Source organism: Marmota monax, unplaced genomic scaffold, assembly GCF_021218885.2.
Source record: "Marmota monax isolate L192 unplaced genomic scaffold, Marmota_monax_Labrador192_F-V1.1 WCK01_AAM20220418_F8-fsc00047, whole genome shotgun sequence".
In the NCBI taxonomy this organism is placed as follows: domain Eukaryota; kingdom Metazoa; phylum Chordata; class Mammalia; order Rodentia; family Sciuridae; genus Marmota; species Marmota monax.
In genome coordinates this window covers 10213039-10282215 of record NW_026692072.1, presented here as the reverse complement: position 1 = coordinate 10282215, position 69177 = coordinate 10213039, and the positions used below count along the sequence as shown (strand labels likewise).

Below are 69177 nucleotides of genomic sequence, written 5' to 3'. Positions count from 1 at the left end.
CTGACGCCCGTCTGCTGAGCCATGGCAGAGAGGCAGCGGCCAGGGTGGGGGGCAGCCATGGGGGAAGCCCTGGAGAGCCTCTTCCTGGCCCAGGAGTCCGGCAATTTTCTGCCCCTGGGATCTCCTTGCAAGTGAGGAAGAGGAGGGAGAGAGGCCGGCAGGAGTGAGGGGCGCCACCTTCCTTCCTCAGAGCTGCCCCCTGAGATCCAGGAAGGAGCAGGAGAGCAGAGTCAGCGGAATCCTCTCCCCGGCACCTGCTCCCCCAGGCCCTCCCGCCCGCCCTCGGAGCAGGAAAGTCCTGGAAAAACAGTGCCGGGGACTTCGTGCTGCTGGCACCTGCCCCGAGCCCCCAGGAGGGAGGGGAGGACAGAAGAGAACTTGCTGGCGCATCTTTGAAATTCCCGGGGGAGTCCCCATCTCATACCACCTGAGTGTTGTCACCGACAGTGACGCTGGTCACTGCGGGGTTCTCTCTGTTTGTGGTTTTGGTGGACGGCACTCTGGCCCAGAGAGAGAGGCAGGAGGCCCGTCCTCCACAGCCCTTGCCATGGGGGCAGAACTCAGGAGGCTGTGGGGACGCTGGGTCCCTCTTACAGCCCCTGTGACCGAGGAGCAGGAAGACCCCGGTTCTGGAGGGTGAAGGGACCAGATGCTAGATTCAGGGGCGCTGGCTTGTGCAAGGTGGCTTTCGCAGCCAGGAAAGGGAATGAGGCTGGGGATCTCACGCAGGCCTCCACCGTCTCCAGGCCCTCCCCATCCTCCAGGCCTGTCTCCACGAGGACCTGGGAGACGGGAGGCTCTGCTCTGGAACCCCCAGCCAATAGCTGCTGTCCCCTGCGCTGAGGAGGCACCTTTAGTAACTTCCAGTTTCTTCCCACTCCCCCACCCCCGTACTGGGAATGGCACCCAGAGGGGCTTCCCCACTGATCCACATCCCCAGCCCTACTTATTTATGTATTTATTCATTTGCTTATTTACTTATTTTGTGATACTGGGGATTGAGCCCAGGGGCACTCACCCACTGAGCCACATCCCCAGCCCTGTTTTGTATCTTATTTTTGAGATTGCGATCCTCCTGCCTCAGCCTCCCGAGCCGCTGGGATTTTTTGCGATAGAGTCTCGCTAAGCTGCCCAGGAAGGCCTTGAACTCCCAGTTCTCCAGCCCTGACTTCCCAGGTGGCTGGGATCGCAGGCGCGCACCTCCCTGCTGCTAGCCGTGACTCCTGGCAGATCCCGTGCTCTCTGGAACTTCACCCACCCGTGGCCTGGGACCTGGCTGCAGACCCCCCCCCCCCGCCGGGAGGAAGCACAGACGCTGTCCTCCCCCATCTGCCTGCAATGGTAGAGCTCCATCGTCAAACCTTTCAACAGCCAGAGCCCCAGGTAGGACCGGGCACCGGAGCCCGGAAGCAGGGGAGGGGAGCAGGGAATAGGGGTGGCTGCCCCTGATCCGCGCCAGCTGTTCAAACATCCAGGCGCCCTTCAGGCTTCCTTCCCAGGTTCCTAGTCAGCAGCAGGCCTGGCTGGCGGCCACCCCGCTCCCTGGGTCCCTACAGTAAACACCTTGCAGAGATTTCCTTCTGGGGCCAGGAGGCTTCTCTCCAGAGCTCCCAGACCAGGCCACCAGCCCGGGGAGCCCCAGGGCCAGGGGGAGCAGGGATGGACACGGCCCCTGCTGAGCTCCGAGGGAGGCACAGGAAGGAACATGGGAACAGGAGGGGGCGCAGAGGCCTGTGTCCCTTTGCCCATGTGGCTCACACGGGGGAGGCTCCACGGTTTTCCCCACTCAGTGCACACTACTCCTCTCTGTCCATGCCTAGTCATGGCCATTGCCCGTCTCTCCCTGCCCTGAACACTCCCCTACATTCCGTCTCCTCACTGTCCCCTGCATCAACAGTACCCTTCCATCCCCTCTGGGAGTATCACCCCCACTAAAGGGCTCCAGGAGGAAAGCGTCTCTCACCACCCTCTGGCCCACGTAGCTCGTCATTTTCCGCCCACTATGGTGGATGATTGGGGAGGGTCATGCCTGCCCTCCTGGAGCTCCTGAGGCTGAGGTGGGCTGAGTCCTGCCAGGTGGTCCCCAGGCTTGCCTAACCCCATGGTTGTGCTCAGAGGACCTGAGGTTAAGTAGTAGCTCTGCACTCTCTGGTTACTTCTATTTAATCTACCCATGAGCACCACGGTGCAGACAGGGTCATCCACGTGTCACAGACAGGCAACTGTTGCAAACACTGCCTGTTTTTATTATTTACATTTTCTAATTGTACTGGAATATAGAAATATGGATTTTTCTATGTTGATTTTACACCCAGCAATCCTACTAAATTCTCTTCTTAATCCTATGAATTCTTCTGGGTCTCTGTGTAAGCAATTGTACCATTTGCAAGTAGGTTTCCCCCCCTTTCTTTCCAATCTTTGTATCATTTAATTTTAAAAAATACATTATTTTATTCTGTCTTAAGGTGCTGGCTGGGACCTGTCGTCTCCACTGGAGTTAGTATTGGCAGGTATCTTTGCCTTCCACCTGATTTCAAGAGGAATGTCCTCAGCACTTCCTGCTTTACGACACTTGGTTTCTGTATATACCACTTACTAGGTCAACGAAAGAAATTTCTCTTCTCAGTTTCTAGAGGTTCTTGTTTTGTTTTTTGTCATAAATGAATGCTGAGACTTGTTGATTCTTTCTGTGCGTCTGGTGAGATTGTTACACAGCACCTGTCCTTTGACTTTTCTAACATGAATTACATTAGACTATTTCCCAACATCAAACCAACCTTGCATTCCTGGGATAAGTTGATCATGGCCAATGAGGTGTGACGGTTTTCATTCATTACAAGGTTCACTTTACTAACATCTTGGTCCATTGTTTCGGGGTTCCTTTCAAGAGGAGTTTTCTTTCCCCTTGTGTTGCATTTTGCTTGGGAGTCAAATCATACTAACCCTGCAATGTGCTACAGGGGTAGCCTCTTTTATTCTGACTTCTGGAATATGTTGGCTAAGACTGCAGCAATCTGAAACTTGAATGTTTGGTAGAACTTGCCTGTAAAGTTATCTTCACTGTGGAATATTTGAAACTTCCCGTTTAGTTCTGGGATTATTCAAATCAGGAGTCCCAGGTTGCCCATTGTAGTTTTTTGTTGTTGTTGTTTGTTTGTTTTTGCAATTTTATTCTATATTTTAAAGGGTTTTTTATTTGTTCCTTCAACTTGTACATGACAGTATATACATATATGTAGTATAACTTCCCATTCTTGTGGTTGTACATGATGTGGAGTTACACTGGTGGTGTATTCATATACAAACACAGGAAAATTACATTTACTAGATCACAGACACGCTCAGAAGTATGTTTTACCAATTTTCTAGGTGTCTGTCAATCTAGTCAAACTGACAACCAAAATGAACCATGGCAGTAAGATTGAGTTCACATGTTTATTTTCTATGTGTATCATATGTTCTCTGTTCTTTTTACTTCAAGTTTTTGGTGTTTTTTTTTTCTTTTGCATTGAGTATTTTATCTCATTTGTGGTCTTATTAGCTATAAACCTTTGTTGTATAGTTTTCCATAGGGTTTGTAGTTATGCATCTTTAACTTCATGGATCTGCCTGCAAGTGACGTGATGCTACCTCATGGACATAAAGTGCGTCCAACAGTTTACTTCCATGTCTCCACTTTCTGTCTTTGTGCCATTTTATAATCCATTTTACATTTATGTGTATTCTAAATACCATAATATGTTGCTTTTATTTTTGCCTCAAGCAGTGTATTACATTTTAAAGATACTTACATAGTAATTAAGTGACATTTTATATACTCCTATAAATAACATGTCTACATCTTTTATTCCTTTGTGTAGATCGAGAGTTTCCCCTGGTATTATTTTTCTTCTCTCAATGGACGTCATTTAACATGTCCTGTAGCGCAGGCTCACTAGTCATGACATGGGTTAGGGTTTGTGTGTCTGAAGAGACTTTATTTCAGCTCTATTTTTGAACGATGTTCTTGCTGGTTACAGGCTCCCAGGTTGGCAGACTTCAAAACTGAGGCTCCTCCACTTCTGGCTTGTATCATTTCCAGTGGGAAGTCTGCCGTCATCCTTATCTTGGTTCTTCTGTGTGTAACCTTTTTTTCTGTCTGGTGCTTTTAAGGTTTCGTCTTTATCCCGGGTTTTAGGCGACTTGATTATTATCGTGATGTGATGTCAGTTTCTGCACATTTCCTGTGCAAACTTGAGTTTTCATCAAATTTGCAGAAGCTTTGGCCACTATCTCTTCGACTATGTTTTCTCTTCCCTTCTCTGTCGCACATCCAGTGGGCTCCTTGAGCTCTCACGGGGCTTTCTGATGCCGAGTCATGGTTTGACTCGGTCTCTTTTCTATGCACATTTCTTTGGGATAATTTCTATCACAACGAGTTCAAGTTCACTCTCTTTTTGTCTGCAATGTTTAATCTGCCATTACTCCCAGCCTCTTTTTCATCTCAGATACTCTAGTTCTATCTACTTACCTGGTCATTTTTAATTGAATGCCAGGCATCATGAGTTCTACCTTGGTGGATGCTGGATATTTAGCTATTCCTATAGTTATTTGTGAACACTGCTTTGGATACTTGGAAGCAGATTGATTCTTTTAGGTCTAGTTTTAAGTTTTATTAGGAGGCACCAGAGCAGCATTTATTCAAGGCTAATTTTTGTCCAACACTGAGACAATACTTCTGGTATCCTACCCATGACTGGGAACTGCAGGACCATCTCTCCCAGCTAGTGCTGACAGGAACTCTTCCTGGCCCCCTGTGAGGTCGAATCTCGTTGGGTGGTTCTCTCCTCAGGCTTGGGAATGCTTCTTCTGTGCATGGGATAATCAGCACCCACTTGAATACCCAGGAGAATCTTCCAGCTCCAGATTTCTTTCCAGGATTCTTTTCTGTGAATTCCAGGCTTATGGGCCTCACACATCTCCTAGTTCCCTCACCTTAATTCCGGAATCTGTCAGGCTCCACCAGGACCTTCCTTCCCAGGGCCACGGTGGGGAAACCCTCCATAGAGTAAGCTAGTCTCAGGGCCCCCTCCTTTGTTTCCCGGATTTCAGGGTGACGGCCTCCCATCTCCTGATGTCCACTGTTTCATGTGTTTTGTTGGTTGAAGTGAGAAAGTCAAGCCAATGCCTGTGACTCCACCTTGACCAGGAGGGGACCTCTCCAATCAGCTTTCTAACCCCTCTTATGATGGTGGTTGTTTCCTGTTCATTCCTGGTACTGATATCTTATTCCTTGTCTTCTGTTGCTTCCTTGGCCAACTTTGCAAGAGTTTGTTGTTTGATTTTTCAAAAATCTAGTTGCATTACACTATGGGTTTGGATGCCATAATAGGCGCTATCAAAAATAGCAGTCACTGAAGCCAGATAAAAATCCATTTCTACGTCATGTGTAATCTGAAGTGGGCAGGCCAGGCCTAGAGAGGCCACTTCATGCTGATTAGGAACTCTGGTTCCCACTTTAGCGGATCTCCTGTCATTAATGCACATCTTCCACCTTGTACACTCGGGTAGCAGGAAACGAAAAGAAGAAAGAGAGAGCAGGTCCTTCCTTTTAAGGAAGGACAGGGAAGCTGGGTACCATATGCACTCTTCTCTTATTGGCTAAAGTTAGTCATATGACCACATGTCCACATCCAGCTTGCAGGGGGAGATGGGAGATGTAGTTTTTAACTGTGAAGCCACAAACGTAGCTAAATCCAGAAAGAGAACTGGAGGGTTTACCTAACATGTGCCACATTGTCTTTTGGTTTTGTTAATTTCTTTCTTTTTCTTTTTTTTTTTTTTTTTTTTGTGTGTGTGTGTTGCTGGGGATTGAACCCAGGGCCTGGTGCATGCAAGGCAGGCACTCTACCAACTGAGCTATTTCCCCAACCCTGTCTCTTGGTTTTTTAATTCCTTGACATGATATTAATTGTTTTCTCTTTCATTCATTTTAGTTCAGCTCTGTTTGGATTTGTCCTGAATGCATGTTTCTAGCTTCTTGCTTAGATATTCAGTTCATTTATTTTTCAGTTTTTTTCCTTTTTTAAAAATAATATTTATGACTACATTTCTTCTAAGCACAACTTCAGTTATAGCCCACAAATTTTAATGTGTAGTCTTTTAGTATTTTTTAATACTAAGGATTTTCTAATTTCTTGTGATTTCTAGTTTACTCATAAGTTGCTTAAACATGGGTTTTGAATTTCCATATCAATGGTGTTCCAGTTTTCGCCTTTGGTTTTTTGTTTGCTTGTTTTTATTACTGAGTATCGACCCCTGAGGCCCTTTACCCTGAGCTGCATCCTCAGCCCTTTTTATTTTTTGAGTCAAGATCTTACTAAGTTGCTTAGGGCCTCTCTAAGTTGCTGAGGCTGGCTTTGAACTTGTGATCCTCCTGCTCAGCCTCCTGAGGTGCTGCGATTACAGGCATGTACCACCGTTCCCAGCTCTCCTGGGTTTTGTGCTGTTGTTTTGGTTTTTGATTCTGTTTCTTGTGCTGAGGAGCAAATGCAAGGACTTACGCATACTAGGCAAGCACTCTACCACTGAGCTGCACCTCAATTCTAGGTTCCCTATCATTCATTTTTTATATAATTTCGGGTATCTGAAATTTGATGGTGTTTGTTTTATAGCAAGCATGAAGTAAATTTGTACAAATATTCCATGCGTGCTTGAGAATAAGGTTTATTTCATTTTCTTTGGGTACAAGTTTCTCTATCTGTCCATTAGATTAAATTCCATTACTTACTATAGTTTCAATCCTTAGCCCATTACTGAGAAAGATACTCAAATAATGGTGGTTTATTCATTTCTCCCTGAAGTGTTAAAATTTCTGCCTTATGTTTTTTTAGTTAGTGTTATTAGGTATATACACATTTAGAATTGTTAAATCTTACTTGTTCATTGAATCACTTATTATAGTTTCATGACCCTCTAGTAATGCTTTAGACATAAAAACTATTTTTTTCTGCTATAAATGTAAACTTTTGTTTGAACAGATTTTCCTGGTACATCTTTTCCATTCTTCTGTTTTCAACCTTTCCATATTTTCATGACTTTGTTTCTTTTTTTTAAGTATTTATTTAGTTGTAGATGAACACACAGTATCTTTATTTATTTTTATGTGGTGCTAAGGACTGAACCCAGTGCCTCACACATAGGAGGGAAGCACTTTACCACTGAGCTACAGCCTCAGACCCATGACTTTGTTTCTTAAAAAAGAAAAATATTCAGGTTTTCTCAATAATAAAAGACAAAGAATTTGGGCTAGGGTTGTAGCTCAGTGGTAGAGTGCTTGCCTTGCATGCATGGGACACTGGGTTTGATCCTCAGCACCACATAAATAAATAAAATAAAGGTATTAAAATGTTAAAAAATGAGAAAGAATTCAATCAAAAAGTAGGGAGAAGATCTGAATATGCATTTTTCACAAGAAATGTTTACAAATGACCAGTAAGTACATCAAAAGATGCTCGACATCATTAGAAATGAAGAAGTGCAAATAGAAACCACAAAAATAACTGTCAGTTCATACCCAATATGGTGGTTCTAACCAAAAAGTTGTATAATAACAAGTGGTAGCATATGAAGAAATTGGAACCTCATTATTGTGATGGGAACGTACAATGGTGTGACTCCTTTGGAAAAATTGATTAAGCTCCTATAAAGTGTTAAAATGTAGTCACCATATTACCCAGTCTTACATTTATACATAGCACACAGCTACACCATCATTCCTACACGAGCATCCCTAGTGGCATTATTCCTAGTAGCCCCAAGTAGAAACAGATGCATGTCTTTCTGCTGATGAGCTGATAAGTGAAATATATTCATACAATGGGATATTATATTTGGCAATAAAAAAGAGTGAAGAAGTGGGTGAGCACGTAGCTCAGTGGCTCGGGAGGCTGAGGCAGGAGGATGGAGAGTTCAAAGCCAGCCAGCAAGGCCAAAGTGCTAAGCAACTCAGTGAGATCCTGTCTCTAAATAAAATACAAAATCGGGCTGGAGATGTGGCTCAGTGGTTGAATGCCCCTGGATTTAATCCTTAGTACCCCTGCCTCCACAAAAAAAGAGAAGTGAGCCATGCTGCAATATGGATAAATGTTGGAAAAATTATCCGAAGAGAGAGAAGCCAGTTACAAAGTGATACACTGTATAATTCCATTTGTACGAACTGTCCTGAGTATCTGTAGACACAGAAAGAGACGAGCACTTACCCAGGGCTGGTGGCCCTTGAGGGAAATCAGAAGTGACTGCTAATGGGCATGAGGGACCTTTTTGGAGTGATGAAATTGTTCTAAAATAGATGGTTGCACCAACCTGAGATCATCCTAGAAACTTCTGAATTGTACATTTAAAATTGGTGAATGGTGTGGCCTGTGAATTTTCCATCAACAAATCTGCTCTTTAAAACAAGAAACAAATATGCAAGCATCTAAGCTCCAAGATAAAGATAAACAAATAGTCTAGAGCTGCAAGTTAAAATTTAACTCAGCCTGGAATGTTTGTCTGTTAACCAGAACGTTCAATCCACGCCCATCCTCGGGGACCCCGACAGATTCCAGTCTACTTCCAGCCTTGTCTTGTGCCGTTTGTACAACTTTCTCTGTTTGGAGAATCTTTCTTGCCTCACCTTAAGTTGAATGGATCTGCTCCTCAGCGAAAAGCATTTTAAAAGGAGAAAAGAAGCAGCGAGAACAAGAAGTAGTGCTGCCCACGAGGCTCAATCCCCAGCCCTGTAGTGCTGGTTGGAGGGTCCTCTTCTCTGTCTGCCCCAGTCCAGCTCCTCCGAGGTCTGCTGAGACGGCCAGGAATAACACAAGGTCCAGTTTGTGTCTGTATTGAATTTCATACAGAAAACTAGTTAAATAGTTTTATTTTTTTTTCTATATATCCTTTTAATTGTGATCCTTAATATTGTGACATTCTTCCTTACTGAAGTGGATACAAGTTCCCTCTCCTCCCTAATAACCCGAGGACCGTCACACCCTAATTCCATTCCCTCTCCTCCGGGTATTTTCTAGGATTTTCGGTCCTCCTTGTCATATCAGCCCCTCCCACTAGACAGCGTCACCACCGTTTCAACAGTCCCCGGGGCTTTAATCTAACCACACAGGTTGGATTTCTCTGCCCACCATCCTTTCTTGTATCTCAGGCCTTCTGAGATATTTTCCTTTCTGCCTAGAGTAAAAAAAAAAAAAAAAAAAAAAATTACAGAGGCAGCTTTAATGAGACACAATTTGCATACCATATGATTCATTCATGTCACTTGTGGAACTCAGTGGGTTTTAGTGTATGCACAGAGCTCGGCAGCTATTGCCTCCGTCAACGTTAGAAGCGCGCACGGGCCCAACAAGAGACAGCATCGCTCTTCTCCCTTTGTGTTGCCAAACGCTGTTCCTCCGATGAACAGACCACGAGCTGCCTTCCTCAGCAAAGATCATCGAGGTAGTTGCTATGGGCATCTGTGTGGGGATGGTTACGTGGATGAGTTTTGTTCCTCAGGGGATGTAGCTAGGAGGGGAATATCTGAGCACCCCCCATCCCCGTGGTAAGTCCATGTCCACATTTGAGAAACTGCCAAACTGTTTTCCAAAGTGGTTGCACCACTTCATGTTCCAGCAACAACTCGCCAGTACTTGGTGTTTCCCGCCCCCTCCCTCCCATCTTCCCTCCCGCTTCCCCTCCCTCCCATCCCCACTTCCATCCCCCTCCCTCCCCCTCCCCTCCCCTCTCCCCTCCCTTCCCTCCCCCTCCCCTCCCCTCCCCCCTCCCTTCCCCCCCCCTCCCCTCCCCTCTCCCCTCCCTTCCCTCCCCCTCCCCTCCCCTCTCCCCTCCCTCCCCCTCCCCTCCCCCTCCCTCCCCCTTCCCCTCCCTCCCACCCCCTCCCCCTTCCCTCCCATCCCCCCTCCCCCTTCCCCTCCCTCCCATCTTCCCTCCCCCTTCCCTTCCCTCCCCCTTCCCCTCCCTCCCCTCCCCCTCCCCCTCCCTTCCCTCCCCCCTCCCCCTCCCTTCCCTCCCCTCCCCCCTCCCCTTCCCCTCCCCCCACCCCCCCTCCTTCTTTTAGCAGTCCTCGTCCTGGTAGGTGTGAAGTAGTATCCCATAGTAGTTTTGATTTGCATTCCCCCATGCCTATTGATGTTGAGCATTTTTTTTTTGTAAGTAAAAAAACCCAAAAAAACTTTCAAATCCCTTGCCCATTTTCCGTTGCTGCCTTTTTAATATTGATTTGTGAGCGTCTTTATATATCCTGGGTACGAGTGCTCCCAGACGTATGATTTGCAAATATAATCTCCCCTTCCACACTTGTCTTTTCACTTCTCAGTTTTTATTTTCGGGCGGGGCTGGCTCACCCAGCCAGCGCTGCACCCTGCAGCGGCACCCCCACCCTCACTTTCCCACGGGTGTCCTTTGAAGCAGGAACAGTGTCACCTGTATTTTTTCTTTTGTTGCTTGTGCTCTGAGTATTTCACTGGGGACGTTTTGCCCGCCCAAGGTCCCTGAGGTCTAGCTCTGCTCCCGGGTCTTGTGGTCAGGGTGTTGTCTTTCTAGCTCTGTCCTCCAGGCCTCTGCTCCTCTGTAGGACAGGGTCAGCCCAGAGCCCGAGGAAGGAGTCCAGCTCCTTTCTTGTGCGCTGGTGTCACAGCTCGAGCCATTTGCGGAGGAGAATCTGCCTTTCCCACGGCCGGTCCTGGCACGTCTCCACAGGGTGCCGCTTTATTTCGGATTCCCAGCTCTGTTCCAGGCTGTGTCTCCGGTTCCTGCCAGGATCCCATGGTCCCAATTACTTCAGCTCTGGAGTAGGCTTGAAATCAGGAAGTGCGACTCCTCCAGCTTTGTCCTTTGTCAAGTTGGTTTCAGCCATTCTTATTGCCGTCAATTTCCATATGAATTTTAGGATCACTTGTCAGGATCTGTCCAACAGCCTGTTGGGATTTGGGCAGAAACTGCATTGAATTTGTAAATCACTTTGGAGCATTCTGTCATCTTCTCGATATGAAATCCTGCTCTCCGTGAACAGGAGAGATGTTTCATTTCTTTACATCTCCCTGAATTTATTGCAATAATACTTTATGGGTTTTAGAGTGCAGATTTTGCTCTTCTTTTGTTTAATGTATTCCTGTGCGTTTTATTCTTTTTGATGCTGTTATAAATGGAGTTATTTCTTTACATCATTTTTGGGAATTTTTCCTTACTACTGCATAGAAATAAAATTATTTTTGTACATTGATCTTGTAGCCTGCATCCTTCCTGAAACTATTACTATTAAACTATTATTAGTTCTAATAATGTATACGTTAGTATATATATTAGAATAACATATATGTTAGAACCAATTATATATATATATATATGTATTTGTTGATTCCTTTGTATCTTCTCTATATAAACATGTCATCTACAAATAAAGGCAGTTCTGCTTCTCTTTTCCAATCTGGATACCTTTAACGTCTTTTCCTTGTCTAATTGCTCTGGACAGAACCCCGGTACAATGTGAAAGACACTCTGTGGCTGCAGACATCCCAATCCTGTTCTTAGAGGAAATAAAATATATTCTCAAGAGTGTTATTCATTGAGGTCCATTGTGATAAACTCTCTCCGTTTTATTGTATCTGTGCTCTTGCCCTATGAATTCATTAGATGGAGAATTTTACATTAACAACTATTTTATTTCAGTAAAATAAATTTTGAATGTACTAAAACTACCCTTCCATTCTCTTCGGGATTGAATTGTTCTTATTGGGAATTTCCACCACCTGCTACAGGGGCTTCGTGTGACTTTCTTTTTCTTTCCCGGCTCTTTTTGAGCTCTCTGGCTACTTTCACAATCTCTTAATTCTGCTAATATGTTCTCGGCAAGGTTTTTCTTTTTACTTTTAGTTTTTAGGAAGTATTAAGTTGTCTGGGTCTCGGATGTGGTGCTTTTCACCAATTCTTAAAAATATGACAGCTCCTGCCTCCTTCCCATGACCTCCTGCTCTTCCTCCTCTTCTTAGCTCATATTAGATCCCACTCTACTCTCCATCTCTCTTACTTCTCTTTATATATTCAAACTCGTTTTCTCTTTCAACTGAAACCAGGATCATTTCTGCAGCTCTACTTTGTATTTTACCCAGTCTGTCTTTTTTTAGTTGTTGATAGATCTTTATTTTATTTATTTATTTTATGTGGTGCTGAGAATCGAACCCAGGGCCTCCCACTTACTAGGCGAGTGCTCTGCCGCTAAGCCACCACCCCAGCCCCCTGAGTTGGTCTTTAACTTTATATAATCTGTTATTTGACCCCTGCCTTGAATTCTGCAATTTCAGAGATGACATTCTTCACTCTAGAACTTTTATTTGATGGATTTCCAAATCTGTCTAGTTGGCATACAGTTTGTTACTTGCTCATATTTTCAAGTCTCTCTTATTTTTTTTTTTTTAGTAATTTCAGTATTACATGTCATTCCAAGTCTCATAGGGCTGTTCTTTCTTTCTTTTTTTAAATAAGTTTTTAGTTGTAGACGGTCACAGTACCTTTATTTTATTTGTTCATTTTTATGTGGTGCTCAGGAGCGAACCCAGGACCTCCCACATGCCAGGCGAGTGCTCTACCGCTGAGCCCCAGCCCCAGCCCTAGGGCTGTTATTTCTGCCGACTCTAATTCATGGTATTTTCTTTGTGTGTTTTATACTTTTTTATTGGGATCTAATATTTCTTGGAAAGTCCTCTGTTAGAGTCTTAAAAGTTGTATTCCTCCAGAGGGAGTCTGTATCTGACCCCCAAGCCACATGTGAACATCACCAACCTAGGACCATAATAAACTGGGATCTGCAGGAGTTCATGGACCCACGGAGGCGTATCTATAAAGATGCAAACCCATGGGCTGGGCTGGGGCTCATGGCAGAGCGCTTGCCTAGCATGTGTGAGGCCCTGGGTTTCATCCTCAGCACCATCTACAACTACAAAAAAAATAGTTAAAAAAAAAAAGATGCACCCTCACTTCTGGGCTGGCTTATATTAATCTGTATCATTATCTGCACTTTCCCTCTCCCACTGGGGTAAGATGGGCACGTTTCCTCCCGTCTCCTCAGTGCAATAGAATTGTCTATTATTCACCTTTACACGAAGGCCCTTTGAGAGGCCAGGTTCACTAAGACACTAAGGTGTCTCCAGCAGACCCTCCACCTCGGGCCAGTCATTAACCCTCTCTACTCCTATTCTATTTTTGGTGCTCGTGATGTGGGTAGATGTGTGAATTGTGGAACTCTTTGCAAGGCTAGCATCTTGGGGACACACCTGAGACCTGTTGGCTGCAGGGCATCTGCTGGGACAGCCCAGTGGTGTCCCACAGGGCATGTGGGTGGAGCCATGGAAGTAGGGTGCCGTGGGGTCCTGACTCCCTGTGGCCGGCCCCCCAGCCTTGTGCAGTCTGCATTCCGGGGGTCCAGACCCAGGCCCCCAGGTTGTGCTTCAGGGTTGATCGTGTGCCAAGCCTCCACCTGGAGAGGAAGGGAGAAGGGTGTGGCGGGAGCGGGGATGGTGGTCCTTGGCCACACAGAGGAGGGGAGTCCTGCCACCAGAGTGAGGGGGTTGCTGAGCTTTCTACTTGCTGCAGACCCGGGACCCCCTGGTCCCTGGAAGCAGGTGCCGACCGCATATCCTGAGAGCACTGGTGGAAAGTCCTGTTCCTCAGGTGACCACAACTAGCCATTCTCCCTTATCATGGACCTTAAGGAGCTAGGAGTGACCACCCTGAAATGACCTAGATGGCAGCAGGTCCCCTGGTCAGGGGCAGAGGCTGGACATACGTCATCTCACTCGAGCCTTGCATCCACCCCCGAGGCAGGGGAGTCACTGTCTAGGGCCCCCTGAGCTGGTGAGTGGAGGCCCCATGTGCCTGAGGCCCTGCTTGGCTCCGTCCGCAGGGTCCTGATGGCTGACGCTGAGCAGCCCCAGCTGTGGGGAGCGCCAGGCAGGAGGCAGGAGTCGGAGTGTGCCTGCTGAGCTGGGGGACCTTCTGCTAGAGTCCCCCCGGGACAGACAGCCCCTCCCCCACCCGGGATGTGTCATCTTCACAGGGGCAGCCAAGGGTGAAGGGCTGGTGGGCTGGGGGCGGGGTGGGCCCAGGGGTGACGTCACCGCTGCTCTTAGTAATGCTTTGGCAGAGCCTGAAGCTCCCACCTTGGGAGAGGGAGGGGGGAGGGAGGCTGGGCCAGAGCGAGGCTGCCAAGTCTGTGATCGGGCTGGGCACCCTGCCAGGCGCACCTCGGACAGGGCCTCCTGGGCGCAGGGACTCGGAGAGGAGACGCCTCTGGGGGCTCTGGAGAGTGGTGCCCACATCAGACCCTGCGCACAGGGATCCTCAGACCGGCTGTCTGTCTGTCTGCTTGACAAGGCGGATGGCCAGCCACCCCTGGTCGACATCCCACTGTCTGCCTGTCTGTCTGGCCTACAGGACTGACACTTGGAGGGGTGGGTTGGAGCCCTGCACACGCCCCTGAGGACACGGTGACCCCCTGAACCCCGCCTGCTGAGGCTGATACCTAGCCCTGCGCCAGGTGCCCGGGGGGACAGAGCCAGATCTGATGAGGACCTGCCTTAGGGAGCTCGTGTTCTGTAGGGAGACAGAGTCACAGCCATTGTGACCACGGCCTGCGTGCTGGAGGGGCTAGACCCTGTCCTCTTACAATTCACCCCCAGGGGACCTTCCCCCAGGTTCCTGGATAGGCGGCTGGGCAGTCCCTAGAGTTTTCTGACCCCTCTTAGGTGGTCAAAAGTCTCCTACTCACTCTACATTGCAAACACAACTGGACGGTGAAAAGTGTCTGGTGGCCCTAAAGGTCACAACCTTGACCCTGATTGGAAGCTCAGACCCGTTCTGCCCCTGCCGCCCGCTGTAGATAGCAGCTGGGGAAGGGCTGACCTCTTCCCTGCACGTCCAGGCTCCCTCCTCCTCGCCCTCCTCCCCCGCCTCCTAGGGCAGCTCTGGAGGCCACGGTCATGGTGGGGAGAGGTCCAGGGAGGAGAGATTTCCGTCATTGGCCCCCTGGGAGGTGGGCCTGCTCCTGGGTCCGGCAGGGCGGGCGCCTCAGGCTGCAGGACACCCCCACCCCACACCAGGACCATGCACAGCCCCCGGTGGTGACACCCCACCCCCTGGCTTTCCACAGCTCCCCCAAGCAGATCTGCTCCATGTGCTGACCCCATGACCCTGAGGAGGAGGAGGAGGGGCTTGGTGAAGGACCTTGGCAGGCCAGGCCCCTGTTTGCACCACAGAAGTCACAACTGTCACCGGTTCCGGGGATCCCAGCCCCCCACTTCAGACCTGTGTCCTGCCCTCCTCCCCAGCAGGGAGCAGCCCTTTCTGGCCCTCCCTGCTGAGAGGCAGCTGTGACCAGGCCACCAGATCCCCCACCCACTGGGGCTGGTGTGGCCATCTTCTCGTGGTCCCCTGGGAGGCCTTGGCCCAGCCCAGAGGAGGGACAGGGACTCCCAGGACTCCCCTTTGCAGCACCCCGGCTCTCCCTGCCTTAGGTGGACGCCCGCTCCTCCCCTCTGGCCGCCCTCACACCCTCACCCCAGGCAGGTCGTTAATCTGCTCCTGCTCTCTGATGACCCCGCCTCTGCCCTCAATGCCACCCTCCTCCAGGATCCCCAAGCCCCGCGAATGGGGCGTTGACAATCTTAGGTGCTCAAGCTGGGACTTGGGAACCTCCCTCCCCGGCCTCCCTTCTCAGATAAGACGCCCGCCACAGCCCTCTGGGAAGTTACTGGTGCTTCTGCTGCCCCTCGCCCAGCCTCGCCCGACGCCGGCGTCTCGCGGATGCCCGTGTCTCCAGGTCCGGGGGTGCTCGGTAAAAGCCCAGGTTCCCAGAGCCACTCACACCCCAGGAGTCAGGGTCCCCAGGGTGGGCTCAGGAATCTGGGTCTCTTAGGCCAGGCAAGTAGGTGGCCCTGCACCCAAGAACGCCTGCTGTCTGGGTTCTTTTCTGCCTTACTTCATCCTGGCACTGAGAATGGCGCTCACTCAGCCGCTCACTCACCAGACGTCCTGTGTGTCTGGCACGTGCTCCAGGCTGAGCCCAGGGCAAGGACAGCCAGAGGCCTCCCAGCCCCAGGGAAGCCAGAGGTCAGCAGAGGGGTTGCGACCTTTACCAGCTATTGCCACTGACCTCAGGGAGCTGCCGGGGCACACTGCCCAGAGGCAGGCATCCAGGGCTGGCTTGGCGCTAGCCCTAGTAACTCAAGGAGTCCTTGCAACTGCCCTGAGGGGCTGTGACCGTGACAACTGTTTTTAAAGGAGGAACTAAAGGAAGGGAAGGGCCTGGGTTTGAACCTGCGACCTGAGGGTTGGCAGGCGAGGGCGCCCCATGGAGAGGCCAGGGGTGCACAGAAGGCCACCTGTGTGCTGGGACATGGTCAGGAGCTTCCCAGAGGCGGATCCCCGGGAGCTGCGGGAGGAGAGCCCAGGGAGGGCCATCCCGCAGCGGGCAGGGCAGGGCTCCTCCGTGAGCTCCGTTTCAGCCAAGTTCAAGGAGCCAGTTCAAGTTCAGGGCAGGCAACTTTGTCCAGGCCACAGGGCAAGCAAGTGGCCCGGCCAGCAGCTCTGGAACCGGGCAGGGCGTCCACACATCGGTGAATGTTACTGCCCAAGAGGTAGGTGGCAGTCATGAGGCTGAGCCCTGTGGGGGGTCAGGGTGGCTTAGTCCCAAGCCCTGTGGCCACTCCTGGTCAGTTGTGAGATCCTGGGCAAGCCATGCCACCTCACTCAGCCGGCTCAGCGTCCTCGTCCAGGAAACGGGGTGACACTGGGTCCTGAGTCTGGGGCTTGCTGGGGGCACAGCTAAGGTCACTGCCGTGTGAGCCCTGCCCGGGGTCTCCGTCCTCCACAGACGAGGAGCTGGAGGTCCAGAGGGGCAGGGCGACGTGGCTAAGGCTTCTCAGCCACTAAGGGTCCCTGGCACAGGGTGCCCCTGGGAGGACAGCCATGTGTGTCCCCAATGCCTAGAGGAGCTCAGGCCCCAACCCTGTCCTTTTCTACTGTGCCCACCCACCTGCCTTGCAGGAGCCCCTGGGCCATGGGGAGGCTCCCTGCAGGCAGGTCTTGACTGGCTGGGCACCTGCGTGGGGACCTGCTCCCAGCCTGAAGGAGGACCTGCTGGTGGGGCTTGGCCTGGGGACCTTGGAGGCCCCAGGGATGTGACCACCCCATCAGGAGGAGCCTTTTCCCAAATTCCATTTGTAAACAGTTCCCCCGGGGAAGGAAAGACACAGTGCCCGGGGCAGGGGATGGCAGGGGTCCAGTGGCTGAGCGAGGAGGGGGTGGGGTGGGGAGGAAGGATGTCCACCGCCAGCCACGGCCAGGAGGGAGGCAGGACAGAGCTGGGGCTTCCCCTCCCCCTTCCAGCACACGTCACCTCCTCCTTGGCCGGCTGCCACTCACAGCATCACCCAGGACTGAGCAGTGCCACCAGGAGCCAGCCGGCTCTCGGGGTCAGGCGACGCCTTCCCCAGACCCCCACCTCTTTCCTTCTCCTCTCAGCCTCCCAGGCCCGGCCTGCTGCCCGCCAGCCTGGGGGACCTTCAAGATCCTTTTATAAACAGGCCCGTATGGAGCTGGAGTGGGAGACCCTGCCTGGTTCAGACACACCCGGAACCGGATCCTGGCCTGGCCACGTCCCGGCCAGGGGACCTGGGGGGCACTTCACCCCTCCAGAACCTGAGTTTTCTCACCTGTAAAGTGGGGATGGCCCTCGCTTCCCAGTGTTGCTGGAGGGACCCCCCAGGGCTGAGCCAGGGACCCAGAAAATGTGTCATGGAGGAAGAACACGGGGGATGAGCAGAGGTGGACCGCACACCGTCGGGGGTGGAGCCGTCTCCTCTGCCCTTGGGAAAGCAAGGGGAGCTGGAGGCTCTGGCTGGGGCCAGTGGAGGCCAGGGTGACAGGGGGTGGAGGGCTGAGAACATTCCGGATGACGTCAGCCCCCGTGTGCGGAATACATCACTTCTCCGAGCTGCCGGCCGCCCTGGCTGTCAGGCTCCCGGAGAAGGAGGCTCAGAAACTGGGTCCCGGCGCTGGGGTGTGGCCGAGTGGCCGAGCACTTGCCTAGTGTCCTAGGGGCATGGGCCCCGGGTTCCATCCCCAGACTGCAAAGGGGAGGGGGGAGAGACAGACGGACAGGCAGACATGAGGGGTGACCCGTGTGAGGGGGAAGGTGGGGGGTGACTGTTTTGCAGACCCCCGACCACACTCAGCCCACCCGGGACAGGAAGCTGGTGTGTGGCCACTTGCCCTCCCCGCTGCCCCCTCTGCCCCGGCCCCCCACCCCATGCTGCCCCCCGCCCCACAGAGCCAGGCTGCCACCTTCCCCTCCCCGTCCCCTCAGGAGCTGGAGCCAGACTTCACGCGGGGCCAGGCACAGCCACACACGGAGCTCGTGGGAACCCGATGGCCTGAGTGCCCCATGGGCCTGGCCTGGTGGAGTCCCTGCCCCTCAGCCTCAGGGGAAAGGAGTCCACGCAGGCCACCCGCCCGAGCCCTGGCCCAGCCGTCCACCAATAAAGCCACTAAACACCGCGATGGGTGCTCTAGGCCTCCACGCTGCTGCCGGTCCCCCAGCCTCCGGGAAGAGGCCTCCCCCCAGGTGCAGGGGGGACCCAGATCCGGCCCCAGGCGGGGGCCGGGGGCTGGTTCTCCTTGGTCCTCACACTCTGACTGGCTCCTGAGCATCTCCTTGACCTCTAAGCCACCAGCCCCTGGGACAGGGGCACATGCCCCCCACCGGGAGTAGGGAGGGGGTCCGCATTTCCAGCAGGGACAGGCTGCCCCTCCTCCCGACTCGGGTGCCCTTGCTGGTTTGGGTCTTGTTTGCGGCCTCTGCCCCACCCCCACTTGGCGACCTGCTGCACAGGGACCGTCCTTGACCCCATCCCTGCCTCCGTGCCCGGCGGTGAGTGGTGCCCGACAACCATAGCAAGGGTGGATGGGTGGAGAGCTGTGTCTGACCAAGTTCTGAACCAAGGTCTTCCTTCCCGGTGGCCTTTGAGGGCTAACGGAAAGGACACTGAGTCACATGCCCCAGACGCCACGCCCAGTTTCTCTCCTGGCAGCGTGACTGTGGGCACGTGCTGTTGTTCAGGTTGCCCACTGAGCACTCTGAGGGGCACCGTTGGCGGAGACCCTGAGGCCAGAGCCTTGCCGGGGGACGGGCCTGTGGCTTGGTCTCAGCTTCCGCAGTCAGAGGGTGGCAGGAGGAGCCGCAGTCCACCCTGCTGTCCTGTTGGGGCAAAGGTGAGCGCTAAGAGCTGGCGCCCATCGTGGTGACAACAACCACTGGAAAGAGACTGGGCACCAGGAAGATGCATTGTCCCTGCAGCTGGGACCACAGTGGCCTCCACAGCGGCCTCCTCCCCCTCCCCTCCTCTAGAGAATGGCCCCTCCCCTCCTGCCCCACCAAACCCACCTACGCGCAGAGGGACCCGTGTTCCCGTCCTCAGTGGTGCTGCCTGAGGCACCTGAGGTCACGTGGCAGGTGCGTGGGAGGGTTGGCTCTGGGCCCTGCAGTCCCCCAGCCCAGAGGGCAGGTGCTGGGGAAATGATGTGGGGACAGCTGGGGACGAGTGGTGATCGCAGCTCAGAGCCTCCACAGGTTCCTGCCTGGAGGTGCAAAGCCCCAAGACCCCTTGTGCCTCAGTCCTGTGCTGGGAGCATCCCGCGGGGGCTGGGGACCTGTCGTGGGGACCTGATTCCCACAGAGACTCTGGGAGTCACGGTCCCCATTTTCCAGAAGAGACGAGGAGAGACAAGCCCGGTCCCCGTCAGTCACCATCGGGGTCTGAGGGAAGGGGCCTCCTGGGAGTGGCTGGCTCTTGGGGGTCCCGGTGGGGGAGAGGCCATGGTTAGCGCCTCCGTCCCCTTCCTGTGTGGCCTGCTGGCCGTCCATCCTGTGGAAGGAAGGGGCTCTGGGCCAGGGTTCCCACGGCCACCCTGGTCAGCAGTCGGTCAGCAGTTGGCAGGTGCGGGCTGCAGTGGGCAGGCGTGCGAGGTCCCTCCCTGCAGTGGAATGCAGGCCCCCGGTGACAATGGGTGTGTCATCTGCTAAGAGCCTGGACTGCAACCTAGGAGGTGTCCCTTAAACATGCCCAGGACAGACGAGGCGGTGAACCTTAGTCCACAGGCTCAGAGGACCCTGCAGGACAGCCAGGCTCTGGTCTCTATCCCTCTACAGGGGAAGGACAGGGTGACAGCCCTAGGCTGGACGCCCTGGGGTGGTTAGTGTCCCCCACTCACCCTGCTGTCCTCAGTCCGGAGAGTGGCTCCTCTGGAAGACCCAGGGCTAGGAAATGGGCTGGGGTTGGGCAGCTGGGGTGTCCATCAGGCCAGCAGGCTTTGGCCTTCCTGCACACCACAGCTACCTGCAGCCATGTCTTAGGGCAGAGCGGTGGCTGTCCCCGGCTAGGAACAGACTCATCCCCAAGGCCTTGTGTATGTGCGAGTGCGCCTGCCCTTTCAACCACATCCCCATCTGTCCATGCTAGTTATGGGAATTGCCAGATGCTTCTGTGCCGCTTGACGAAGTTCCCCAGCCTGGCCCTCAAGCTTCCCTTCCCACGGGTCAGCATCCACATCGGCCAGTCCCCCCACAGCCTGGCTTCCTGGACACGGCAGCTCCTCTATGCAGGGCCCTGCTGAGTCAAGTTGCCCCAGTGGGACCACACTGGTGCCCATGTGCCTGTCCTCCACACAGCGTGCCCTTGACCTGGAGAGATGGCAGGTGACCCTGTGCCCCGCAGAAGGCCAAGCAGCCACTCAGAGGGCTGGGCACGCCGAGAGGGCGGCCTGAAGGAGGCAGAGGACTTCAGGGACCCCGCCCCTGCTCCCAGGCAGAATCCCACAGGCCTGGTCCTCCCCAGGGGGCTGGGATGAGGCCAGCAGGGCCGGTGCTCCCTGCGACCAGAATCCGGGACCGGGGGCAGGCGAGGAGGCGGGTGGTGCTTGAAGCCAGAGATGTGGAGTCGAAGTCTGGCTCTGCCTCCCGGAGGTCAGTCCCCCGCAGGGTGGACAGGCCAGGGGACAAGTGGGGGGCAGAGCCCAGGCCCCAAGGAGCTTTGCCGTCTCCCCTCCGGCTCTCAAGTGGTCAGCACACTGTCCCGAGCCCGGCCCCACGTCCTCTGTCCCAGGTCACACAGGGAATGTGGGTGGCACTCACAGCTCTCCGGCTCTCCCCGAGGGCACAGCCAAGGGGCCCAGGATGGGGGTCGCACGCCCACACGGGCAGCCAGCCCGAGGGTGGACAGTGGTCACCCGGCTCTCCCGCTGCCCAGCCTCAGCAGCTCCTGCCCCCGGGGTGCTCAGCCTCAGCGCCACCCGCAGACCCCTCCCCCACGGGGGCCACACGGGGTTGAGGGGGAGAGACGGGGGAGGGGCCTCACCTGGGCTGTCCCCAGCTTGTGGGGCTGGAGCGACCCTGAGGGACACGCAGGCAGAGGCCCCTGCGGCTTCTCCCCAGGTGGCCGGGCCATCCCCGGGCAGCGCTGGTGGGCAGCACACCCCACCGTCCAAGCCCAGGCCATCCCGTCACCCGCGGGACCCCGTGCTCCTGGGTCCCCACCCAGCACCACCCAGCGCTGCACCCAATACCAGGGTCTCATGCAGAGACCTGGCGGGTGTGTGCTCCGCTGAGAGCGCTGAGAGACAGCAGAGCCTGGGACACGTGTGACACTGGGACCGGGGTGACAGGCACACATGGCGGGCCACACAGCCCTGTCACAGGTGGGGTGCAGGGGCCTCCTTCATCCCCCAGGCCTCCCTCAGCAGGGAGGGGCCCCCAGGAGCCCCCGGTGAGACCTGCTGGGGACTCCAGGGTCAGCCCTTCCCCCACCCCACAACTCCAAGTCAGCCGAGGCCCCAGAGCCTCCTTATCCGAGGAGGAGGCCAGGGACCTCGAGCCTCCTGGTCCTGCTCACCGGGCCCTCTCCCTCCTGCAGACCCCAGGCAGGACCAGCACCCGGGCCCTCCATGGTCAGAGTGGGGGCTTATGAAGGGGACAGACCCAGCCCCTCTCTGCAAGTGCTCCACGCTCTTGGCTGCCGCAAGAGGGTGGTAGGTCTCGGGGCTGAGCGATCAAGGCTGGGTGGGGCTCTGTCCTTTCTTTTTGGTACCAGGGATTGGACGCAGGGGCGCTTAACCACTAAGCCACACCCCAGCACCCCCTTTTTACAACTACTTTATTTAGAGACAGGGTCTCACTAGGTTGCTTACAGCCTCACTGAACTGCTGCGGCTGGCTTTGAACCTGTGATCCTCCTGCCTCAGCCTCCGGAGCCTCTGGGATTACAGGCGTGCGCCACTGGGCCGGCTAATTCACCTCCCTCTTCACTGACTGTATCTGTAAAGTGGACCTAGTAACCAACAGGCACCTCGCAGGCTCCGGTGAGTGGGCTGACATCCGGTGTCCCCGAGGCGTGTGCCCGCTGGGGACCAGCTGCCGGGGAAACCGCCTCACGCCCCGGGGCACTCCCAGCTCCTCCTTGGCAAGCAACATGGCCCCTGGGCCACGGCTCACTTACATGTCGTGTGGCCCAATGCCTTCTCTTGTTCCCCATGAAGGGTTCTTGAGGTTTGGGTTGGGGACAGTCATGGACTTTAAGCTCTAGCTGGCCACGTTTCTCCTAGCAGTCAAACACGACAACTTGGGAAACGAGAGCCATGTAACTGTCAAAGATTCCTCCTCCTCCCCCTTTTTGCTCTGGCCACTAGGAAGCTCAGAAGCTTCCTGGTTCAACATAACAGGGAGTGCTCAGGGATGGCGACTGCGTTCATCTGTGTCCCAGCTAGACTGATGGATGGGGCCGAGCTGAGATGGCATCTGAGGCCACAATGAGTGAGGCGGGCCATGGGGTGTGGTCAGGTTCCCCTGGGCTAAGAAATGAGCATTGTGGCCAGCTGGTGCTGAGCGTGCCTGTGGAGGTGGCTCTGTGCGCGGGGCCCTTTCGCCACCGCTGGGTGAGCAGCCTTGTGAGCAGCTCAGCGGTTACTCCCCGACCCGCCTCCTCCCCGAGCACCTATTGGGCCTTCTCTGTGGGAGGCGGCTGATGGCTTCACTCAGGCCCGGCCTGGGGCAGGATGGCCGCCCAGGGAGGGTCCCCGTGGTGAGGGGCCCCCTCGGTGCTCAGGTCTCCCTCCCCCGGGCTGAGCCTGGGCCGGCCCTGAGCCTCTGCCTTGCAGGGGGTAGGTCCAGGGCAACGGGGAGGGCTGCGTCCTCCTTTCTGGCCTGGACGCTCCCACCCCATCTTCTCTCTGGGGTGACGTCTTCCTGACGCCCGAGGACCTACAGCAAGATGAGTCAGAGTCCCTTCACAGGGCTGCAAAAAGGCAGGCTCCTTGTCCCCACCCTGGATCTGCCACACCAGAGCCCACAGGTCCACAGGTGTCCCCAGGGCGCGACAGCACGGGTTTGGGGTGGCCAGATCCCGCTGTAACTGGGATCCTTGGCTGTGGCAGCAGCGCCCCCTGCTGGGACGTTCGGAAACACCTGCCATCCGCCCCTCAGGCTGGGAGCATCCCATCCCCGACACCCCCACTGCCTCCTGCAGGGACCCCAGGGGGGAGAGGAACCAAGACACTGGGCGGGTGCCCTCCTAGCTGCCTGCCCGGCCTTCCATGCCCACCTGCACGGGCGGCACCTCCCCATCGCAGGTCCTGAGGCCGAGCCTCTGCACCCTCTGTGGCGCAGGACACTGGGGGGACCCTCTGGGGGACCTGGCCCTGGTCTCAGAAGCAGGACCCAGGAGGTGAGATCTAACCTGGCCCAAACGGACCTCCAGGCACCTCAGCACCCGGCCACCAGCCAGGCCTGGCCCACTGCGGTCCTCGGGCACCAGCCTGTCCGCCCTGAGGGACAGTAGCAAGGTGTCCCCCACCCTCACACCATTGCCCCGCCCCAGGAAGAAGCCTGGCACCGTGGGGTGGATTGTTACAAATCCTGTTTAATAGTCGGGCCTCAGAGTTTGAGAAAGTGTCACAGACGAGCCCACGGCCCTCCAGCTCCCGCCACAAGGCCCGGGCTCGCCTGCCCGTGTCCAGCGGCAGAGGACAGCTGCCAAGAAAGGCCAGCCCCGCTCTGGCCCGGTCCCCGGACAGCTCAGGATCCTGGAGAAGGCAGGGCCCGCTCTGCCCAGTCCCCGGCTCCTCCCCACCCAGACTGGCCAAGCGCTGCCCGAGCACGGCCTGCTGAGCCGGCTGCCCGCCTGGGACCGCAACAGGCCTGGGGAGGGGGAGGCCAACCTCCACCACTACCTTCAGTCAAATGTGAAAAGCCACAGACATGAGCGTCATCGTGGGGGAAAGTCGGCCACCCAGGGGACAGTCCTGGCGTCCCAGGGAGCCTGGTCCAACCTCCCCCGGTTTCTGACACACTGTCCTCTGTCGACACACTCGGCCTGAGGGAGGCAGAGAGGCAGGCTGGGGGCCACGGGAGCCTGTCACCGGGTTGCTAAGAGGCCCCCCCAGCAGGAAGCAGAAGGCCAGAGCCCCCAGGGCTCAATCAGGAAGCAGAGAGGCAGTGAGGGGGCCAGGCCCAGAGAGCCCCCACTCCCTGCCAGCCCAGGACAGGGGGCCTAGAGAGTTGGGTGGGGGGCAGAAGGAGCCAGGAGACCCCCGGGAGGCCTGAGCTCGGAGACCAGCAAGGAGGTGAGACGGCAGAGGCTTCAGTACTTCGGGACCTTGCTGTAGTCTTCCGAATGGATGTGCCGGCACAGACAGATGGACAGCAGCATCCCCAGGAGCTGTGGAGGAGGGGTGGAGGTCAGGGAGGGGTGGAGGCCAGGGAGGGGTGGAGGGCAGGGAGGGAGGCCAGGGAGGGGTGGAGGCCAGGGAGGGATGAGGTCAGGGAGGGATGGAGGGCAGGGAGGGAGGCCAGGGAGGGATGGAGGTCAGGGAGGGATGAGGTCAGGGAGAGATGGAGGGCAGGGAGGGGGCCCACCAGGCACCCAGCACCCTACCCATTTTTCAGGCCAACCCCCATGTTTCCTCAGCCTGTGCCTCACAGCCACCCTGCAGGGCCAGAAAACGGTGAGGCCCAGAGAGGGACAGTGCCTTGGCTGAAGTCACAGAGCCAGGCAGATCTCAGGCCAGAGCCTCTAGAAGCTCATGGCTGCTTGCCCCTCGGGCCTCAGCCTGGGGGAGGACATGGGCTGGGCAGAGATGAGCAGGAGGACCAAGTGGGGGAGGGACTGACCTCGATGACAGCGACACCCACGCACACGCCCAGGATGATGGTGAGGTTCTCCTGCAGCCACGCCTGCACCCTCTCCATGCAGCCCTGTAGGGAGCACACGGTGTCACCCCTGGGCCTGCGCCACCAGGCCACCCACGCGGGTCCCAGAAGGAGGAACTTCACGAATCCGCAGGAATTGTTAAGTCGATGGCACGAATCAGTGACACCCACGGACCCAGCGCAGCCAGGTGGCCCAGGCGCCCACCACAGGGACGGCAGCGGCACACACCTCCTTGTACACAGGCCAGAGGTCGGGGTCGTTGCGGCCCCGGGGGCTGCTGGTGGTGCTGTTGGCTGTGCTGTTGGCCGGCGCCTGGCAGAAGCCCTTCTTCTGGGACAGCGGGTCATCCTTGTCTCCGGTGGCCTGGCAGGAGCAGGGGAAGGTGAGCTCGGTGCGATTCATGAGATCAGCGTTGTCCGTCCAGTTGTGGAAGTCGACCCAGCCGCAGCACTTCACCTGGGCAGAGAGGGGACAGGTCCTTGTGACCACCGCCCACCCGGGGCAGGCCACCCTTCCGCAGGGTGGAGCCTCTCCCAGCCAGACGCTCAGATCTGCCACTGAGAGGTCCCTGAGGTGCTAACAGCGGCTCACTAGGGTCCCTGGAGGGTCAAAGGGACAGCTGGGTAAGTGGCATACCCAGGTGTCCAGTGACAGTCCCCAGCTGTCTCTGGGCCATCTCAGGGTGTTGAGTCCCAGACCAGCAGCCAATGGCCAGCAGGGGGCGTGCCAGGCACGCTGGGCCGCGCAGGCAGCTTCTAGCTCCGCAGGGGCCTGGGGGCCTCCTTTCCCGCGGAAAAGGGTGACCCCATGGGGGAGGGGACACCGGTCTGCAGGGCTGGGCGACACCCACAGGCTCCTTCACCAGAGCAAAATGAAGCAGCCCTCCTTGGCCCTCCCAGGGCACGGGGCAGGGACCTCCCATCTGAGGACCTCAGACGCCAGCATCATGCGCCCCAGCGCTGCCTCCAAGGCCACGCTCCCAGCAGGACCTCAGCGGCGGGGCGGGGTGGTGGGGGGGTGCCGGAGGGTGGGTGCGGGGGCGGGGGTGCCAGGGAGGGGCCTGATCGGGAGCCCCCGCCTGCAATAGGTGCGCACCCACGCCCGGCCCAGGAGCGCGCGCAGAGTCCAGGCCCCGCGCAGAGCCCCGCGCGCGCCGCCCTCACCTGCGCCTGCACGTAGTCCCAGGCCTCCTGCAGGTTGTCCTGGCCGCTGGCGTTGTAGGTCCGGATGAGCCTCCCCACCACGTCGCCCATCTCCTGCTTCAGCTGCAGAGGGAGCGCGAGGTGACCGCGGGGTGGCCGTCAGATTTCCGGAAACCCGTGGCCGCGGCTCTCGCAACCGCAGACTGTCCCCACCTCCAAGAACCCCGGGACGGCTCACTGCTCCAGGGTCCGCCCTTCCTGAACTACTTCCTGGCACTGCCTGGGGCCCGCTTGGTCAGTGCTGACCTCTTCCCCTGCCCTGTGGTCTATTTTGCCCGCAGTAGCCGCATGGCCTTTTAAATGTGCATTTTCTCCTGTCACTGCTGAAAAGCTTCCGGTGGCCTCTTCACACTCGGGGGAAATGCCAGCGGCCTCTAAATGACCCAGGGGCCCTCCACCATTTGCCCCTGCTCTTCCCAGGCCTCTCTCAGTTCCCGTGCCGCCCCAGGGCCTTTGCACCTGTTCCCTGTGTGGAAAGCTCTTCTCTAGATGTTACTGTGGCTTGCTCCTCTGCTTCCTTTAGGGCTCTGCTAAATGTCACCTCCTCAGAAAGGCCTTCCTGAACCACTCAGGAAAGCCTCGGCCCTTCCCCACCCCCTCCAGCCACCCTCAGTCACCCCCCATCTACTCGGGTAAGCGTGGGGTGGTTTTCTTCTGAGGCCGCGGACTCGGTGACTTTCTGGGTCTATCTCTCCTCTGCTGGAGTGTCACTGCATGGGGACAGGGTTTCCTCACTAGAGTCCCAAGAGGCTAGAGCAAAGCCGGTCACAGAGTCCGTAGGTTGTGTGGTGGACACTGACCAGCCCATGCATGACCACTGCCCTGGCCAGCACTGGCCACGTCCCCCCTGGGGACTTAGAGCGCAGGCGCTGCGGCACCTCACAGATCAAGGCGGGAGAGGACGGGCTGGACCCACCTCCCTCCCCCAGGACGGCGCAGCCTCAGAAAAGGGCCCCGGAGACCATGGGACAGGCGCTCGGCCAGGGCAGCGTGGGACACAGCGTCCACATCTGGCCTGTGCCGGTCCCCACCGTGGGCAGGATCTCGGGGTCCCTGACGGTGTGGAGAGGAGCGGGTCTCAGCTAAACCCACGAGAAAACAGATTCACAAATAAGGCCGAGAGAGACCCGGGGACAAAGGTCCAGCCCCAGTGGCGGGGCCGGGGGCTGAGCTGTGGCCTTGTCAGGGCCCCGAGGGGGGCAGCAAAGGAGGAGGGGCAGGGCGCCCTCCACCAGCTGCCCCCCGCCCAGCCCTGACGGCTCCTGTGGACCTTGCCCAGGGCCTTCCAGGCACCTGGCGTAGACAGGCTGACCGAGGTCACCTGCTGAGCTGAGGAGCCCCGCAGCAGGGACCCAGAGAGGACACACACCCCAAGGGGACACACTTTCCTGGTGCCTGAGGACCAGGCTGGGAGCTGGGACAGATCCTCAGGGGACGGGCCTCAGGAGGCTCCGTGGCTCTGGCTCCTCCCCTGCCCCTCTGAAGGACCCCAGGACATCAGCCCCCCCCACCACTGAGGCGCTTAGCAGGGTTACAAAGCTTCCCTGTGGTGACCCTAACTGCACAGTGCAGGCCAGTGGCCACACCTGCGGGCTCGGGAGGCTGAGGCAGGAGGATCTCGAGTTCAAAGCCAGCCTCAGCAACAGCGAGGTGCTTAGCAACCTCCGTGCAACCCCGTCTCTAAGTAAAATACAAAATAGGGCTGGGATGGGGCTCAGGGGTGGAGTGCCCCTGAGTTCTATTCCTGGTACCAAAAATGTACATTGCAGTCCAGGTGCAGGGGCAAGCAGTTTTCAGAACATTATCTCAACTTAATCCTCACAGCCGACCTGTGGCCTAGGTATTGACCCTGTTTCCTCTTTAGGAACATACAGGAGACAAGCCCAGAGAGGTTAATTCACTTATCCAAGACCACACAGCCAACAGGTGAAAGATCTGGGGTTTGAGTTCAGGCTTGTCTGAAGCCCTATCAGGATGTAAGCCACATGGTGTCGCCTGGAAGGTCAGAAAGTTTTAGCCGGGACCCAGAGAAGCGAAGGGGGCATGCAGATGTTGGGTCTGTCTGTCCTGCGCAGCCCCCTGCTCCCTGGGGGGGGGGGAGGCGGGGATCCCCGTGCATCCTGCAGACAGCCGCCTGCCACATCCTCCCGCCAAGCTCCTCCCCAGCCCCAGCTCTGTTCATACCCGTGGTCACAGCGGGCTTCCCCGGCCGCCCAGCCAGGCAGGAGCTGATGGGGGCAGGGCTGTGGTTTCCATGGAGACTCACACCATCCTGCAGCCCAGGGTGTGGCGGAGACCAGCAGGAGCGGGGAGGGACCGGCGGCCTCACTCTGTCCTGCAGGGCTCTCTGCTGCTGAGCCCCGCTCCCAGCCCAGGACCCGCTGCCTTGAGCTGTCCTTGTCCCTCTCGCACAGCCAGTGGCCTCCACGGACCCTCTCTTTCTACTGACAGACTGAGACAAGGTCCTGAGCCTACCTCAGGCTTCTCTGGGCACCCAAGAGAGGGCAAGGGCAAGTGACAGAGAGGCACACTGTGCTGCTGGCAGCCCCGGGAGACCTGTATCCAGCCAAGCCTGTAGCCTGCTCTGCCCTTCAGTAGGGTTCTGTCCCCCACAAACCACAGTCCCGCCCGGGGTGGGGGGGCTGCAGGCCACAGCCCAGTGCAAAGTGGCCACGCGGCCTTGTGTTTAAAATGACGAGGGGGTCCAGTCTCCTCAGCCTGCCACGGGCCACGGTGTCCTGGCCTCGCTCCAAGCCTTCAGAGGGTCCCTTTGCCCCTGCTAACAAGGTCCCCCAGTGCAGTGACCGGCACCCATGTCTCCCAGGGGCCTCAAGCCAAGCAGTGAGCCCTTCAAGTCCCTGAGGAAGCCGCCCAGGCCTCGGCCCCCTCCCATGTCCCAGGAGGGGGGACCCCTTGGGAGCAGCTGGAGCCCAGGACCACACCTGCTGACCCTGAGGGCCTGGCCACGGCAGGCCACCACCTGGCGAGCCACTCACTGCCTCTGGCTGGGCGGGGACTGCTCCCCCGGAGGCTGTGGCCAGACCCTAGAGCAGTGGCCATGCCAGCCCAGCGCCCACCAGCACGCGGGCACCTGTCAGGAGCGCACCCGGGTTGGGCTCGCCGCCTCGTCGAGGTGTCCCCGGGTGCTCCCAGGGGCATGAGGCTTCCTCCCGTGTCCTGGCCACCTGTGCCTTGGGATGACGGGGCCACTGCTGTGACCACCTGAGTCTGTCCCGAAAGCCGGGCTTCAGCGCCCGCGACCAGCCGCCCAGAATTCAGTAGGGGCCACTCCGTCCCCAAGGCACTGCCAGCCCCGAGGACAGGGGCTGCGGAGCCGCCATCTCTGGAGGGGCCTTGGTGCCACCCTCCTGCTCCCTGCAGAGAAGGGACAGGCCACCCCCCTGCCCGGCTCAGCTGCTGTCCCCAGAGACCCGGCACCAGGGGCCAGACCAGGCGTCCCCACACCGGGCAGGCAGCCCACAGACCTGCTCTGGCCCTGGGGCATCCGCGCCTGGGGCTCGTGGACACGGGGACCCTGGGCTTCCTGGTGGGTGGGGGAGGGGAATCTGGGTCCCCGAGGCCCTCTCACTGGAGGGCCTGCCCGCCCTGCCCAGGCCACAGAGCCCTCCCCTCAGGCTCTTGGCCCCAGGCCCTGCTCCAGCCCCCCCCCCCCCACGGGCTCCCAGAGCCTCCGCAGCCAACCCACACAGGACGCTGGGCAGTGAGCTACGGCCATTGTGCACACCAAGGGAGCACCCAGCCCCCAGCACCTAGCACTCAGCCCCCAGCACCCAGCCCCCAGCGGGCCCAGTCCTCCTCTGACCTCCTACCCACAGCTGCCAGGGAGGATGATCAGAATCCAGACTGTCAGAGCTGGCAGTGGGCCTAGAGGTCACAGATAGCTCAGAGAGGCTTGGAAACTTGTCCAAAGTCACACAGCCATCACTGGCAGGACCTATCCCAGAAGCCAGGCCCCCAGAAACAGACCTGGACTCCGTCCACCAAGAGGCCACGGGAGGAAGCTCAGATAAGGGGACAGGCCGAGGACGCGCCTTCACACCTGAATCCAGGTCCCCGCACCGAGCCCTTGTTCCTATGGGTGGCGGCAAGCACTTGCCACCGCACTGTCCCCTCTGCCAGCGTCCTCGGCTCCACAGCACCGCCTGGTGCCCCCTGGGGCTCTGGCCCAGGTTCTAGAAAGGGATGAGGGGGCACGTGTCCCACCCAGAGTCACCCCCATCCACGATCCCGAGGGACCCGCGTGGAGAGGCCCAGGAACCCTCCCTGCCCGTCGGTGTCCCCGCTGCCACCTGGGGAGTGTCAACTGCTATTTGGGGGGGAGGGCTTTGAAAGGACTTTTTTTTAAACTTCAGAATCGCAGGTCGGGGACCGGGCCTACGTCACGGCTGACACTTGACCAGGACACGGAGCCCAGAGAGCCTGAGTGACTCACCCGGGGACACAGAGAAGTGCCACCATCTACGGGTGTGGCCTGCCCCTTGGGTGGAAAAGGAGCCCAGGAGGGAGACTCTGGCCCCCCAGGCCCACAGTGGCCACTGGGAAGGGCGGAGGCGGCCTGCAAACCCGGGCAGGGGGTTCAGGCGTCCCCTGCCTGCCCAGGAGCCCGGGAGAGCTGCCCCCTGGGCCCCAGCTGGGCCTCGTCTGCAGGATGAACAGGCCGCGCTGTGTGGTCTCCGCGGGATCGAGAGGATGACCCCCTTTCCAGCCCTGGGGACCGGGGACCTCAGAGCTCCCCCGGCAGAGCCAGGGACCAGGGACGTTCCTGGCTCCCAGAAAGGCAGGGCCCTCTGCCCGCAGGGCCAGGAGGTGCGAGGCACGGACCTGGGTGGTGGGAGGCCGAGGAGGGGAGCGCGGGGTACAGAGGGGGCCCAGGCAGTCGGACCTGGTTCTCACGGTCGCCCTGCCCTGGGGCTGCGGGCTCCCGGGCCCAGCCGGGACTTCACCAGCCTGTGGGGCGCGGGGCGCACGGGGAGGCCGGCCCGGGACAGAGGGTCAGGCTGGGACTCTGCACTGGACACCTCGCAGTGACCAGGGCCCCACCACCGGCCCTCTAGGCCGCGGCTTCTTGGAGTGCAGAGGTGGTGGGTGTGCCCCGTGCCAGGTTACAAGCCCAGCTCCTGGCGGGTGCCCACCCCGGTGCCATCTGTATTGGCACAAATCCCGGGGTGACAGGGCAGACTGCCCGAGACCCCACAGAGGCCCTCAGCCTCCAAACTGCAGGAGCCACTTCTCTGGGGCCTGGTCCTGCCAACCTGATGGTGGTGTACTGGGGACTGAGCCCCACAGGGGACCTGACCCTTAACCCCGTGCTGGGAAAGGAGTCTCTCTCCTGACCACAGGCTTCCTGTCCAAGAGCCACGTAAGCACTCTTTGGTGTGGCGGATCCACTATTTCCTCTTTTGCCCTGGCTGCCAGGAAGCTCAGGGTTCAAGCCAGCCCTCCGCTGTGAACGACCCTCCACCCGGATCTCAGACACAGTGGTTTCCTCCTGGGGTAGGCTTCCACCTCATTTGATTTTAGCCATCCTGGGCCTATGTTGGGAGACTGCTCCAGTTCTCCTGGGGAGCAGCTTGGGTACGGGTCAGAAACAAGTAGAGCAGATTCACCCCAGAAGTGCCCAGTGACCGTGTGGCCAGCAGGAACTCAGCCCAGGTTCTGCGACGTACTCCTGTGTGAGCTTTGGCAAGTTGCTCAACCTCTCTGTGCCTCCCCTGCCACTTCTGAATGAATACAGAATGAATGCCCGTGGTCTCGTAGGACTGTTGTGAGGGATAACTGAACACAGAGCGCCCCGCTGACCCCGGCGCACAGTGTGTGGGGGTCACTGGGGGATGGGGTCCTGATGTCGTCCTTGCTGCCCATCTCTGAGCACCTGCTGCCCCATCTGTCAACATAAACCACCCTGCAGAGCTGTCGCTAGGACCAGGTGGTAAAGCTTCCAGAAGAAACCACCACGGCACACAGTAGGTGCTCTGCCTGCGGTCACTCTGACAGCCACTCCTAGCTCTGTTCTGAAGGCTCAGCCTCCCATGAAGCCACAGGTGCCTTTGTCCCCTAGTGTGGAAGGTTTCCCTTTCTGAGTAAAAGAATGGCCCTAGCTGGCACTGCCCCCTTTGCTTCTGGCCACAGCAGTGCAGATGCTATGCCTGGTGCCGTGGCAGCCATTTTGTGACTGTGAGGTAGAGGCACACACCACGCCACAGGCCAGCTGGGGGCTTTCCAAGATGGCCTCCAGGTCCTCAGCACCTGGGGCCTCGGGTCTCCTTACTGTCCCTGTTTTGCTGACGGTGAGTCAGGCCCGGGTGAGGCGCAGCACAGCCACGCAGACCGAGCAGTGCTGCCCCTTGGGCCACCCCAGGGCCCGGGGTTGGTCTTGACCCCTGAGGGCCTCCCGCCCACCCACCCGGGGACCAAGGCCCTGGGGACCTGCAGCCCACGAGGGCGGGCGCTTACCTGGCCCACGTTGAAGTAGAAGAGGGTCCCGGCGGCCACCTGGGTGACGAGGATCAGGAGGAGGAAGGCAAAGTACTGGGGACAGAGGGGCATGGTCAGCTGCAGCCCAGCTGCCCCCACCCACCCCGGTCAGCAGCTCGCAGCGGGCGGGGCCGCACTCACCAGCCCCAGCAGGCAGCGGACCTCGTTGACAGCACCCAGGCAGCCCAGGAAGCCCATGAGCATGGTGACCACCCCCACGCCGACGAAGACGAAGGCGCCCGTCTTGAGGAAGCCGGAGGAGGTTTCTAGGAGGGAGGGAAGGGCCTCCACTCACCAGGAGCAAGACCACAGAGGACAAAATCGGCCGGCCCGGGGGGCCACTCGTCCAGCTCTGCTCCCCCACCCCTTCTTTGGACCAGGGGGCTGGGTCACCCAACAAGGAACTGGCTCCCACCCCCGCTGGAGCCGCCTCCCCTGGAAAAGCCGCGTCCCCACATAAAACTGCAACCCTGCGCCCGGATCCAGCCCCACCTGCAGCCCTGCTGTATTTTTCTTCCTGGGCCTTCTCAGGATCAAGCCTACTCTGTGTCTTACTGATTCTGCTCACTCACTATCTGCCCCTGCCCCCGTCCCAAGAAAGCCAGCGGCGGGAGGCAGGGGCTTGGCTCTGTTCCTGCTGGGCCCCCAGCTGGCAGGACAGTGGCTTGGCACAAAAGTGCCCCATGAATGTCTGTGGGATCAACAAGCAGCGGGCACTGTGTCAGATGGGTCTGCAGAGGCCAGGGACATGACGACTCCCTTCCTGCCCACTGGCCTCGCTTCAGGGGCTTTCCACACGCCGTCTGCGCTCTGACCTCAGCCTGCCCGGCAGGCACTAGGCTGGCCGCTTCAGAGGGAGGGAAACAGAGGTTCAGAGTGGCCCCCTGGCAAGGGCTAGAGCTGGGTCTGGGAACACGGATGCGCGGGCACTTGTGCTGCCCAGCAGACGAGGCGTCCAGGAGGCAGAGGGAGGGCCGAGGCCTGTGACCGGCACACGGTCCATCAGTGCCCAGGAGGAGGCAGGGACCGGCACTTCTGTCCCCCAGCTGCCTGGGGAGATGTCCCCACCTTGGCCCGAGTGTCCCTAGGAATGATGCACAGCGGGGGTTGGGCAGGAGGCCGCTCTGCTCCTGGTCACAGACAGAACGTTCTGGACCCCAGGGGGAGCCCGGGCAGCCACCGACCTCAGGGGGAACCTCAGGGTGCCAGGGCAGGGCTGCCCCCCGCCTGAGAGCCCGGCTCCCCACAGCCCTCGGGTTGGCAGCCAGCTGTCCACGGGGACGGGGACGGGGGCTCGGCTTTCCCCCCACTTCCTGTGCCCGGGTCCCCACATTTCCTCCTGGTGACAACTGCCAGGGAAAACGGGGCTGGCGTGGCCCGAAGGCCACCCTGTCCCCCTGCGGAGCCCGGGGGAGTCCACACTGACGCAAGGAGACTGCAGGGGGCAGGGCCGGGGTCCTCCCCGGAGGGCGGTGGGGTGCGGGGTCTCCGTCCCTGCAACCTCATGCTGACACAGCTCTGGGCTCAAGCAGGGTCCCGGCCACCCGGGGCCTGGGCACCTGACTCAGGAGGGGCAGGAGTGCGTGCTGGGGGCACCTGCCCACAGGGGACCCACAGGATGGGAGCAAATGGCCCCGGGTGACCGGTGAGGCCAGGTGGACCCCAGGTCTTCTCTGGTGAAAGCCCTGACTTGGGGCCCGGAGCCGAGCCAGGTGGTGTGGGGGTTCGGGGCGCAGGTTTGGGAGCCACGCCTCCTGCTTCACCTCCTAGTTCCCTGGCCTGCTGGCTGTGTGCCCTTGGACAAGTTACTTCCCCTCTCTGTGCTTTGATTTGTTCCATAAAATGGGGCTGGCTCAGCCCCATGGACTCCAGTGAGGATTCTACCAGGTAAGAAAAGAACCGGGTCAGGCAGGCCCAACCGGCAGCAGGTCAGGAGCTCGGGTTCCCCGTTCTGACCCTCTCTGGCCGGTGACTCCCCGCAGGCTCAGTTGACCCAAGTGTCCACTGACTGGGTCAGCAGATTCCGATTCCTGCTTCTGACCCCTGGCACCCCCAGGAGTCCCAGGTGGGGTGGAGAGTGTTTTAAGTGACATAAACACCCAGGGCGCCACCCACAGGGGATCAGGTCTCTGGTGTTTATGAACACACCTGCAGCCCAGGTCTGGCCAGGCCCGGGCAGGTGCCCAGAGGGCAGAAATGCAGGCGGGTCTCCGGACTTTGCCCTGGGGCTGGGCGCCCGATGGGTGTGGGCAGAGCAGGGAGCCGGGAGCCTGGGCAGGTCAGGCCAGGAGGGTGTGTCCCCGAGGGCCGGGCAGGGGGCTGTGGCAGGAAACCAGCCCTGACCCCCACAGGAGGCCCCGGGTCCTACTGGCTGTGGCCAGAGGCAGACCACGCTGTCCCCATCTCCTGGGGGAAGCCTGGCTCCCAGGCCCAGGTGACAGGTGCGGCCTCGGTCAGTGCTCTGACCTGGAGCCACTTAGATCAAGCAGCTGTCCCAGGCCAGAGTCCAAACTGGCCGCCTGGGCGGCTGCTGGGAGGGGAATGCCCAAGGCCACAGGCACAAGAAGGGCACCCACGAGTCCCCAAGAGGCAGCCAGCAAGCCCCGGGAGCCTTTGGCCAGGTGACGCGGCCTTGGGGCTTTCCCTCCGGCCTCCGCGGGACTCGGGCTTCCAGGCCGGGCACCTGGCCAGTCTGAATGCCAAGCCTGCCCGGGGCTGAGTGGCCTGCAGCCAGCGGCTGACCTCTCTGAGCTGCTCCTCCGTTTGAAGGCAGGTGGGGGTGAGCTGAGGCGGGTCACCTCACCCAGCACTGGACATGGAGGGAGTGGCCGCGGTCACCCTGCAGGGACCCTTCCTTCCCCGCACACCCAGAAGCGCCCAGCAAGTGCCTGGCTCAGCAGGCGCTTCGTGAGCACCCGAGGGCCCCTGCGGGCTCTTCCTGGGGCTCCCTGACCCGCCACCTGCATTTTGCTGGACCTGTCAACGCAGGGACAGAGAACCCCAGAGGCTTCCCTGCGGCCAGGGTGGAGGGAAGGGACCGGAATCCAGGCTCCCTCGTGTTCCCTTCCCTCCAGACAGCAGCCGCTCCTCTGTCCTCCTGGAGGCCCTGCAGGGGGACCCTGGGCACCTCAGTGACCACATCCCCGAGGGCGGCTGGAGGAGGAGGGACAGGCTGGGCCCCAGCACTGGGGGGAGCAGCCCTGCTGGGTGGCCCCTGACTCCCGGGGAAGCTCCTTACGCAGGACTGAGATGAAGCTGCTCCTGTCGGCCAGGATCCACACGCCGAAGCCCAGGATGACCGCGCCCAGGATCTGGAAGGACAAGGGGCAGTTAATAGGGGACCCGAGAGGGTAGGGGGACAGGGCCTTGCCCAGCTGCCCCGGGGCCCAGGGGAGGAAGGGTGGGGGCACCAAGGCTGCCACCTCCTCCTGCCCTGCCCAGGGGTGCCAAGATGGCCGGACCCCCAGCAACACAGACGCAAGACCACAGACCGGGGGAGTCCCTGCCTGCAGCCAGCCACGTGCGGTCACGCTGAACCCACAGGGCAGCCTCCTGGCCTTTCCCGGTCCTTCCACTCCACTCCAGCCCGACTCAGGCCCTGGAGGTGCCCAAAGGGGCTTCTCTAGCTGGCCTGTAGCTCCCCGGGTCAGGGCCGGGGGACAGGACTCTGTAGGCACTGGATGGCGGGGGAATGAACGCGCCCCCAGCCCGACTCTACAAAGGAAGGGCCAGGAGCGAGATGACGAGGGGTGGAAAGAGCACGCTGGACCCAGGGTTCCCTGCCTCGGTCCCCTCCTCTGGGGTGACGTCCCCAACCTGACCTCAACCCTGCAGGTGGAGTCCCACAGGCGGCTGGGGCAGGAGACACCCGTGAGCCGGGGCAGAGGCCCAGGTCCCTTGAGGAGGGGGTGGCCTGTGTCACTGTGCCGGGGCCTGCTGGAACCCTGGCAGGTGACCCACCTGGAGGGTCCTCCGTCTCACCAGCCCCGGTTCCCCCCTCAGCGCCATCCATGAGCCCAGGTCAGGGCCAAGGTCAGGGCCAGCGGCTGCCCCAGGCCTCCAGCAGCCCGTTGCATTCTTGGTAAAGACCAGAGCCAGGGCCAGGCAGGGCCTGGGCGCAGAATGCCAGGGCACCCAGAGCACGCCGGGCAGCAGCAGTGGTTTCTTAAATAATGCAGAAAAATTAGATGAATAAAAAGAGAGACCTACATGTGAGCCGCCACATTTTGAGACAAGCCTTGACACCGTCCCTGTGGGGACCCTTCCTTCTGCCTCAGGCTGCAGGACAGGAAGGTGTCCTGCATGGGCCTCCCCTGGGCAGCCGGGTCCCAGCACCACACAGAAACCAAGGCTGGTGACCGCGATGGTGACGGGGGCCACCTACGCGCCTCCCAGGCTGCCCTCACCTTCCTGCTATTGCCATTTTATACACAGGGACGCTGAGGCCCGGATTCACCTCTTGGGAACTGGAAGCCAGAGGGTGGCAATCTGGGGATCTGCCCCTGGGATCTGTCTCTGGGGACGGCAGGTGGCTAGGACACTGCAGAGGGGAAAGGTCCCCGGAGGTGGGCTCACAAGAGCCGCCAAAATTTGTGGGAAGTTGGGGACCTGGCCCCAGGAGTCCTGCTCACCTGCCCCGGGGTCGGGCCTGGGCGTCCCCAGCCTCACCAGGCAGAGCCCCTGCCCCACACAGGGACACTCGGGGGGCAGGCAGGAGGGGGAACGGCCCCTCCAAAAAGGGAGTGGGGGACAAGTCAGACCCCTCCCCGAAACCCAACCCTGGTGGATGAACCCCAGGGCGGTCGCTCCCGCCTGGTCCCTGGGCCGCTGTGCAGGCAGATGGCCGCAGGCTGGCCGTCGGGGGTGGCCAGCGCAGCCACAGGCCATGGGACGGCCAGGAGGGAGAGCAGGCCGGGCCGCCTCCCGGGCCCCTCCTGTGAGCCGGGCCTGGCACCATGGGCCACGCTCCGTTCACCAGCCCCGCCCCGGTCTGCGGACCAGGCCCAGCGGGGAGGGGACCCGGCTCCTCCCTGGACTGGCCAGCGCTGGCCTCCCGGGAGTTTGCCAGGGCGCTTGGTGTCAGGAGGGAGCTCGGGCAACAGTGTGCGGGGCGCAGGTGAGCGTGGCGAGCCCGCAGGGGGACAGCCATCTCCAGGCCACAGGGCCCCTGACCCTCCCAGCGGGCACAAGAGGACAGCAGCGTCCTTCCCAGGAAGGTGCCCGTGGTGCCCTGGAGGGCCCTCCGCCACTCCCCAGCTGTGCTGCTCCTCCTGACACGGGGACCCCCCAGCACTGACCCCCAGGAGGCCCCTCCATGCTCTCATCTGGGCAGACAGATGCCCAGCTGGGGGGAACTGGTGGCCAGCCAGGGGATCTGGGGACACACGTGTGTGTCCCACTGCAGCCAGGAGGGCTCCCCTGGGAGCTCAGGGAGGCTGTCCTGTTGGGGTCAGTGTCGGGAGGGCCCTGGGAGCCGGAGCCCTCACAAGCAGGCTCTGCACACGGGCCAGGCCAGGGCGCCGTCAGGATGGACCCGGGAGGAGGGGGCACCCGGGTGTTCCCAACACAGGAGAGGGACCCACGGTTCACCAGGGGGCCAGCTGGCCACAGCCCTTCCAGCCCCGCCCACTCCCCTTAGGACTGTCCTCGACTGCAGCAGTCTCCCCCAAGGTGCCCGCGACCCATGCCCCTGTGGGGTCTCAGCCTGGGTGGCCTGGGGGACCCCTGCCAGGTGGTGGTGGCCAAGGTGGCCAAGGTACTTACGAAGAACAGCAGGTTGAAGAGGAAGAGGAAGTACTTGGTGACTTTGATGCAGGCCGCCCCCATCCTTCAGGTCCCAGAGTCCCCTGGAGAGAGGACAGAAGCAGGCAGGTCAGGGAGGGGCCGGGCTGGGGTGGGGGGAGCCAGCACTGCCACCTCCAGCCCTGGCCACCTCATCCGCCCTGAGGAAGCCACTGACACTGTCCCTGCTTTATGGAACACTGGGGCCCAGAAAGGCTGGGTGACGGGCCCAAAGCCACACAGCTAGAAGCGTGGCCCCCTGGGCAGTGTCGGCCCTGGACGCTGGGCAGTGAGGGCCTGGGGACGCCACTCCACAGCACGGGAGGCCTCTCCTCCATGGCCCCAGGCCTGGAGCTCGGCTGGGTAAAGCCAGAGGCCAGGGGGTCAGCCACCCACTGAGGACCCGGAGCAGAGACCTGTGGCTCGTTCCTCCACCCTGCAGACTCCCTCCGGGACCAGCGCCTGGGGCTCTGAGGTCAGCTAAGGCCACAGGGTCCTGGCTTCTCAGAAGGGGGCTGAGAGACCCCCTCCAACCCCAAGGGAATAAACGGGCACCGAATGTCCAACGGATCCAGAAAACAGAACAAAAGACCGTTCTCTCGCCCCGGGGTAAGACCCAGACAGTGCCCAGCAGCTGCGCCTCCTGCGCGCGCGGTAAATGGTCTTTAAACAAAACTGGCCACCGTGTGGACCGTGCTCTGGGGTCTGCTGTCGGCGTGTCACGGGACACAGTCTCGATGCCGACAAAACGTCCTCCTGTAACGCGACTTCACAGGTGGCGCCGGAGGCGTCCGGTCGGCCAGGACCTACTGATAACATTTTGGGGTTGCAGACTCCCCTAGAAACCCACATGTAGGAAGCATGTTGCAAACATTCCTGGGGGTTCACGGACCCCATGAAACCCCCTGAGAAATCCCAATGACCACAGGCTGGAGCCCCAGATCTGGAGAGGCCACAAAGGGGCCATCTGATCCTCTAAGATGGGACACGCAGGTTATTTCCAAGTTCCCCGTCGTCACCCAGGGTGATGGAATCTGTGCCTCCACACAAAAGGATCCCCCGAGAGGGGACCGGAGGGACAGGGAAGAGGGCTGCCCTCCCTCCTCCCTGAGCCGGGCAGCCTGGGGGGCGGGGGAGCAGTGCCCAGCAGCTGGGTCTGGACAGCTGGCCTGGGACAGCTGCACAGGCAGAGCTGGGAGGGGGCAGGGCAAGGCCACCAGGCCCAGTGGTGCTCCAGCTGCCCCCGGGAGGGGAGGGGCGGCCACGGAGCACAGGGACAGGAGGGAGAGGCTGGCTCGTCCCTTCTGAGCCTCTCGTCATGCAGGTCCCCGCCCTCTCTGCCTTCAACAGTGCCCTGTCCTCCTTGTCAAGTCCAGCCTCCGTGTCACGTACCTGCCCTGACTGGGGGTGGGGGACAGGCTGAGGGACAGGGCTCCCTGCCTCCCAAGAGCTTCGGTTCGTCCTTGTTGGCTGCACAGCGGCTCTTTTTAGGGGACAGATCTGAGCACCCCAGAAAGCAAGGAGAACAGGCCGCCCGGGGGACAGAGAGCGCCGTCCCCAGCGGCGTGGAAGAAGTCTGCAGAAACACCAGGAGGGCTCAGGGCTACGTGGGAAGGTGGCAGATGGCCTGAAGCCTCCAGGGACCCGGGCCCGGGGGCTGCAGGGGAGTGGCCGGGGCAGGCCCCTCTGGCCTTAGCAACTGGCCCACAGCCTTCCCGAGAGGAGAGGCCAGGACTCCCCCGCATCAGGACAGCCGGAGGTCTGCGCTGCCCAGCCCAGGCCCGGCCGGGGAAGGCCTGTGGGACGCGACACAAGGAGGGCCATTGTGTTCCCTCTCCGGCCCCCAGCCCAGCGCCTGGCGTGGCCCCGGCCTCAGAACCTGCCAGAACAGAAAGGGCAGAAGAAAGCCCCTCTCCAGAGCAAGGCTTGCTCCTTCCCACCAGGGACCTGCTTTGTCTCCGCTGGGCTGGCCTCTTCCCAGGACGCGGGGACGTGGGGCACGCTCAAGGGGCAACCTGGCACAGGTCCAAGCAGCCCAGATAAGGCCTCACTTCCCGGGGGAACTTGGTCTTGGCACCTCTGGTTCCCGTGAAATTGGAAGAGGGTGGCCGCGGCCCTTCAGCACCCGGCCTCAGGCCCCGCTGCCGATTCAGCGTGTCCAGCAAGGGCCGCGACAGTGACCGCGCTCGGGCCTGAGCAGGAGGGTCTCCAAGCAGCCTTGCAGGGAGTGGGGGCTCAGGAAATGGCAACTTTAACACAGCAGACATGGGGGCGCGTGGAGGAGCGGCTGCAGGGAGGGGCCGCCGTGCCCTTGGATCCTCACAACCAGCCCTGGGGGGGGGGGCTTCCATCCCTGGGGACCTGAGGCTCCCACAAGCCAGTGACCTGCCTGCCGCAGGGCTAAGGTGCTGGGTCCAGAGTCCAAGCTGCTTCCTCCGGGAAGTGCTCCCCGCTGGGCGGAGCTGAGGCCATAAGGGCTCTGTGGGGACGGCATGGTCCCTGGTCCAGCTAGCCACTGGGTATCAAGGGGACAGCTCAGCGGGGCTCTGGTTTGACAGGCCACGCCCAAGGCAGGCTGCGGGGCTGGAGTCCCCTGGAATTCCAACCCAGGCACCTCTGCGGGGCGCTCACTCACACGAACTGTAGGAGGCGTTAGCTGAGCCCTGCAGTGACCTCCGCGTTCAGGGATAAAGAGGGTGCCCAAGGCCACCAATATGTGCACTGCCAAGGACAGTGCCCAGAACCCTGGTCCCCACCCCAAGCCAGAGGCCAAGGGTCTCCATGTCGAAACAAGAGCCAGAAGGCCCTGGACCACAGGCAGCTCAGGTGATTGGAACGAGCCTGGAGGCCACCTGAGACTCCCCAGTGGGGGGGCAGCGGGGGCAGGAGGCCAAGGTCCAGGACGCGTCCTTCGGCCCCACAGGTGTAGAGTGTTTCTCCTCACAGTAACCGGGAGCAGGACGGGAAGGACATTCTGCACCCTGAAGATGAGACGTCCTCCAAGACCAGGGGGCAGCTCAGCAACGGCAGGGGACACACCCAGGTTGCCCCATGATGGAGTGTGGCACCTACTTCAGAGAGCCCCCAGCCACCACCAAGCCCGGCGGAGACCCTGAAGCTGGATGCTGAGGGCCCGGGCTGAGTCCCACCTGGGCCTCCCACACTGAGGGGTGGAGCCTCTGGACAAAGCCAGCCCCTTCCTGTCCCTTGAGCAGCTTGCAAGCTACGCATAGATTTTACTTTTTGTTTGCAGGAGGGCACCAGGGATTGATGTCAGGGGCACTCGACCCCTGGGCCCCATCCCCAGTCCTATTTCATATTTTATTCAGAGACAGGGGCTCACTGAGTCGCTTAGTGCCTCACCTTTGCTGAGGCTGGCTTTGAACTCCTGATCCTCCTGCCTCAGCCTCCCCAGCCCTGCTGGGATGACAGGTGTGCTCCACTGCGCCAGGCCAGATTTTACATTTTTTGAATATAAATACTTTAAAGATTAAAAGGACATTTAATTTATGGAAATGACATGAAATGCCAATTTTTGCCCCATCAACAAAGGCTTTTGGCCGCAGCCATACCTCCCAGCCTAAGACTGACCAACTGGCCTTTTACAGGAAATCCTGCAGCCCTGGCGTAGGGCCTCTAGGTCCAAGCCAGGGTCAGTAAGAGGCAGCGAGGGTAAGGACACCCTCAGCGTGGGGTCTCGGGGAGACGGGAACAGCAGGCCAGGTGGCAGGAACTGATGGCTACTTAGAGAATACGCAGGGTCCCCATCAAGCGTCGAATCCCGGCTCTGCAGTCACACAGCCCCTGGGAAGGGACTTCCTGGGCCTCCTCTCCTCCCTGTGGACTGGGCACCTCCTGCACCCTGTCACCTCCCGCTGTAGGGGCAGTGAGGAGCCCGTGAGCAGAGCAGGCTCAGCGTCTGAACGCCCGTCCGTTGGCGGGCTGGCTGGGTACTTGCAGAAACGAGCGCTAAGCATCTCGTTTGTGGATGAAATCAAGCAAACAGAAGCTCCCCGGGCTGTGCCTCATCTGCACTCCGGGCCTCCTGCGAGGGTGCGCTAAATACCCTGACACCCGAGGGAATGCAAGCGCATCTTAGGGAAGGTTCAGGAACAGTCATGGAGCGCCGGTCAGCTCCACAGCAGGTCAGTCGGGCGTTTTTAGGCAACTACAATTTAAATCGACCAAAGGTATCATTTTATGCCAAGCCACTGTACAGTGAAATCATTTTGCTAATATCTTACTAACTTCTACGGAGGCTCCTACTCTGGCCGGGCTGGTCTCCACCGCACCGCATGGTAGATGGGCGGAGGATGGACGGGCGGATGGGAAATGGTAGGATGGTGGGCAGATGGGTGGATAGATGGGTAAATGGTAGAATGGAGGTGAGATGGTGGGTGAGTGGAAGGATAGTTGGATAGAGAGATCGGTGAATGGATGGGTGAATAGACAGAAAGATGGACAGATGGATGGATGGATGGATGGATGGGTAAATGGACGGTTAGATGGGTGGGGGAATATAGCAGGATAGATAGATGATAGATGGGTGAATGGTGGAACACATGGATGGATGGATGGATGGGTGAACAGACAGAAAGATGGACAGAAGGACAGACTGATGGGTAGGTGGCTGGGGGCAGGAGGGGTAAGGAGAAGAACACCAGGATTTTAAACACTTAGCCATCTGGAAGGGGTCTGAGACCCACGGCCTGAGTCAGCTGAGACAATCTGCAGGTCTCTTGTGTCCCCGCCCGCCCACGGGGTGTGGCAGGCGGCACGTGGGGTGCGCACCCAGAGCTGAAGCAGGACCTGCTGCCGAGCCTTCCCACCTGCCCTGGAGCCCCAGGTGCAGGGACGGGCTGGGAAGGCTGGACCCCGGGAGACCCCTCTGCGCTGCCCCCCACCTGTGAGTCTGTGCCCTAGAGTAAAGGCCTGGCTTGTCCCTCACCTGGGCAGAGGGAGGACCTGGAGATTGCTGAGCAGCCTTGGGGGGAACCAGGGCTGTGGGGACCCAGCAACCCTAGGCCCAGAGACGGGTGTGGGTCCTTCCCTGCTCCCCAGGGACACCAGCATGTGACCGTGCATAGGTGACAGCCCTCCGCCCCCTGCTCACCTGTCCAGTGACGGGTTTGGACCAGGACAGTGTTTTCCGGAGCGGTTCCTCAGAAGACGAGTCTCGGAAGACGCCTGTGCTGTGAAGAACAAAGATGGCGCTGTCACCTGGCCCCGAGTGGCATGCACCCTCCCTGAGAGCCGCGTCCATTAGACCAGTGACGTCCTGAGATGCTCAGCACCCGGCACCCCACACCCGGATGGAGTCTCTCCCAAGCCACCAGGGAAACCCTTTCACTTAACAGCTCCTAACACCACACGGGACACACCTTAGGAAATGCCAGATCCACAGCCAAGGAGGTCCCTGGGGCCACATTCCCCGCCCAACGTGAGGCTTCAGAGGCCCCTCCACCCACCGAGCTCAGACCAACACCTAAGTGGCAGCTCAGGGCTCCTTCCGCGCCCCCATCAGTCCCCAGCATCTCCTGCCTGTTCAGCCAGTGGGTCGCAGGGTCCACTCCACCCTTGTCCCCACCAAATCCTAAAAAGAAATGCACCCTGTCCCTCCCCTGCCTGCAGCCATCCAACAGGATGCAGCTGACAACTTATCAGTTATAAAAACTTATCAGCTTAAGTGGCAGGCAAGGCCCTACGTGGTTTGCCATGCCTCTCCTCTGTCCCCCTTATTTATGTCACCTGCTCTCCTTGCACATGCTCATTTGGTCTCTTTCCTACATCCCAGTACATCTGGCTTTATCTACCTCAGGACCTTTGCACTTGCAGTTTCACTGCCAGCAACACTCTTTCCAGAAATCCTCTTGAAGACCTCAGCCTTCTTCAGCTCAGAAGGCAGCGGTCCTCCTCCCCAGGGCCTCCCCTGAACACCTGAGCTGTACAGAGGGCATCACCCCAGCCACCAGCAGAATCGGATCATGCCCCTGCCCTGCCTGAGAACCACTGCGGGGAATCAGGCTCTCTGAGTGACTCTAGGGTCTGTCACGCAGCCCTCACGGCAGCTGCCGGATTTGTTCACTGGTGTGAACATCCCCAGCCAGACGGCAGCTTCCCTGAGAGGAGGGCTACCCCTGCCTCCCCTGCCCCCGAGCCTGCCTGGCGCACGGAAGTGCTCCGGACGGGGGTGTAGGAGCACAGACAGGGAAGGAGGCCTGGGGAGGCCAGGAGGGCTTCTGAGGGGTACATCAACTTCCACCCGAGAGGAAGATGCAGGACGGAAGAAATGGCATCGCTGTTTATACCCAAAGGACTTAAAGTCAGGACAGGGACGCAGCCACATCAGTGTTTACAGAAGCTCAATTCACAACAGCTAGACCATGGAACAGTCCCAGGTGCCTTCAACAGGTGAATGGATAAGGAAACTGTACACATGGAATATTACTCAGCCTTAAAGAAGAAGGAAGTCATGGCATCTGCTGATGGATGGGGCTGGACGCTGTCATGCAAGCGAAATGAGCCAATCCTCCAAACCAAAGGCCAGTGTTTTCTCTGATGTGCGGATACGATTCCACATAAGGTGGGGGAGGAGAGCAGGGGGGGTCTGGACTAGACAGAGGGGAGCGAGGGCGGGGGTGGGCGGGGGGGGGGATGATGGTGGAATGAATGGGACCTCACCACCCTTGGTGCACACGCAACCCGTGTGGCTCTACCGTCATCGCAACCCGAGAGGTCGTGCTCGACTTGTGTCTGTGTCAAAATGCACCCTACTGTCGTGTTCAACCAGTTACAACAAATAAAGATAGATTCAAAAAAGAGAAGAGATGGCATCACGGGCAGGGGACAGTGGCGGGCAGGGGACAGTGGCGGGCAGGGGACAGTGGCGGGCACAGGCTGCCTCCCTCGAGGCGGGACCTGAGTCTCTTTAGGTCAGAACAGCAGGTGGCGCCCACAGACCCCACCACGCAGTGGGCAGGCTCATGTCCCCACGCTGTCCCCTCTAGCCACGTGCCCTGCCCAGGAGTGCTCCTGGCCTTGGTGGAGTGACCCTGGAGCTCTGAAGTCACCGGCCCCTGTCCCCATGGCCAGAGAGCCTGGTGATGGCTCTGGGGTGAGCCCGGGGATCAGGGTGAGGTCTCCCTGGGCGTTTGCACGTGCTGAGATGGACCGCTGTAGCGCTGTCCCCAGAAGGCCTAGCTGACCTAGGTGTCCCGGTGTGGCTGTGCCTGGCCAGGGGCGGCTGCTGGGATAGAGTGTCCCATGGGCTCTCCGCCCCGTCCTGAAGGCCTGTCTCCCGGTCATTCACCCCGGGGCAGCATCGCTGGGCAGGAGGCCCGTCGGGGCAGTGAGTTGTCCGGGGGGCCCAGAGACCACAAGAGGCCGCAGGTGACCCACCAGCCTGGACAGAGCCTCAAGCAGAGGACGTGCAGTGTCCAGCCCAGGGCTCCCCTCCCCTCCCGCCTGGCCCTGCCCACCAGAGCGTGCCGGAGACACAGCGGGCACACAGCAGCTGCCCCCAGCCTGGCTCCCACCGCGGCTCTCCAGTACCTGCCCCAGGACCTTGGGAAACACCATGGAGCCGCCTCCTCATCCGGGATGGGACGTGGACCCCGCAGGACCCCACAAGTGACTGGAGTAACTCTCGGCCAAGGCAGGGCGCTGACCCTCTCCTCCCAGCCCCTCCCGCCTTGATCACAGTGGCCCTGGAGGGTCACTGCACCTCTGTGCTTCGGCTGTCCCCCTGGGAACGGAAGGGGCTGGGTGAGGCCAAAGTCACAGCTGAAGGGCCGGGCATTCAGCAGGTGTCTAATAAACGTGACCGAAGGTGACCTGGAAGTTGGTTTCCTGCCAACAGTCGGGAGTCCTCTGCTGGGGACGGCCCTGCTGCTCCTGGGCCAGGGGACCAGAGGAAGGGCTCTGCGCCTGCTCTGGGTGGACCCACGGCCACCTGAGCCTCGGAGGTCCCGCCTGTGGGTACGTCTGGGACCGACCGCGGGCAGGGAGTCGGGGAGAGAGGCAGCGGGCCGCCGCCGCCCCAGAGCTCTGGACCTTGTCCTGATCACCAGGGAGAGCAGCTGGTCCCAGGCGGCCGGCCGTGTGTGCCTTCATGTTTGATGGGTGACTCCAGGGGCTGACCTCTACCTCCCACTACCTCATTCTCCAACTTCCAGTCTTATCTCGTTGTTGCTGAAAACAACACAAAACAAACAGTGGTTACCCTGGGCTACGGAGAAGCCCGCGGCCACACGGCAGGACGGAGACCCACTCTGAACGCTGGCTCTGCTTCCCACTGACTGTCCCTGAAGGTCTCAACATAACTCACTCATTTGCTGTGTGATGTTGGAAAGTTACTAAACCTCTCTGAGCTCCAATGTCCTCACCTCAAGCCCTGAGACGCTAGTGGAACCCCGTCTCCTAGGGCTGCTGGATGATTGAGATGTGCGGACAGAGCAACACTAGGGAGCACAGCCCTCCTGCCCCACCTCACAGGCTGGGGAAACGTGTCCCCTCAGAGGATTTCAGAGCCCAAAGTGCCACTAGGTAACGGGGCTCAACTCCGGGCACTTGAAGGAAGGAGGCCAGCAGCCCCCCTGCCAAGCTGCAGCCGGGAGTGACAGGCTTTGTCCGGCCCCCGTCTGGACCCACTATCTCCTGGAACCCCCCTTCCCCACTGAGAGACTGTGAGGCCCACTTAACAGACGGAGAGACGGAGGCTCCGAGGCCGGTGTCTCGTCCAGGGTGACCCAGTGCCTGAGCCACGACTCAAGCTCAGGTGTGACGGAGACCGGCGCTCCTTCCTCACCTGTTCTCCAGGTGGGTGCAGTGGGTGGTAGAGCCGGTGCCCCACCCCTCCACACCTCCGTCCGTGGCCTGTCCCCTCCCAGCCTGACCCTCAGCTCCCTGTCAGCTTCACCTGGCCAGGACGGTCCCTCAGTGTGCTCATGAGGCCCACAGACGTGGCCCTTCTCAGGCCTGGAGAGCCTCTGGATGAAGAAAGAGGACATGGAGGAAAGGTGCCGAGTGACACCTGGTGCTCCCCACCTGCCCCCCTACCTCTGGCCTCTGTGCAGCCAAAGACGCAAGCAGAGGCTGAGCCATAGCCTCTGGCCTCCCACGGTCCCTCTGGGCCGGTTTCGGCTTCTCAGCGGGCTGCTGGGGCCCCGGCAGCCCCTGCTCCCTCCAGAGGCTGGGTTCCCAGGGCCGTGAGCTCAGACCCACAGGCTAGGGAGGCACCTGGCATGACCTGGTCCAGACACTGGGGTCCACAGGAGACAGTGAATCCCTAACTCTCTGGGAATGTGTGTCTTTAGTGCAGATATTGGGGGTCGGAGAGGGGACTGGTGGGGGCAGCCGAGGCTTCCTGGCCTGTCTCACATGGCAGCACTGTTCGGGGATCGCTCAGCACCCTGAGATGGAGAGATGGGGTCCACTTGGCCTGAAGTGGCTGACCAGGGCTCTGTCCCTAAGGCTGAGGAATCAGCCACCTCAACACAGCCCACACACTTAAGGATACTGGATGGGAAATAGAGAGACGTGTGGGGACTGCATGAGAAGCTGTCCAGGAACCCCAGATTCCAAGGCTCTTAATCATAAATAGTCCCCAGATCACCAGGGGGCTCTCAGCAGCCAGCCCTCTCTGGAGGAGCCCTCTCCAGCCCCCCAAGGGGGACAGAATAATGAACCAGATAACGGGGACTTTGAACTGAAACAGACCTAAATTCCGGTCTCATTTCTCAGAGCTGTGTGTGACATTTGGCAAGTCACTGCCCCCTTGGAACCTCAGTATCTTCATCTGTAAAATGGTCGATCGGGGCGTTTGCAGAAAGAAGACAGCTGAGGTCACCTGACCGCAGCACGTGGACTCGCAGAGGCGACGGCAACGTGGGGGACGCGTCGTTTTAGCCCTGATGGCAAGGAGTCCCCTCCTGGCATGGCAGAGGGGCATACGTAAAGACATGGGACAGACAGAGTTCCCACAGACTGCCCAGGAGGTCACCGTCACCAAGGACTTGGATTGGGGTCCAGCAGAGGGAAGCGTGAGGAACAGAACACCCCCCCAGCCTGCATCTGCTTTTCTAATTTATCTCATTTAAACCCCCAGCCCGAGGCCGACCACAGGCTCAGGAGGTGGTGGCACTTGCCCGGTCACACAGGGGACAGTGGCCCAGCTCCGCACGCAGGCCCCTTGCTCTCTGAGCCCACAGTCATAACCGCGCTGTGACTGGGGGTGACAAGTGAAGCTAGGTGTCACGGGCGACGCCCAGACCCTGAGCCGTGGGCTTCTAGTCGCTGAGGGTGAGGCCGGTGTCTGCCCTTAGCTTCTGGAACTGTCCCCAGCTGGGCCAGGGCCAGGCCGAAACACGGGGACTTGAACGCCACCTCCTGCTCAGAGGCCAACTCAGACAGTGTGTTCCCCCAAAATGAATGGCCCCTGGGGAGCTGCCCTCCCAAGTGGCCGCTCCTTGCCTTCTCCGGTAGGGGAGTCCCCACTGGGGTGACCCCAGCCTGGACATGGGAAATGGCGGACGGCCCTCCCTGTGGTCAGAGACGCCCAGTCTGGAGGTGACGTAAAGTAAACAATTACTAACCGCACGACAGGGTCCCACCTCCCTCTCGCCAGGGGACAAGACGGGCTCCTCAGAACTCAGTCCCCAGCTTCAAATGACAAAGCTAGCAGCGGTGGCAATGAGCAGTCACCTGGCCTGGCTGACCCTTGCCATGACCCCATGAGAGGAGCGCTGCTTTTGTTAGGTTGGAGCCCTGTTCTGTACTTTATTTAGAGACAGGGCCTCACTGAGCTGCTCAGGGCCTCACCATGGCTGAGGCTGGCTTTGAATTCGAGATCCTCCTGCCTCAGCCTCCAGAGCCACCACGCCCAGACGCTTTCGATCCCATCTTACAGCTGAAGAAACTGAGACCCAGGTGGCAAAGAAACTCGCGCCCGTCCCACAGCGGGTATTGCCAGGAATCCCACAGCAGTCGGGGCGGAGTCCCTGTGCCCAAGGGCCACGCGGGGCCATCTGCAGAAGGAGCAATGGAAGACAGGAGCCAAAGTACCCGGCCCCTGGGGGTGACGCAGCCTCAACTCAGAGACGGGGCCACCACGGGGCACTGTGAGCTGCTTCATGCCCACCCCCAGCCTGGCCACGTGGGCTGGCCAGGGGTCCCCTCTGGGCCAGGGCTGTGGCCCTGGGTGGAGTGAGGAGGACAGGCAGGGCTCTAAACAGGGGTCCCCACCCTGGGGACAGCAGGGGTCCTGTCAGTCCCTCCCAGAGGGAACTTAAAAGGGAAAGGCGGGCGGGGCAAGGCCACTTCATCCAGGTCCCCTTCCCAGGACAGCGTCCGGCACAGACCCCAGGGCCCCGCCTGGCGGCTGGGAGGATGGCCCCACGGACAGGGCGTTCACAGGCTGGCCGGCCGCCCCGGCTGTCACTTCACCCTCCTGAGTCTCGGCTCCTGCGACTGTAGAATGGGTCACAGTCCCTCCTCCCAGGACACAGGTCCCGTTACCTCCGAGGCACAGGGACTGTCCTGGGTTGGGGCACTGATGGGGACACCGGGAGGGGCCAGGGCCTGCACACAGGTGCGGGCTCCTGGACCCTGTGGTCAGGGCTGGGCTGCAGCAAGCCTCTGGGGCCCGGGGCTCGGGGTGGCCTTGCTGGGTGGCCGGCAGCTCCAGGCCAGCGCAGCCGGGAGGAGGGCAGGCCGCGGCCTCTGCCTCCTCTAGGGCCGACCTCTGCGGGTCCCAGCCTTCCCCTCCTGGTCCCAGACGCAAGGGGCCTGTGAGCCCCAGGTCTCGGGGTGACCCGCACCCAGCCCCAGCCGCCGTCCTCTCCAGCCCTGGGCGCCCACCCCCACGGTCAGCCGCGCTCTGGGCTCCGGGCCTGGGTGGGGGCTGGGCTTCCCAGCTGCTGTGTCCCTGGCCGGCCGCGGGGCGGTGGCCACAGCCAGACACTGGGCAGGTCGCCCAGGAACCCTGGGAACAGGAGCGGGCACTGCCCCTCAGGGTGCCCGCCCCGGGCTCCTGGCCTCTGGGGTTTCCACAGCTGGCCCGAGGGACCTCTAGCCCCGGGGTGTCCGCACAGGGCGGCCACAGGCCAGGCCCTGCTGGGGCTCTGAGATGCGCGGGCTCCGAGGCGCCTGGAGGCACCATGAGGGCCCAGCGGGGGGGGGGGGGGGGGGGGGACAGGGAACGGAGGGCCCTGGGAGTCGGGGAGGGGGTCATCCTGCGCAGGATCCCGGGGCTCCCCCTTGCTGGCCTTGGGGAACCCTGGGGGCAGCGGGAAGCCGGCCCAGCGAGCAGGCCCTGTGCCCAGCAACCTCGTCCACTCTGCCCGCGGGGCCACCCCAGGGGCTGCCCTGAGTGCCCACCTGACGACCCCTGTGTCCCCTCGGGGCTTCCTGCGGGCCCTGAAGCCCAGGCTCCGTCACCAGCCGTCAGCCCGGCCCCTCCCGCCCGCCCAGGCCTCCCGCAGACCCCAGGGCCAGCGGACGGGCCCAGAAGGCCCCGCAGCCCCACCAAGACTCCCAGGCTGGCCTGGGCCTCTGTCACCCGAGGGTGCTGGGCTGCTCCCTGAGGAAGCAGAAGCCGGAGAAGGAACCGGCCTCAGCCGGCCACTGCGAAGTCACAGCCAGCACCAGGTCCCAAACAGCCCCAAGGAATCCCTGGGCCCCAGAGCTGCCCACCCCACGCGGTCACTCACGCCCCTTCCCTCCCCGTGCAGGAGGACAGTCCCTGTGCAGACTCTGAAGCAGGGTGGCAATCAGGGACCCTCCACCCTGACCCTGGACACCAGGTCCCTCTCACTGCTCCCCTTGGAGGGACAGCAGCCTCTGGGAGGCAAAGCCTGGCCAGGGACGGGGTGGGTGAGGGCAGAGAGTCCCGACTGGGGGTCCAGGCGGCCTGCTTCCCTGCCAGGGGTGGCCCCCTCTGTCCCCTTTAGGAGGTGGGAGCCTGAGGAGTGAGAGGCCCCAGCACAATAAGGGGAAGTGTGCCGATGACTATCACCGTGAGAAGGTTCTGGGCCCACGGGGTGGGGCAGCGGGGCGTGCGTCCAGGCAGAGAAGGAGCCTGTGCCCCCAGTGGACCCCAGGCACCAGGCCCGGGAGTTGTGTTGCAGGTAGGTTCACTCAGGGCCTCAAACCTGGGCGGGCTACTGGGCTCCCTTCCTACAGGAAGAAAAGAGCTCGGAGGGAAAATAGACTGTGACTTCAGAAAGCAAAGGGGACATGTCAAGGAGCGGCAGGTGCTGGCTCAAGGGCTCTGCGCGGCGGCCCTTGGGGCCCCCACATCCCCGCCCCTGCTGGTCCAGCACCCGCTCATCACAAGGAGTCGGAGGTCACGGAGAGGTGCCCCCTGCACAGGTCGGGAAACATGGGCTCAGAGAGGAGAGTCCGGGCCAGGCCGGGTCCAGGGAGGCCTGCAGCACCGGACCCGTGACCTCTCCAGGGACCCATGACCTCTCCAGGCGCTGCCTCGTCCCTCTGCCCAGCCCTCGCCCGGCGGCCGTCTAGGACCCCGCTACCCGGAGCAGCTGGAGCTCAGGCCTGGGAGCAGGGTGCAGCCCGGGCCTGTCAGAGGGCTCTGGCGGGGACAGTCAGCCTGAGCCGCTGCGGGGAGGGCCCGGCAGGCCGCGGGCACTTTTCTCCCATGAGCCTCAGGAGTCCTCAGTGAGGAGAGGTCCTTGTGGTTTTTAGGAGAAAACAGGTGACTTGCCCAAGGTCACCGCAGGAGAGCGGTGGTCCTGCCGCTGGCCCGTCCCCAGGCGCAGACCCAAGGGCCCTGGCCCTGCCCGCGCCTGGCCCACCCCCGCCTCTGCCAGGTGAACTAACCGGGTCGGCAGGTTCTCCCAGTGGAGAGACCCAGGACAGCGGAGTGGGCTTGGCCAGGGGATCAAGGCCTGGGGGTGGGGAGGTGGCTGGGCCAGGCCAGGAGGGACGAGGACCACTGTAATGCAGCTGGCGAGGAGTGGCCTCAGGCAGAGCCACCGGGCCCAGCTCCACAGTGAGTCTGGAAGATTCCACACGCACAGCGCCTTGGGGAAGAAGGACCCAGTCCCCAGGAGAGGGCAGGGCCTGGGGGGGAGCTGGGGACAGACAGCCTGGACCCCGTCCTCCCTGGCCATGGGCTCCTGGCCGAGCGAGCTCCCGGGACCCACCAGCCGGCCAAGAGCCGGGGCCCCTCAGGCTGGGAACAGGGTGGCCCGAGTCCTGTCTCCTTATGTAGGAAGCAGCTGGGGTCACCGCCCAACTCAGGACGGGCAAGGACAGCACAGGCCAATCCCTGGTCTCCGCCCCCCGCAGCGGCAGGACCCTGGGCGACTCACTCACGCTGTCACCTTCTGGGGGAACAGGCCGGGTGACAACAGCCTGCCCGCCTGTCTCCCGGGGTGCTGGACGGCTGGAGGGGTGGACAAAAGGGATCATTATGAAAAGCGATGACCGGATGCCCCATGAGGGGGCTACCCAGGACCCCAGAGTCAGGCAGCAACCGAGCAGGGCTGAGCGGGCCTCCCAGACAGGGCCAGGCCCCCCCGCAAGGCCCTGGACCCCAAGCAGGCTCTGTCCCAGGCTGACCCTCTCTGCGTGGACAGAGGGTGGGCAGGGGCTGCTCCTCCGTCTCCGGGTTCCCTCTGGTCTGGGACCCCCCCACCAGGCACGGCCCAGGAGTTGGGGGATCGAAAGCCCCACTCTGCCCCTTTCAACTGTGACCCTGGGCAGGCCACAGCTCCTGGACCCTCGGTTTCCTCATCTGTAAAACGGGGTTGTGAGTCCCACCCGGGGACGCTGGGGACGGCCACTTGGACGTCATGGCTGCCTGCACACATCGACACCCAACAGGTGCGGGTTCGCCTCCCTCTGATGCTCCTGCCAGGCGCAGCCCAGGTTTGGCAGGAGAGTTTCTGGCTTCCCACAAAACCTGCCTCAAGACCCTGGCTCAGGCGGTGTCTGGGAACCTGCCTCCCTGGGGCCTCCTGGGCAGCTACAGCAGTCAGGGAAGGTAGAACTGCAGGGGGTCGGGGTCTGGGGCACCACAGGACCCAGGTCCTGTCTCGAGTGCTCCTTCCGGCTGAGGGCACCCTCAGATGCAGCAGGTACCACTCAGACCTCAGTTTGTCCTTTCTGTAAAGTGGGGGTGGTGATAATCATCTCTTCCTGCTGCACTGTTAAGTTTCCACACACACAAAGCCCTGGGGGAGAAGGAGTGGGAGGCGGTGGGCGAGGGAGGGCTGGTGAGTTCCGGCCTCACAGGAGGAGTCTTTATGGAGCAGGGCAAGGTTCCAATCGTCAGCAGCACCAGGGGCTGAAATTCAACACAAGCCCCACCCCTGCCCCACTCCACTACCCCACTGGCTCTCAGTGTAGTGCTGCAGCATCTCCTGGGACCAAGTGTTAGAAATATACATTTTCAGGGAGGTTCAGTGGCACACGCCTGGAATCCCAGCAACCCAGGAGGCTGAGGCAGGAGGATTGCAAACGGAAGGCCAGCCTCTACAACTTAGCAAGACTCTGTCTCAAAATAAAATAAAAAGGCGTAGCTCAGTCTAGAGTGCCCCTGGATCCAATCTCCAATGTGGGGGGGAAGAAAGCAAGAAAGAGAAGGAAGGAGAAAGGGAAGAAGTGAACATTCTCGGGAGCCACCCCATGCCAAGAGAGCCAGCCACTCTAGGGTTGAAGCCTTCAGGGGCCTTCCAAACGCCTCTCGCACCTGTCATTTCCAGAACCAGGGCCCCACCGTGGCCTGCCTCCTTCCTACTCCAGAGACACTTCCCCCACAGCCTCGCCTCCAGACCAGTCCCTGGTCTCCAGGAGGCTACTTGCAAAGGAGTCACTGTAGGGACAGGCCATTAAATAGTAAAGAGATCCCATCATTAGTTAATGATGTGACAGGGGCCAGAGAGAAGAGAGTTAGAGTCAGACCATAACTGCAGAGAAAAGTCCCCCGGTCTATCACTGTCCTGCTGTCTGTCTCTTTCACTAACACGCACACCCCGAGAGCCCGGCCCGGCCGGTGGGTTTGCCAGCGAGCACAGGGGCAGCCGGTGCCTCCTGCCGTCGGGGTGTCTCTATGTGTGTGGGGGAAGGGCTCTCCCCCAAGAATCTGGTCCTGACACTTGGAGTTTAAGGACCGCCCAGCTGGGAAGTCACTTCCGAGATCCCCTGCATGAGCTCCGGAGATTTAAGCACAAAATATGTGAAGACAAGGCGCTCACTCTAGCAATGTGGGTGCTGATGAAAAATTCAAATGGCCTACCTGTGTGACAGCTGGGGACACTCAGGCAGGCCACCATAGGTTCCTGTGCTTTGATGCTATGAAGCTGGGAAACTCCTTTAGAAGAGTTCTGAGTCACCCAGGAAGCTCCCCTGAGCCGCAGTGAGCTTGTCCAGGTGGCACAGGAAGTGGCTCCCATGGGGTGTGATCCCAATCTGGTGTGTGCGAACTTGAGTTTTTTTAAAAGGCCAAAACACCAAGCCGTGGGCAGTGGTTATCTCTGGGTGATTAGTTACTTCCGTGTGTCTGTTTTTTACCCTGCAAGTTTTTCCACAAAAACTTTCTCCCACAATTAGAAAGTTTGGGGGTGGGGATTTTTGGTGGCCATTTGGTTCAGATGAAGATGGAGTTTTTTTTAAAAAAAAATTGACAAGAAATATCTGTTTTCTAGTTGGAATCGCTGGCCTGCAGTCCCCTGCTCTAAGATCTGGGACCATCCTTAAGCATCCCCTTCCCACGGGATCTGGACTGATAAGGGGACTCTGAAGCTCGCTATCAGTACCATCTCATTTAATCCTCAGGGTAACCAAAGCTTTGGGAGGCTGAGAACTTGCCCGCAGGTGAGCAGGCACCAGGGGGTAGAGCTGGCCCCTCCCTAGTCTGCTTGACGTCAACCCCCGCCCGAGGGGTTCCGAGTGGTAGCAACAACCCCAGGGTTTCCCTGTTTGTAACTTACACAAGTTTGAACCACTCTGCCTCCTGGTAAATGAGGGGCTGCTGTCTACCTTGTCAGGTCCTTTTTGGTTTCAGGAATTGAACTCAGGGGCGGACCACTGAGCCCCATCCCCAGCCCCACTGTGTATTTTATTTAGAGACAGGGTCTCACTGAGTTGCTTAACGCCTTGTCCTTGCTGAGGCTGGCTTTGAACTTGTGGTCCTCCTGCCTCAGCCTCCTGAGCCGCTGGGATTACAGGCCTGCGCCACCGAACCCAGCAAGACACATCCTTTCTGCCCCAGTTACTCTACAGTGTTCCGAGAGGCCGGGCGTCAGGGAGACGGGCTGTCTGCCTGTGTGGGTGTAAGGGGGTGACAACAGCCTTGACTCCCACTCGCCTGCTGCGCGACTTCAGAGAATCCATCCCCCCCCCTTTCTAAGTCCTCTATAAATGACAATTTACAGATTCCATTGCAACAGCATTCGGATAAGCCGAGTGGGAGACGGTTTCCAACCGCAGCAGAGTGATTACTAATTATCATGATTAGCAGCAACAGCAAACCAACGTTTATTGAGTGCTAACTGCATACCAGGCATCAAAGTGCCTCCTCTGTGCACGGGCTGGGGACCCTCTACCAGGTCACCGCCTCCAGCCTCGCTCCGCCCCCTCCTCACGCCCGGCCCCAGACCCCACAGTGGCTTCCCGGATTGGTCCCTCTGAGCTGCACTCTCTGCGCTCAGCCAGTCACCTGTCGCCTCTTGCACACGCAAGGCAAGGCCAGGGCACATGCAGGAAGCGTGCTGCGGTCCCGCTCCTGTCACCTGGCCCTGCGTGGCAGCAGGCTCTCGTCCAGCGGGAAACTCTGCCAGTCTAGCTAACTCTGCAGCTCTGGGGCAGAGAGCAGTCTCGGGCTGATCGGAGGCCACCCTCCTGGTAGCATTTCCAAGTCACGAGCTGCCTGGAGCTTCCTCTTGGAGCTCAACTGCATTTAGTCCACTTACCCTCCCAGAAGCCCCTAGGTGTTTTCTCCCCCAGTGTCCCAGGTGAGAGCCCAGAAGCCAGTTCCTTCCAGCTACTGTTGAAAAGCTGTCACACCCCCCAGCGCCAGGGTGGGCCACCACCTGTGCCGCCAGATTAGGCTCCCTCCCGCCCCGCGGTATCTGACTCTGGCCTCCAGGCCACCTTCTCTGGGGCTCCACTCGCTGATAATTCACCTCCAACCCACACTCCCGCCTGCCTCTGAAAAGATAGGAATTAAGAGCAACGAAACCTCAATGTGGTTCCAGTTCACGTAGCACGTTTTGGTTTAAATATGTAGGATATTTTCAGAGCTTTATTGTTAAATATAAAAGTTATACAGGCTCACTGCAGAAGACCCAGAAGATTGGCAGAAGAAAATGGTCTCTAATCTAACCTCTATAATTGTCTGTTGTAATGGGTATATTTACAGGTAGCTTCCGACATTGTGGCCTGTTGAGTGGGGGAGCGGCTCTGCTGATCGGTGTCTGCAGTGCCCTCTGGCAGCAGCTGGGACCTGTGTCCCAGCCTGTCGCACTGCAGGAGACAGGCCAGGCACCCAGAAGACATTTTTCTGAGGAAAAAAAACCCGCGGCTATCCAACACTGTACATATACCTCACTGACAAAAGCCACAGGGGACAGGATGATAGTTACGGTTTTGCAACCCAAGGGCTGTGCCTTGTCCAAGGTCACATGGCCAATAAAGGATGAGCTGGGACCTGAACCCAGGTGTTTGGTTCCCTAGACTAGAACTAGTCCCCGGGCTCTCCTTCTCCTAAAGACTTAAATCCTGCTTCCTATCAATCACAAGTTCCAAGATCCACAGGTATAGAGAGCATGTCCGCGGAGCCAGGCACTGTCCTAGATGCAGCACAAACAGCAGCTCCTATGTCACTGCCAGACAGCCCAGGAGGTAAGAAGCACTGTGGCACCTTGGTACCTGAGAAGGGTACAGGATCTACGGATGCTCACCATCGCTTATTAAAAAAATAGCATGATATTTCCTATAACCCCCACTCACCCTCTGATACACTTTAACTCTTCTCCAGATCCCTGACAGTACCTGATACGATGTCAATGCTATGTAAACAGTTGATACACCGCATTCTTTAACCACAGGACAACTTGAAAAAGTCTGCATGTTTGCAATAGATAGAAATTTCTTTTCCCTAATAGTTTTGATCTGTAGTTGGTTGAGTCTGCAGGTGTGGATTCTGTGGCTAACAGGTGCTGGAACCAGTCAGAGAGGGGATAAGACAAGACAGCTTGCCCAAGGCCACGTCCAGCTGGTCAGAGGCAGACCACCCTCGGGCAGTCTGGCCTGAGGTCTGTGATCCTGCCTTTTCTCTTCCTTCCCCACTCCCCAGACCCCGAGGAGAAGGCTCTGGAGCACTCCCTGAGGGTGAGGCACCAGTCCAGAGGGCCTCGCCCCCCCACCCCCGCCAAGGTCACTCGCAGCTCCACAGCAGAGCCAGGCTGTAAACCCCCAGCACCGCGTCCACTCCCCTGCAGCGTCCCTGGCAGCCTAGGCCCCCTCTGCAGGGAAAGCCAGAGCTGGGCCCCCAAACAGCAGATGCCTCCACAGGAGGCCAAGAAGCCAGAGGAGAGAGGTGCCACCCAGAGTGGCCCTCCAGGGTCTGCATGGACAATGTCCACCATGGAGGCCACCCTCCCTCTCCCCCAGCCCGTGCCCCTCAGGCAGAACTACCCACAAATAAAAGCTGACCCGAAGGTGACTTTTCTGGCTGAGTCAGGGCTCAGGAGAGGTCACAAGGCCCCCCACGGGGCTGGAGGAAGTCAGGCTGTTCCCCTCTCTGCGGGGTCAAGGCCAGGCAGCAGAGGAAGAGAGCCCAGCGGCCACTCCCTCCGCTGGAGCCGGGTTCAGGTAGGGGAGGACGGCGTGAAGGGCAAGGCAGGGCATGCAGGTCCTGCTTCCAGTCCCCCCGGTTCCCGAGGGCCTGCTGGGTGCCAGGCCCTGTGCCAGGTGTCCAGGCTACAGTCCCTGCCGCGAGGACTCGCGGAAGCACTGTGTACACCACTGCGGGACGGAGGGCTCCCGGTGTGCGCCGGGCCGGGAAGGAAGGGCGTCCCCACAGCTGGCCAGACTGACCCCCACCTGAAGCCTGGGCCCTGCTGGGGAGAACCAGCCCCGGGAGGAGCTGGGGAGCACTGCACAGATAACTGGTGTCAGGGGCACACGCAGATGTTGGCGAGGCAGAGAGGTGGCACGGAAGGCACACAGAGGACGGTCACGGGGACCTGAGAAGCAGCACGGTACGAGCCAGCCAGGCGCAGAGTCGCGACAGTTCTCATTTATTGAGCATCTACCACGGGCCAGGTATAAAATGCTAAGTATGTCACGTCACTTCTGTTATAGCTCCATGACATTTCATGAGGTCATTGTCATCAGCCCAACTTACGGATTCAGAAACTGAGGGTCAGAAGGAGTCCCACAACTAGGAAGGAGGAGAGCCAGGGCTTTAGGGCTCTAAAGCCCAGCACTGCACCATCCTGCTGTCCCCTGTCCCTGTGCCACAGGCAGAAGGTAGGGACTTCAGGGAGGGGCCAGGAAAGAAGAGCAGGGAGGCAGGACAACTATCCTTTGTCCCAGGGGAGTTACCCAGCCCTGCTCTGTTGGGACTGTATAGCAAGTGTGTGTGCACACAAGTGCATAGGTGTGTATTCTCACAAGTCCCCTACTGTATAAAGGACAGGTGCCCCTAAAGCCAAGTAAAGGATAGGCCATCAACAGAGTAGGGGAAGGGAAGCCCAGAGAGGGGAAGGAACTTATCTAAGGTCACACAGCATATAAGCACAGCTGGAACTAACTGCAAGGCCAGAATCTAGGCCTCCTTCCTCCCCCCAGCTGCTTCTCCCTGTCAGCACAGAGTGAATCAGATGGGACAGGAAATCACCATGGTTAGGGGGAATCCTGGGCATGAGTGGGGGACAAGTCAGCCCTGAGAGACACCAGCTGGCCCTCACAGGCGCTGGTCTGTGGCCGGCTGCCTCTCTGCAGGGCAGCCTGTGGGGGGCGGGGACCACACATCCCCCCTCACCACTGGCTGTTTACCTCTGGGCTTCCCCTCCAAGCTCCTCAGACCCAGGCTCAGGGGAGGGGAGCGGTGGGCAGGACAGCTCCTGATGAGATGAAAGGGTCCCCCCACCTGGCCAGTCTCCTGCCTCACAGAGGGGTGGACTCGGCCCACCAGAGCCAGCTTCTGGCCCTTTGAAGCTCCCTAAATCACAACTTCCACAGGCTGGAGGAAGCAGGGGCTGGGCCAAGGCCAAGAGCAACCAGGGGTGCCAACAGAGCCCGGCTGCTCCAAATTTGAAGACAGCCTCGGGGCTGGGTCTGCTCAGCCGTGTCTGGTCCTCAGCAGACAGGGCTGGTCCCCAAGGTGGGGAGGGGTGGCCAACGGGACTTCCCAAGGGCACCAGGCCCCTGGCCCTTGCAGGACACTCGTGCTGGACCGGCTGCCTGCTGCTGTCCACGGCTGACTGTGAGCCCCGCCCCCTGGGCTGGGTGGGAGACACCCAGATCCTAAACCCTCCGCTGGCCGGCCCAGCCTCCTCCAGGCCCACCTGCTCTCCTCCATGGCTGAACACAGGGCCTTCCTGGGGGGCTCCCTCCCTGTCACTGGGCACCCCCACCACCCCACTCAGCTGCCCTCCTGAGCCCCTGCTGAGCGCCAGGGGCTAGGCAGGGTGGGGAACAGAAGGACATGCAGGGATACCGCCCCCCCACCCTGCAGGGCCTCTCCTACCCCCATGGCCAGAGGTAAGGGGGGCCTGCTAACGCCCACGGGCCAACGTCCCCAAAGCTGCCCAGGCTCCTCATCCCCATCACCACAGCCGCCATCAGTTCTTTATTCCATGATGGCTGGATCCGCCCCCCCCCCACACACCTCTGCCACAGACTGCCCTTCCAAAGTGCCACCACTGTGTCCCTCGAGAACCTTCGGTGACTCCCACTTTCTACAGCTCACATCTGAACTTCCCACCCGGGCATCCAAGGCCCTGCAGGAGTCCAGCTGGGTGGACCACCCACCATCCCTGCTCTTACTCCCCCACCCCACAGTTCAAACTTCAGCCAGACGACCAACCCTAGCTGAGGAGTGGGGAAAGGGGTCACCTCCTAGAGTTGGCTCCCCCCTTTCTTTCTGCCCAAGACGCCATCTCCACTGTGGAGACCCCAACTCTCCCCTCCTGGGCCCTGAAGAGCCCTCAACCCTTTCTTTCTGCATCTTATAAGAGAGTCCCTGCTATGCGTCTCTGAGCCCCTTCCCAGAGGGTGACCAGAGTGTGAGGCCTGGAGTTAGATATCTGCTAGGCGTGATGGCACCACAAGGCGTCTCTCCCTCCCGCCTGCACCCTCTCCCTCCCGGCCACACCCATCTCTAACCTCCTGCCACTGAAAGAGGAGTCTGTGCTCCAGGTTGACCTGAGCCCCACCAGGACTGGGGAGCCTGGCAGAAAGTACTGCTCAAGTGTCACCCCCTGCCCTGGTTTCTCAGGCGTCTCCCCCCTCCTCTCCTGAACACCTTCGCTTGCCCTGCGGGCGCACACACACACACACACACACACACAGTCCCCTTCCATACTGTGCAGCCTCCGTCAGCCTCTACTCCAGGGTACTTTCCAGCCTGTTCTACAGTGTACAGCTCATCTCCCTAGAAGATGCAGACAGCTGACATGAAGCTCCTTCAGTGTCCTTTGGTGTGAGACCCTGCTCAGACAGACACAGGTTTCCTCCTGTCCTCGCCTCCACCCCCAGCCAAGCATGCAATGGAGTAGCGGGGTTCCAGCCACCAGGACAGTACAGACCCTTACAAAACCATGTTCCAGGGCCCTGGGTCTAAGTGACCATCTCCAGGAGGCACATGGTGGGAATGTCAGCAGCTCAGGGTAAGAACAGGGCCAGGTCTCCATCGCTCACTTCTGCACCCCCTAGCTCTGTCTTAGTTATAGCAGGTGCTCAGTAAATGGGTTTTGGTTTATTTAACTGAACACCTAGCAGCCTCAAACAATAGAACAGAAAACCCGGCTACTCTGGTCCAGGTGACACAAACCCCAACCCCCAAATGAACCAAATGATGTTGGTAGCAGGTGGCAGCCAGTCCATCACCTACCCCGCCACCTCGAAGTAGCTGTCCTGTAGTTAGTCCTCCCTGGGTGCCGGCACCATGCTAGGCACTGAATACACCTTATTTTATGCAGTTCCTGCTACTTCTCTTGGGTCCTGTCATTACCCTCACTTTACAGACAAGGAAACTGAAGTTTGAAGTTTGAAGTGGATTTCGATCCCCAAATCCTTGCCCACAGAACTAGGATCCCAGCTACCAGGCCAGCACAGGGGACTCCCACACCAACACCAGCGCCAGGCCTTTCAGCCCACAAAACTAACTCTGGCCTTGTCACATGAGCCCCAGGGGCCTGAGCTTGGCTCTGGGAACAGGGTTCCGTGGGGTTTCCCCTTCTCTTCCCCATTTACCACCAGCAGAGCACTGTTGGTACGCCGGGCTCGGGCCCTCAGGACAGCTCACCTGGAAAAGCCCCGCTGAGTTTCCGACTTGAAGTCTCTGGGGACCCTCCGCGGAGCTCTCAGAATTTGGAGGAGGGACAGAAAGAAAACCGCCTGCTGTGGGTTCCCCGGCCGCGGCTCTCGGGTCGGAGCCCATCGGGGAAGCAGCGGCCTGGCTGGGTTCTGCTTTGCAAGGAGGGCACCGCGCCGGAGCGCAGGATCTGAAAGCGCGCGGCTCCCCTGCAGGCCCTCACCTTCCGGGGTTGGGGTGAGGACGGGAGCCTGGAGTCACCTGGCTCAACTTCCTCCTCCTGGGACCCAGAGATCCCGAGCCGGGTGCGGGACCGGCTCGGGGCCACCCAGCGGCAGCTGTGCACGAAGGAAACGGAGAACCAGGGGCCCGGGACGCAGCTGAGGCTCCTTCTCAGCCGCCCGCTGCCCCGACCTGTTGCTGGTGGAGAGAAAGCGGCGGCGGCGGAACCGGGACGAAACTTACTCGCCCCTGCCTCCCCGGCCGGCCTCCCAGCCCCGCTCACCTGCTGGCTCGGCTTTGGCTCCGCGCTGCAGCAAGTCCGGGTGGCTCGCTCACGCCCCGGTCCGCGTCGGACTGCGCAGCCCTGGGCTCGGTCTCTCCGCCGTCCCCCTCCGGGAGGCGCTCGGGGAGCGCAGCTGCCTCGCCAGGCCCCGCCCCCGAGGCCCCGCCCCGACACGCCCCCTGGCGGCCCCGCCCCTGGGCCCTGCTGGCGGGGAGGCCACGCCCCTCGCCCTGCCAGCTCCTCCCGCCTCCAGGTCGCGCCAAGGAGGAAGCCCGCCGCTGTCCTGCCTAACGGCCCGCCCCCCTCGGCCTCTCGTCCTCACCCGCTGGCGGCCTTCCCGGGGCCTCCCGTCGTCCCCGCCTCCTCCTCCTCCTCCAAGGCAGCCCCTGCCCGCCTGAGCCAGGCCACGCCCCGGCCACGCCCCTTCCCCGCGGGGTCCCGGCGCCTCCCCAGGCCAAGGCCCCGCTGCCCCACTCAGGGCGCCGGCCCGGGCCCCGCGCTGGCAGCCCAGGGCGGCTGTATCCGGGTGCAGCCCAGGGACGGCGTGGGAGCGGCCGGGGCCAGGCGATTTTTTAAAAAAACGAGCAGCTACCATTGGTGGAAGTCCTGTCGGGAAGCAGGCTGGAAGCCAAGCTGCTGTAAATGAACTAACCCTTGAACTCCCACCGCTCACGGGGGACTCACGATGCGCCCGTTTTACTGATGTGCAACCTGAGGCTTAGAGAAGGGAAGTCGTGGTCTGGGCGTCTCATGTTGGAGGCGGTGGTGAGCGGGATCCAGCCCCAAGCCCTGAATCACAGGCTTAATGCTGCCCCAGCTTGCCTGGACTGGCCCCTGGAGAAGTGGCCCAGGCCAGCCAGCTTCGTGGGGCAGGCTGCCTTAGGCAAGGGAGCGGGCAGCAGGAGGGGTTTGGGCCCTGAGCCCTGGACGTGAACTTTCTCCTTTGAGAAGTGGCCTCGAATGAAGGTGGGCTGCAAAGGCTTCCAGAAGGCTGTAGGGCCCCGCCCTGCTTCCCAGCCCTGCGTACCCCCAGACTCTAGATGACCAGCCTCAGGCGGGTTCCCAGACTAATGACCAGAACCATTAACCTGTGCAGCTGACAAAGCTCTTTCGCCCCATTATCTCATTGCATCTCACAACAACGCCATTGTGGGGAGGGTGTGACCCTGCCTGTTGTGCTTGGGTGAAATAGGCCAGGAAGCTGGATCCCAGCCCAGCCCAGTGCCCTGAAAGCATGGGCCTTGGACCAGAGACATCGCCAGCATTCCCTGAGAACTTATTAGGAATTTATTATATCTGGGGGCCCCAACCCAGGCCTCCTGAATAAGAAACTCTGGAGCAACTGGTTTTCCCAAGGCCTCTAGGTGATTCTGAATTATATCCGGACCTTGAGAACCACTGTCGAGGGCACAGTGAAGGAGGGAAGGTGGTCTGAGGATCGCCCGGACCTAGGCAGCCTCCTGGCAGCTCCAACCCAGGCCACAGCAAGTTACTTAACCTCTCCACCATGAGCCCTGAAAAGAGGACTAATACCCATACTGGCTGCTGAAGATGGAACGTGAGCGCATTCAGAAGTGTCTGGCCCTTGGCTTGGGCATGTGCGTGCCCAATGTATATTCGCTGCCCAGTAAAATATCTGTTTTATAGAATTTTCACACCGAGTTGGGCAAGTGGAGCTAGGGAATCCCTACAGGCCAACAGTGTCCCACTGGGTTGTCCTTCCCACAGAGGGACACTGTCTATCCTGACGGAGGCCAAGGTCCTTGGCAGGTTTCTGGGTGAGATACTGATGCTGTTTGCTGGTCCAGGGACTTGACTTTGAGAACCACTGTGCTTTTTTGCACTGGGCTACATTCCAGCTCCGTCCCCTACCCAACCCTTGCAAAATGGGTATCAAAAACCTCCTCTTTCCCATGCTCCACATCTTCTCCCCAACCCCAGCTGGGGGTGTTGGTGGTGGTGGCTTGCAGCTGGCAGAACAGCTGGATCTCATCTGCCCTCTCCTGCTCCCTGGGCAGACATTCCTCACTTTAGCCCCAACTGCCACCTCTTCCGGATGAGAGATGGAGGGCAGAATGCAGGCGGCTTTTGGAATCTTGGCCATATTCCACCCCCACCCTTCTCTGCAGCCTATGGAAGGGGGTCTCCCTGTAGGAGTCCTAGCCTGGGCGCTGGTCCCATTATGCAGACTACACTGTGTGGGAAGCCCAAGTTGAGACGGCCAATTAAGGCCCACGTACCCTGTGTCTAAATATTTAACAGGCTGTAAAAAAAAAAAAGAAAAGAAAGTTCATCCTTGTACCTTGACAAATGTTCTTTAAAAGGATCAAGAAGACCATGTTCAAATTTAGGATCCCTGACTTCTGCGCAGGAGCTTGGTGGGGAGGTCAAGCCCACCCACCCCACTTCCACTGTCTCCATCTCTGCCCTGGGTCACAAGGGGACGAGGACTCAGGCATGTGAACCCTGCTGCCCACCTGCCCACACGCCCTGCCTGTAGCCAGTGCTTGGCCCCTCGGGGGGACACACACCAGGGACAGGGTCATCCTCGGGAGGACGGACCTGGGCAGGAGGCTTGTGTCAGCCCTGGAACTGGTTTTGAAACCCAGGCCTTGAAGCCCAGCCCGAGAGTTCCAGGGTTTTCGATGCCTGAAGCATGATCCAGAAAGGGCGTGGGCTCTGGGGGGACACAGAAGATGGCACTTGCCATTTGGCCTGGCCTCCCCAGCACAGGGCCTGGAACTTAGGGGACAGTGGTTGAGTAGGTGTGTGGCTGAGTCATGGCTGGAGAGCCGTGTGAGATGGCTCTCTAGCTGTCCTCATCCCCTCTCTCCCAGCAGAAGCCGGACTTTGTCGTGACGTTGGGCATTTTGTCAGGTGGAAGGCAGAGACGCCTCTGGCGAGAGACTCTGCCTAGTGGGACAGTTAGTTCCAGGGGCGAGGTGATCAGAGCACCCGAGCAAGCCTGGGCAGAAGACCCCGAGCAGCTCTTGGGGGACACCAAGACTTCAAAGGGGTCTGCCCACAGGGGCCCCAGTTTCAGAAATCCCCCCCTTGATGTGCCAAGTGTGGAGGAGAAGCAGTGGAGCGGGAGACCCAGAGTCCTCCTTGGCAGGAACATGAGCAGCAGGTTCCTGTGGGTGCCTGCCCCCTAGCAAAGCCCCCGAGACTTGCCCAGCTCAGGGTGGGAGGGGAAGGGAAGGTTTGTTTCCTGGTGCTGTTGTCTCGGCCCCTTTTGCATGGCTCTAAGGAAACACTTGAGGTTGGGTAACTTTATAAAGAAAAGAGTTTTATTTGGGCCCATGGTTCTGAAGGCCCAAGGTCGAGGGGTCACATTTGGTGATGGCTTACTACAGAGTCTCCAGGCAGCTCATGGCAAGGGGCAGCGAGGGTGCCTGTATCTCTTCTGCTTGCTCTCTCCCTCTTCTTATAGAGCCACCAGTATTTAGTTGCAAAGGTCAATTTGAATTGTCAACTTGATTGGATCAAGTGACACCGGAGACTAAGAGGCTTCTGGGTGTGGCAATGGCAGCACCGTCCAATAGGATGACGGCTTGGGGGGAATAAAAGTTGGGAGAATGAGGAAGCAGCAGCAGACACAGACTCGATTCTTCCGTCTTCCAAAGCCGACTTCCTCCGCCAGTGACCCCCAGAAGCATGGTCTTGGGCTGGGGTGCACCCTTGCTCTCTCTTGTTCTGGGGCTTCAGCCTCTTGGACTGCAAGCTGCTGGTCCCTCCAGCTCTCCAGCCTGCAGACGGCCACTGTGGACTCTCCAGCTGGTCGCATAAGCCAGTCGAACAAATCCCTTCTTATAATCATGCTTCCCGTTGTCTCTGCCCCCCAGAGAACCCCGACTAGCACATCAGTCATGGGGCTCCACCACACCCTGTTAGATCGCATCACTTCCCGGAGACCCCCCTGCAAACACCGCGGCTGGATTAAATTCCAACCCTCTTAACAAGATGTAGCGGGGACCACATGTGAATCTTGGGGGGACCTGAGACCATACCTGGACCAGGGCGGCTCTACACCAAATCCCCCCCAACTGTTTATTTTGCCTCTCAGTTGCTTTTCGGGTGATCTCTGTGGCAGGGGCTGATCTCTGCTCTATGCAGTGTCCCCTGGCTCACTTGGGGACAGGGCGTTCATTTTCCAGAGGGTGCACTCCCAGGCCAGGAAGCTGTCAGGGGAGAGCCCAGAGGGAGCCCTGGACCTCAGGCTGCGCTCCCGCCCCGGGATACTGCCACAGGTGGCCTGGGCTTCCCCCCAGTGAGCCTGCTGGGTCTCAGAGCAAGAGGACACGTAGGCCCAGGTGGCATCTCGGGGTGGCACTGCTCCTCAGCACCTCAGCATTCAACCGTGGTGGTCATCACAAGGGCTCGTCCCGTTCCCAGGGAGGAGACGTGGTCTCTGTGTCCTGTCCTGATGAGGGTGTGGCAGGTGTTCTAGGACAGCCTGTGGGACAGATGTAGTCCGCCTCTGTGGGTCTCAGAGTGACACAGTAGAATTCCTCTGATGGGAGCTGGGGGTCCGGATTAAGCTGATTTAAAGAAAAAAAAAAAGATATTTCTTCAAGAGTTAGCACTTCCTCCCCTCAAGTGGCCCTGTGCTCTCCAAGTCCTAACAACATCCCCAGGTGCCGCTGTCCCGAGGTCCACTGCTGAGATGTGGAAATGGAGGCACCAAGACATTCAGTAACTTCCCAAGGTCACCTGAGAAGTGATAAAGAAAAGAGAGACGACGGTGTGTCGTCAGCCTGACTTTCAGTTGCAGACACTGAACCCCAAGGGAAACACTCAAATTGGGCAGGACCCAGGGACAGATCTGAGCAGGCCACTGGTGACCCACCGGCCAGGAAGCGCTGAACGCGGCTCCTCAGCCGGGGTCAGTGTGTTCTTTCCCTCTCTCCCTCCTCCTCCTCCTCCTTCCTTTCTCTGTCTCTCTCTGTTCTTCTTCCTTCCTTCCTTCCTCTATCTTTTTTTTTTTTTTGGTGGGCTGGGAGGGAGCCCAGGGGGGCAGCCTCCTCTCCCATTGGGCCCAGCCCCCGCCTGCAGTTCATGCCTAAGCTTAGGAAGTCCTGCCTCTGAAGGGGCCACTGACCATTTTTCTCGCCTAGAGACTTCCTGGGGTCTGCAACTCTGCCGTCCATTACAGCTGGGTCAGGGCTGGGGCGAGGGCCGGGGGTGGGGGGAGGGGGTGTTCACTCCAATGTCAGTCACCTCCTAAGGGTCAGTCCGGCCCTGCTCCCAGAGCCCTGCCCCTTGCCACCTCCAAAGGTCCAGGACTTAATCCCACCAGCCCTGGCTTCAGGGGACCGGCAGTAGGACCTGTGGGGGGGACCTACCCAGTGACGCCCCAATAACAGGGATAACAATGATGATGGCAGCCTCAGTGGGCCAGGAGGTGGTCGCCCTGCACCGGGCATTTTTAAAATGACTAATTCAAGCCTGTGTAGCTCATCGGGTAAGCAGCAGCCGGGGACACTTGACCTATCAGGGAGCTTGCTGACTCCTTTACTTCTTTTACAACCTGCGGCCCTCTGGTGGCTGATTGAAAGGCTAACTGCTGTCCCCTTCCCACAATTTCCTGTTAAGCTGTTTCTCTTCCCTTTTCAGGCATCAGCTCAACCCCAGGGTGGGGGGTGGGCATCCCCGTCACAAGCCCACATCCCCATTATGTGTTACATTTTATTTATGATTAATGTGTATGCACTAGTCATTTTGCACATTATGAACCATATGCAAAAAATAAAACGTAAAAGATAAATATATAAATTAAAAGATATAGAAATGTGTAAAATAAATAAAGCAATAAAATATTTGATACATGTCATAAACCATATTCTACAGAACAGTCCCGTCATTTTCTACTGACCCCAGTGGATCACTGTGGAGAGAAGGTATCGCAGCCTTCATGCTCACAGGGAAGAGTTGTTGGAACAGCAAAGGAGAAAAAGAGAAGATTCCCCAGACAGCACTTCCCCAGGGTCCCCAGGGTCCTCGCAAGTCCCTGAGCAGGACAAGGAGGCCCTGCAGAAGGGAGAAGAGAGAGGAGAGCTCTCACACCGACCACAGCTCCACAAACCAGGGGGGGTCTTTTCCTGAATCAGGCCAAGGTGGCAGAGAGCACCCCTGCCATCCACAAAGCCCACCGTGGAGACATCTCCCTGTGCACAGTTAAGAAAGCCAAGACTCGGGCTGGGGATGTGGCTCAAGCGGTAGCGCGCTCGCCTGGCGTGCGTGCGGCCCGGGTTCGATCCTCAGCACCACATACAAACAAAGATGTTGTGTCCGCCGAGAACTAAAAAATAAATATTAAAAAATTCTCTCTCTCTCTTTAAAAAAAAAAAAAAAAAAAAAAAAAAAAGCCAAGACTCAGAGAGTCACGGTGAAAACATTTTGAGTT

General features: G+C 59.4%; 1 protein-coding gene across 2 annotated transcripts; it reads right to left on the bottom strand.

Annotated features, from left to right (window-relative positions):
* Nucleotides 1-23972: 23972 nt before the first annotated feature.
* Nucleotides 23973-62909, bottom strand: Cd82 (CD82 molecule). Of its 2 annotated transcripts, none has more exons than XM_046456440.2 (10): nucleotides 62772-62909; nucleotides 43874-43952; nucleotides 38743-38825; nucleotides 36218-36290; nucleotides 33121-33245; nucleotides 32959-33033; nucleotides 26446-26547; nucleotides 25511-25738; nucleotides 25243-25326; nucleotides 23973-24790 (listed from the first exon to the last, which is right to left on the bottom strand). In XM_046456440.2, exons 3-10 carry the CDS (start codon nucleotides 38803-38805, stop codon nucleotides 24713-24715), a joined length of 828 nt encoding a protein of 275 aa, XP_046312396.1. In that variant the 5' UTR covers nucleotides 38806-38825; nucleotides 43874-43952; nucleotides 62772-62909; the 3' UTR covers nucleotides 23973-24712. The 2 variants fall into 2 exon arrangements, with proteins under 2 accessions (XP_046312396.1, XP_046312404.1); XM_046456448.2 differs by having other exon boundaries at nucleotides 43874-43947; nucleotides 62772-62835.
* Between the last annotated feature and the right edge of the window lie 6268 nt (nucleotides 62910-69177).

Coding starts and splice junctions, on each gene's coding strand:
- Cd82 (XM_046456440.2), bottom strand. CDS start 38,805: ATGGGGGCGGCCTGCATCAAAGTCACCAAGTACTTCCTCTTCCTCTTC. Junction 36,291..38,742: donor TCTTCAACCTGCTGTTCTTC/GTAAGTACCTTG, acceptor TTGTCCTTCCAG/ATCCTGGGCGCGGTCATCCT. Junction 24,791..25,242: donor TGGGTGTCGCTGTCATCGAG/GTCAGTCCCTCC, acceptor CCTCCTCCACAG/CTCCTGGGGATGCTGCTGTC.